The sequence below is a fragment of the Dama dama genome, chromosome 5, assembly GCF_033118175.1.
Source record: "Dama dama isolate Ldn47 chromosome 5, ASM3311817v1, whole genome shotgun sequence".
NCBI lineage: Eukaryota > Metazoa > Chordata > Mammalia > Artiodactyla > Cervidae > Dama > Dama dama.
Window position 1 is genome coordinate 89177789 of NC_083685.1, and position 71697 is coordinate 89249485.

The 71697-nt window shown below is 43.0% G+C and overlaps 2 protein-coding genes and 1 pseudogene across 3 annotated transcripts; 2 read left to right on the top strand and 1 right to left on the bottom strand.

The window, feature by feature from the left end:
• Positions 1-11015: 11015 nt before the first annotated feature.
• LOC133055902 (protein cornichon homolog 4-like) lies at positions 11016-11448 on the bottom strand (annotated as a pseudogene).
• A 9240-nt stretch (positions 11449-20688) lies between these two features.
• On the top strand, positions 20689-24249 carry LOC133055592 (U11/U12 small nuclear ribonucleoprotein 25 kDa protein). The gene is made up of 2 exons (XM_061140740.1): positions 20689-20694; positions 23433-24249. The coding sequence occupies exons 1-2, from the start codon at positions 20689-20691 to the stop codon at positions 23925-23927; spliced, it is 501 nt and encodes a 166-aa protein (XP_060996723.1). The 3' UTR covers positions 23928-24249.
• A 1104-nt stretch (positions 24250-25353) lies between these two features.
• WSB1 (WD repeat and SOCS box containing 1) lies at positions 25354-41323 on the top strand. Of its 2 annotated transcripts, XM_061142867.1 has the most exons (9): positions 25355-25690; positions 30960-31128; positions 32784-33052; positions 34386-34517; positions 36003-36103; positions 38373-38545; positions 39015-39128; positions 39852-39959; positions 40200-41323. In XM_061142867.1, exons 1-9 carry the CDS (start codon positions 25651-25653, stop codon positions 40357-40359), a joined length of 1266 nt encoding a protein of 421 aa, XP_060998850.1. In that variant the 5' UTR covers positions 25355-25650; the 3' UTR covers positions 40360-41323. The 2 variants fall into 2 exon arrangements, with proteins under 2 accessions (XP_060998851.1, XP_060998850.1); XM_061142868.1 differs by lacking the exons at positions 38373-38545; positions 39015-39128; positions 39852-39959; positions 40200-41323 and adding an exon at positions 36999-37174 and having other exon boundaries at positions 25354-25690.
• Positions 41324-71697: the final 30374 nt, after the last annotated feature.

The following is a 71697-nucleotide window of genomic DNA, read 5'->3' on the forward strand; positions in this document are numbered from 1 at the left end:
TCTCAGAGTGGATATATGACACAAACTAAGCCAGTAAGAATTCCTCTCTTAAAATTTTGAAATATAATTAGGACAAATCAACTTTGCTGAGGCATATTGTTGTTTAGTTGCTAAGTCGTGTCCTACTCTCGCAACCCTGTGGCCTGTAGCCCACCAGCTCCTCTGTCCATGGAATTTTCCCAGGCAAGAATACTGGAGTGGGTTGTCATTTCCTTCTCCAGGGATCTTCTTAACTGAGGGATTGAACCCATGTCTCCTGCACTGCAGGTGGATTCTTTACCACTGAGGTACCAAGGAAGCCCTTTGTGGAGGCATAATTTACATATAATAAAATGCACCCAACTTAAATTCAATGAGTTTTGACAACTATACATGAAATTATGTTTGTCATCCATGAAATTATCACCATAATCAAGATATAGAATATTTTAATCACATCCCAAGTCCCCTTATGCCCCTTGGTAATCGATTTCTTCACACCATACCTAGGCAAACACTCAAATCTATTTTCTGCCATTATAATCTATTTTCTGCCCAACTGAGCTGGGTCATTTCTAGAATTGTGTATAAATGAAATCACACTGAATGTATTCCTCTGTGTCTGGTTTCTATCATTTGACACCAGACCTGAGAGATTTGTAGAACACCTAGTTTTGGTTACAAAGTAACAACAGAGAAGAATGAAGCCAAGATACCAAGGGAAGAAGTGATGGATGGCCACAGGGTCTAGAAGGGCTAGAAAGTAACCTCTGAGCCTGGTTCTAAAACAAAAACTTTAAAAACCACCACCACTAACCAGGAAAGTACAGTACTATCTCATTTATCAAAACAAAGGGGTGGAAAAACAACCCCATACGTGAGTGTATTTGTCTAGGCAAAGGCTGGAAAGATACATACAAAGGGGTTAATTGTGGTTATCTCTGGGTGGTGGGATTATGGTTCTTTAAAAATATTATTTTTGCTTATCTAAGTTTAAAATTCTATCATCAACAAAGGTTATTTTTACTTTAAGGGAAAAAACTATCTTTATTTTCAAATGTGCAGCTTTGGAAATCAGGCTGGGAAACTTCTTGAATGCTTGACTTTTTTTTTTTTTTTTTTTTTTGACATTTTTAAGTGATGGGAACTGTTCCTAGTTACATTTCAAACCTCTGATGTGGCAGTTACAGCTCTGCGGCTGTTGTTTAAAGGCAAACTTCTGAAATAAGATCATTTCTGACTATGCACTAAGCTCAGTTTTGTTGAAGGCCCTCTTAAGTCATCTCAAATTCTAACTGTTATATTTGCGGGCTAAAACCTTAACCCAGCTATCCTTGTGATCCTTGAGCCTGTGGTCAAGTGGAAAGGACTGTACTTCCCATCATTCTTAGGATGTGGGCCAGAAAGTTCACTTGTGGTTGTTGTGAAAATGCAGATTCTTGATTTGCACCCTGGACGTATTGACCCACAGCCTTTGAAAGCGGAGTTCAAAGGGTGATTTTTAACAACTTTTAACAGTGGTGTTGGAGAAGACTCTTGAGAGTCCCTTGGACTGCAAGGAGATCCAACCAGTCCATCCTAAAGGAGATCAGTCCTGGTTGTTAATTGGTAGGACTGATTTTGAAGTTGCAACTCCAATACTTTGGCCACCTGACACGAAGAGATGACTCATTTGAAAAGATCCTGATGCTGGTAAAGATTGAGGGCAGGAGAAGAAGGGGACAACAGAGGATGGGATGGTTGGATGGCATCACTGACTCAATGGACGTGGGTTTGGGTGGACTCCCGGAGTTGGTGATGGACAGGGAGGCCTGGCATGCTGCGGTTCATGGGGTCACAAACAGTCGGACACGACTGAGCGACTGAACTGAACTGAACAATAGCCAATCAGGCTATTGTGAGACGCACTCAAGTATGAGAGTCAGTGTATTCATTTCTCACCAAACAAGCTTATATCTCCCCTTACACAGGTGTCCTAGGACCTCCATGTCTAACCAGCTGATGTTCACCTCAGCTCTGACTCTGCTCCTAGGACCAGTCCTAACCTCAGGCAGAAGAGAATAGAACTGGAATGATTCTGTTTTGTTTCAAAGAACTGTGTCCTTTGCTTTTTGGGGATGTTTATTTTCTCTTGGAAATCTGAGCACCACCACCCCTACTCCTGAAATCTTGGGCCTTCATGGTATTCTTGCTGTCTGGGGACCTCTTAATGTCTAACTTGGTTGGCTGCCTGCCTTCATGGGCATCCTGTTATGTCCCACCCTGGGGTTCTGTTGTTTTATGGTGCCTGTCACCTGGGAGACCCTGCTAATTTGATGACTGCCCTCCAGACTGACCCTTCTCTATTTGTGCTCGTATCTGGATCTTCTCTCTCCTCTCCACCCATCCACTCCTACTGCTGGTCTTTGTTCTGTGCTGGTGACTGGGTTTATTTCTCAATGCAAGTCCCATTCTGCTCACTGGATCCCCAAAGATGATATGAGGAGATTGGCTATACTAACTTAGGTTTCTCTTGGGCTTATTCCTCTAAGTTCAACAATGGAGGTTGAATGCATTGAGTCTTCTTGAGTCACAGTAGAGCTGTTTCTAATTAGTATCAGAGAATTTTCTGTGTGCTGCTTTATCTGTACTTACCTTGTCCTCATTTCTTCTTAGAGTGTTGAGGAGGACACTCACTGAATTTATCCTCAAGGACAGAAATAGTCAGTAGTACACTAATGATCTATTCTATAATGTCTATATCACATTTAAAATTCAAATGGTGGTACTGGTTTTTTTTTTAAGTCAGCTTGATCAAAGTCCTCTACTTCAGAACCAATAGCCTCTTTGAAGTCACAGAAACACTTAAATATGGTTAAAACTCAAATTTAGAATTTTGATTACTTGAAAAGCTTAATCAATTTCCAACTTGCCTAAACAGATTCACCAAGATAAGAATTTAGGGTTTGGGCACTTCCCTGGTGGGGACCAGTGTCTAAGACTTCATGCTCCCAATTTAGGAGGCCTGGGTTTGATCCTTGGTTAGGGAACTAGATCCCACAAGGTGCAATTAAGAGTTCCCATGCTGCAACTAAACATTCTGCATGCTGCAAAAAAGGTCCTGCATGCTGCAACTAAGACCTGATACAGTCAAATATATATATATATATATATATATATATATATATATATATATACATATATACACACTTTAGGATTTTTCTTACAAAAATACAGTGTACTTGAATTACTAATTCTACAGAGTCATTAGAAAATCTGGAGTTCTGAATACAGAAGATCGTGTTTTTCAGAGACGACCACACAATATCTCCCACCTCACATACCCCTCTCCCCTCAAGTAGCATTCTTGAATTCTCCCCTTAAAGTTGGGCTGGTCTTCATGACTTCTTGAAATTGTAGAATGTGGCCGAAGTGACGTTCTGGGACTTTCAAGGACAGGTCATAAGAAACTTTGCACTTCTACCCAGGTCTCTTGAAATGCTTGCTCTGGTACAAGTCAGCCACCAAGTAAGAAAGCCAACGTTCCTGAAACAGCCATGTTGTGAGGAAGCCCAATCTAGGCACATGGAGAGAGACAACCACGCTACCCAGCCCCTATCTGCTCCAGCCCTCCCAGCCCGGGTACCAAACTTGTGACTGAAGTCACCTTCTTGAGTATGAGTTAACAAGGAATCTAGGCATACTTCAAACAGTTCTTTCCGTTTGTTGTTCTGGCTAGCCAGAGGTTGTGTTACTGGCAATTGTGGCCTTAAAGAGAGTCCTGAGTCTCCAGAATGGCAAGTGTTTTCAGTTTAAGTGTTTTGATATGTTTCCTGCCCCTTCAAGAGTTTCTATGCTGCGGGATTCCTGGCTGACTTGGCAGCAGCTGTTCCCACACATCCAAGGCTGGTTGTCAGGGAGTTTCAGATGCTGATGAACATAATGGACTGGAAAATGCGAGCCAGTTTTTTGCAACATAAATCCACCCTTTTCTTGGCTCTCCTGGGATTCTTCTCTGCTTTACCATCAGCCATATGGAATTCTGCTGAAGTTCAAACCAGAAGGCTGAGAAAGGGTTTGATTGCACACAGGAGAGATCACGTTGCACTGAGAAGATTTCTGATACTCTCACTGAGGTCACAGGGAAACTGTCCTACAAAGTGCAGCTAAGCTAGGGCCACTCCTGAAGGACAGCCTTTAGAAGCATTTCTTTCAGCCTTATCTGGCTTTAACCTTTGAGGCTACAGCTTGAGGGTTCACTGAAATGGAAGTGTAGTTGCTCAGTCATGTCCGACTCTTTTGCGACCCCATGGGCTGTAACTCGCCAGGCTCCTCTGTCCACGGGATTTTTCCAGAAAAGAATACTGTAGTGGGTTGCCATCCCCTTCTCCAGGAGATCTTCCCAACCCAGAGATCGAACCGGGGTCTCCTGAATTTCAGGCAGATTTTTTTCTACTGAGCCACCAGAGAAGCCCAAGGATTCACTAAGGCCACACAGTGAACAAAAATACATACTTCCTAATTCAGGAATAACTACAGAGGGACCACCTGAAGTTTCTAGGCCCATTGGTCTAACACAGAAAACTTTGCAAAATAACACAACCAACTTTGCTGTTGGTTGAGGAGGTTGGGCTGTTAAATATTGCAAGGGAGAGGGTGTTGGGATCCCTGTTAGTATCTTCATCCTCTTATTTCTTTAGTCATAGTCTTTGGTAACTTTTTGAGGCAGTAGATGGGGTTAGCTATTGTAGAAAGGATTAGCTCAGGGTTACTTTTTGCCTTTCAGTGGTAAAGAATCCACCTGCCAATGCAGGAGATGCTTCTTCAATCCCTGGTTGGGAAGATCCCCTGGAGAAGGAAATGGCAACCCACTCCAGTATTCTTGCCTGGGAAATCCCATGGACAGAGGAGTCTGGCAGACTACAAGTCCACGGGATCACAAAGGAGTTGGACACAACTTAGCGACTCAACAACACTTTTTGCCTCAGTGCAGGCTATTGTTGAAAGACCATCCACACCCATCTGATGCAGAGCCAGGGCAGCAGAGAACACATAGAAAAGCTCTTATTAAACTTTGTTCCTAGCTCCCACCAGTGTTTACTGGGAAGATTGTGGCAACAGAGGCAATCTCTAGCCAGCAGTTTCTTGGCTTGCGGATTAAGAAAAAATAATTTACTTGGAAAATAATGCAATAATGGAGGAGGAAATAAAAGGGGTCTCTTCTTTCCATATGCCTCAGGGCAGCTAAGCTCACTCACCACAATGAAGACCCAGCACAGCAAAAGAAAAAGAGGGCAGGGGGATCTCTCCTTAACTAATTTACTTACCCAACTTTGCTCCTCTTTGTGATTATGCCTTGCTCTCTACATTGAAATTTTTGTTCATCATGACAAGAAAATACTAGTGAGTGAGAACATTGGTGGTGTCCTCTTGGTTTTCCAAGCCTGCATCTACAAAGCCCCTAAAGACAGCACCACAGTTTAAAGGTGCCAGTGCAAATATTTAACCATAATTACACAGCATGTTCCCCTTGAGAAGTATATCTCGCATTTGAGAAGTCAGTTCAGTAAGTCTGAAACTTCAGAGCAGAGAAAAACGTCGCTTGCACCATGGTGAAATGTGGCCCGTGTATAAAGGACTGCTTCTGTCAAAGCAACTGAGTAATACCACAAATTTAAAAGGAAACAATTTGCTGATTCACTGCATCCTGGATCAAAATTGCAGAGTTGGTTTCATGAGCACAATGAACCAGTGGAGAAACCTGGAAAAAGTACTTGCTGCTCTTTTCTCTTTTTATTTTTTCCAAGTAGGGATACATGGAAATTCTGGCTGTGGTAGAATTTGTAGGTTTTCAGTGAGGCCTTCCCTATTCTTCCTCCCTCCCCCAAAGCCCAACTACATGAGACTATCATTTTGGTTTTTATTGTCTGAAGAAAGCAGGGTAGGGTGGCTAGCCTAGGAGTACAGCTCTGGGCATTAATCCCCAAGGTGACCTTAACATCTTCCTATTGAGACTCCACCCACAAACTACTCTGATCTTTGAGGGCCTGGATGTCATGGAGAGATATGCTAAGCTTCTGGAGAATATTTGTCATATTATATTTCAATATTTGTGGGATATTCACAAATTTTATTGGTAGTGTGTTTTCTAGTTCATAATGAAACTATAGCTACCTTTGCTATTTAATAATACAACTAATTTGCTTATTAAATTCAGCTTTTAAAAAATTCATATGCACTCTGAGGGCTTCCCAGGTGGCCCAGTGGTAAAAAAAAATCCACTTGCCAATGCAGGAGATGCATGAGATGTGGGTTCTATCCCTGGGTAGGTAAGATCTCCTGGAGTAGGAAACAGCAATCTGCTAAACTATCCTCTTGGCTGGACAATTTCATGGATAGAGGAAGAAGCCTGGCAGCCTTCACAAAGAGTCAGACACAACTGAACACATGCACATGCATGTATGCACTCTTTGAGGCATTGCAAATTGAAAAAAGTCACAGAAACACTTCTAATTTTCAACCACTTTTAGCAAAACAAATAGGGGCACATTCAGTACCTTTGGAAGATGAGTTCATTATTGATAAATCTATAGAAGTCTTTGCAGTTAATGGTCCTTGTAAGTCCATACGGTGTATAGTGCATGGATAAATGAAGACATTGTTTCTTGTGACAATCTTGCTGAAAGGAGAAAAGTAGTAAAGAAGTAGTGGAGAAAATCTCCACCACTACCACCCCAACCAACCAAAGATGAACACCCTATGGCAGTCATTGGAAAAAGTAGAAACACTCTCAGAGATGTGAGGTCTGCAGAATAGTTGAGGCATAGAATGATATAAGCAATACCATAACACAGAAAGATGAACTCACTGAGAAATTGAGACATGTGGCTAAGCTCTGCCAGAACCCCTCAAAAACCCAGAGGGCAAGAAAAATGGGGCATATCTAAGGATGCAGAGAAAAAGGTCTGTGACAGGGGTCTGATGATTCTGTTTGCTCACAGCAGAAATACTTAAAAATAATTTTGGGGCCTTCCAAGCGGCTCAGCTGCAAAGAAGCCGCCTGCTAATGCAGGAGATGTGGGTTTGATTCCTGGGTCTGGACGATCCCCTGGAGAAGGAAATGGCAACTTACTCCGATATTCTTGCCTAGGAAATCCCATGAACAAAGGGGCCTGGTGGGCTACAGCTCATGGGATCGTAGAAGAGTTGGGCACAACTTAGCAACTAAACAGCAACAATATAGACTAACAAAAACAACAACAAACCTCTGCCTTTGTGACAGAATCACTGTTTTCCTTTAAGTTATCCAATTTTTATAAAAGTATTGGACTGGGAGAATGCCATAAGTTAGTTTATAAGTTAGGTTGATTTTCTTTATACAGTTTACAGTTTTGCTTGTTTTTTGTGTTTGATATGGTCAACTTTTACTAAGTTCATTTTTATAAAGAGATTATTTCTGATGGATTTTCCTTTATAGGAGATTTTTATGGCTATTTTTTGTTTCCTAACTTTTGTTGACATGGAGAAGGCTGGGGAGAAAGAGACACAGTGGTTTTGGTTTGGAGGCGCTTTTTTTGTTCTGTTGTTTATATCCCATGTTTTACAGTGGAAAGAATGATGAACTTCATCTATGAATGGCTTAGGAGAAAAAAGGGAGACCTAAACTTAATTTATAATTAAAAGTTTTAAATATATATATTATATTAAAAATATATATAGTCCTTCCTTTTATATGACTTTCCCTGAAGGAAAAAAAAAAAAAGAGTTATACTAAATAGAAATGGTTTGTTCATCTAAAATCATTAACTTTCTTGGCTCCATCCCAGGACTTTTTTTTGTAATTAAAAAAAAATGTTTGGCTGCGCTGGATCTTTGTTGCTACATGGGGTTTTCTATAGTTGTGGTGAGCGAGGGTTACTTTCCAGTTGCAGTACATGAGTGCTTTTCTTAATACTCAAAATTCAATGTTTCCAGCATTACCTACCCTCTATTGAATGGCATGCCTTGTTCTCACTTATTAAACAGTGTAAACAGCAATTCTTGGATTCCACTGTGATGATAAGAGAGAAACTTAAGTCTACCTACTTAAAAAAAAAAAAAGTAAAACCAAAATTCACCTAAATGCCAAGAGGTAGGAAAATAAATCAGATTACTACAGAGATGATTCATTTGGAGGCCTTTTGTTTTCTTTTAATAAGATGCTGATTGAAAATGAAAAGGCTGTGAATCCAAAGCCTAGCTCTGCTACATTTTATCAAAAATTTATGGAATACAATTTCAGAAACCTCAGCTTATCCAGCAGTTATCTTAATTTGGGCAGTAGAAAGGAGCTGGGCAAATATCCCTGATGATGGACCTCTAGGTAATTTCCAAGAATTAAATAGCATTGTTCTTCTTTTTTTCCTCTTACAAGTCATTTTTCCCAGAGTACACATGGCCCCAGGATAGTTAGCTGATTTTTCCATTGTTCTCTTGGTAAGGGGGCAGGAAACATACTTGAATCTTGAATTATTTACTTATTATGATAATAATAATTACTCAAAATTCCCTATGTGTTTCTGGATAGGGTGAACCACAAGACATTCTTACATAGATTTGGGGTTTGGAAGCAAAAAGTAGCCACTTCGTAGCTCACATTGTTGCTTACCTGCTGGCTTATCTTGTTGGCATGGGACAGTGGCTGTACCTACACCTGCTCAACCTTCCCCTGAATCATTCTCCAGCTTTTGCAGTTCCTGAGCTAGTTACATACTGAGGGGGACAGCTTTTCCTTGATCTATACCATCAAGGTCAGAGGCAGTGGGACCTGACATGGTTTCAGTCTGTCCTCCTGGGGTTTTAGCTCAAGTTTTAGCTCAAGCTTGTAGGTTCCAGGTTGTGCTTGGTTTGCCTTACTTTATATCTTTTTTAAAAAAGACTTATTGCTTTATTTTTGGCTGTTCTGAGTCTTTGTTGCTGCATGTGGGCTTTCTCTATTTGCCACGAGCAGGGGCTAATCTTTGTTGCTATGCAGGGGCTTCTCGTTGCCATGGCTTCTCCTGTTGCAGAGCATGGGCTCTAGGCACGCAGGCTTCAGTAGCTACAGCATGTGGGCTCAGCAGTTGTGGCCCCTGGGCTCTAGAACACAAGCTCAGTAGTTGTGCCACATGGGCTTAGTTGTTCCAAGGCATGTAGGATCCTCCCAGACCAGGGGTTGAACCCATGTCCCCTGCATAGGCAGGAAGATTCTTATCCATTGTACCACCAGGGAAATCCTCCTTACTTTATATCTACTTCCTCTTCCAAGCTGCCTTCCCTAAAGTCTTCAAGCTTCAGGATTAGGTGTGACAGCTTTACAGAGACTCCTTAAGTCACACAATTGTGTAAGATTCTATATAATGCATATAGAATACACATACACACACACAGCTCCTAGTGGGTTCTGCTTTTGTGGGTTCTGAGTCTGTGATTGAATCCTGGATGATTGTATTATATACACTGATTTTATAGTTGGGTAAATGCATTATTTTGGGGGATTTGTGCAAAAAGAAACTTTATCATTCAGAATAGTGTATTGTAGGTTGGTTTGTACATGGAAGACTAATCAATTAAACTCAATACCTTGGAGAAGGAAATGGCAACCCACTCCAGTATTCTTGCCTGGAAAAGTCCATGGACGGAGGAGTCTGGCAGGCTGAAGTCCATGGGATTACATGACTGAACATGTGTGCACGAGGGTGGAGGGAAATGGGTTGGTAGCAATAAAGTGGTAGAACTAAAAAAAAAAAAACAAAAAACAAAAAAACTCAATACCTGAATTTTGAAGAATCATAAATTTGATCAAATAAACAGCTTGCTCACCTCTTTAAGTTTTCACACTTTCCTAGCTTATATAAAAAATTGCTCTGGGACAAAATAAAGAGATGATATACATATTCTTCTTAGAAATACAGGGGTAAGAATCAGAAGAGATCAATTTAAGCGGATGAATGGTTGCCTCTGGGTGGCTGGAAATGATGATGAGTGGGATCCAAGACCATCAAGGAGATGGTGCTTTTGGTAGAAGTCTTTTTAGCATCATTTGACTCCCTAAACTAGATGCATGAAGCATTTTGATAAAAATAAACTCTGATTACAAGAAAGTTTTAATAAAAAGCCAAGTCCATGCCATCTATTTGTAATAGGGCAGACAAGAGGAAAGGAAATAGGAAAGGTTATCATTTGAGTTGGACAACAGAATTCAGTTCTGGAGAGATTCCAATACAAGTTGAAAGGAAGGTCAAATCTGTGGAGAAATATGAAACAACAAGATTTCAAGGGATAAGAGAATGAGCTCTTCCTTCTTTAAGAGTCCTTTGCTACAGAAAGAAAATCTTGGCAACAAGTTTCTCTTCCCCAGCTCTCTGCCTTCTCTTTTCTGTATCTTCTGAACTGAATGAATGGAAACTTAAGAAGTTATTGAAACAAGATAACACATTGAAGCATCTCCTTCCAGAGCCATGTTTCATGGACTTGAGGAGCCTTAAGTTCTGGACAGTGACGGCCATAAACAATAATTTTCATTTAAGAAAAAACTTCTGATTCTTCTCACAGCTTGATTATATTTTAACCCCTATCATTTCCTTTTCATGACTCAAGTCCTTGGATTTCAACTTCTTGCCCATCCTTCTACCTCCTCATTGGCCTTTCCCTTAGCATTTATTATGTTCCACCCAAGTCCATATATAGAAACATAATTTAGAAATATCAGGACAAATTTAAGTCAAGGCATTGGTGAAAAAAGTTAGGTAGTTAACCCTTTTACAATACCTTCCCCCAAAGGAGTAAATGCAAGAGAGGTTTTTAAAAAGAGAAAATAAGATAAGTTTGGGAGGAAAACAACAAGAAAGACATAAGGAAAATTTCAGGGAAAATGGTTCTTTTTTTTTTTTCTCATGTTTTTAAAATACTTTATATGGTAAAAATACAGCAAAAATATTTTTTTGTTCAAAGAGAAAAAAATATACTGCTATGGTCATGGTTCTAAGGATGACTTAAGTAGTCTCTGGCTCCTCAACCATGCACTGTCGTGTAGGCTGACTTCAATCACGGCTGCTGCAGCTTCAGTCATTTATCAAAGCTAAAATCATACTGTACAGATACATGAAGGAACAGCAGGTGGAAACCAAGTTTGATCATGGCTTCTTTCATGTGTGACTTCAGCTGCCCTCGATTGTGTATTTCTGTTGGGTCAAATACTCCCACTTGGCACCATAATGTACCGATATATATTCCAGGCGGCAACAGGCAAGTTGAGAAGGAAGATGAACCAGTGCAATGAAATGAGCATTAGTACAGTGACAAGAGTATGGTCAGCCAATTCTGGAATTACCCACTTGATTAATTTTGAGCAACATGAGCTAGCATTAATGTAATCACATTCTAAATCAGACAATGTAATTATGAAGTACACCCAAAGGAAGATGAGCCCGCAACAGTCGAGGAGAGAGACAGGAACACCACCGCCTCCATCCTCCGCTGCCGCCGCCGCAGGAAAATGGTTCTACTTCGGCAGAAGAAAAACAAATGGTGTATTCATCAGCTTTATTGGTCCTATTTCAAAGAAATAAAATACTAGGTATTATATTACTAATTCACTTATATCTGTTTTATAAACCTGCTTTTATAAGCCTGTTTTATAAGCCTGTTCCTCCATCATTCAGAGTCTCTTCCTCAAATCATTTGGTAATTTCCAGCTGCATAAATTTCTAAGGAGTTCAGTGAAGCCTGAGAGCTGAACAGAAACTATTACATTACTAGCCTGCCTTTACACATAGTTTTTCCATCTAGAGGCATAAAGCATTTCACACATACTTTCTCTTTTAGTCAGCAGGCATTTCTAAGGCTGAAACAGACGGCTGCGTATTCTAAATCATGTGAATCATCAGCAAGAGAGACTCAAATTCCAGACTCAAGTTTCAGACTTTTCCCACTGAACTTTGCTACTTCTCCAGACCCAAATGATGTACTTTCCAGGCTATGGTTCCTTCTGCTCCATGACTGGTTATCTTCCTGTTTTCTAATTCCCCAAGGGCTCCCTCCTAGAGACCTTTTTTTTAAGGTCAATTTCGTTCTGTTATCAACTCCTTTGGGCACAAATCCTCCACTAGTTACAAATTCAGTTAATGTCTGGAACTTCTCCTCAAAGAGAAGAAACTTTGATTTCATGGTCACATTTGCAGGTTCTTTCCTTTGATGGAAATTGTCTGCACCTGAAGACAAGTTCCTTTCTCAGATTGCATACACTCAATTCCTTCTTGCCTTCCTCAAGTTTTAATTCCTTTTAAGAGAGGTTTGTTTGAAATCACTTTGGGTTTGAAATCACTTTTTTTTTTTTTTTCCCAAGAGGACAAATCAAGAGTTCTGCAAACAATGAGATGTTTTATTTGTTGGCTTAGTCACTGACTCAAGGACTTTCACTATTCCTTGCTGTTATGTTGAATACACTTTCTTTGTGCTTTCAAATTGTCTGTCAATAAAACTGAAATCACTCCAGTGAAAATTACTAGTTTAAAGCACTGATATCAGAGGGTGTCCCAACTTCTTAAACATCATTTACCACCCACAATCTTTACATTTATTGACAAAAAAAGAAAATGATTAGAATTTGTACGTATGTGTGTATAGCAGGCTGTGTTGGGGGGTGAAATAAATGGTAAATGAATTATCCAAAATCAATGATGTCATTAGATAAGCCCTTGAGAAGGATGTGTCACTTGCTAGCTCCTCATGTGATATGGGTCTATTACCTTTGGGCCATATTTCAATAAACAACACTGAAAGATGGAGGAACCTTTAGTTCCCCATTTGAAGTTAATCCTCAGATACTTTACAAAGCTTGTGCATTAAAATATATGATACATGGACCATGGAGATGGTGGCACCATGGCTTAGGCAGTGTGAGCACTGTAGGGCAGGGCATCCATGGGGGTTGAAGGAGAAAGTGTTTATGAAGGACCTGCTGAAATGGGAAAAGAAGATGATGATATTCTCCAGGGCAGCAGGCTGCTGGGGGAGCCGCTGTCCAAAAGGAGCAAGAAGGAGCATTAAGCCTCTGTCTTCTACTTGACTGAGGGCACTGCCAACTCAAGGGACGGGAGAAGACACTGGGATACACGCAGGAGGTGTTACAGGCAGAGGAACCAGGCTAAGGAGCTGCAGAGAGGAGAAAACTGCCCCTGTCCTTTCCCCCTTGTCATCTCCTGTCCTCCCACTCCCTGCCATCTTTTTCTCTCTCCTCACACTCTGCTCCTCATTCCAAGTCCTTTTGAATTCCTGTTTTTGTTTTGTTTTATTTGTTTTTGTTTGTACCTTGGGGCATGTGGGATCTTAGCTTACCAACCAGGGCTGGAACCCACCCCTCCACACCCTCCCACCCCTGCATCAGAAGCTCAGAGTCTTAATCTCTGGGCCACCAGAGAAGTCCCTGAACTCCTGGTTATTAAGATGTCTCCCCTCATTTTAGGCCTTTTCAATCTCCCTCTTAACCGCCTCCCTCTAAGCAGGTTCCTCTCAGCCTACACTTGCCTCCCCACCCCTCAGCAAAGGCATTCCTGGTGAGGTTTAGGAGAAAGCCAAGTCAATTTATAAATTATCTCTCATATGGGTCATTTCTACACATTACAAAAATTAATCTGGTTTATGTTGATTCTTAACAGCATTTAATTTTGAAATTTCAATTTTTTAAACCAATTTCTCAAAGTTTGCCATTGCTCTAATAATGTCACAGCATGATGCAAAATGGGTTTCCCTGGTGGCTCAGACACCTGCAATGTGGGAGACTTGCGTTCAATTCCTGGGTCAGAAAGATCCCCTGGAGGCGGGCATGGCAACCCACTCCAGTATTCTTGCCTGGAGAATCCCATGGACAGAAGAGCCTGGCAGGCTGCAGCCCATGGGGCTGCAAAGAGTCAGACACAACTGAGTGACTAAGCACATGTGATGCAAAATAAAGATAAGGGCTAAATGGTACTTATGCAGGGAAGAGAGACGGAGTTAGGGGGCTACTACATGAATCCACTTGAGTTCCTGGAGGAGGTAGTGAGAAAACTAAGGAAGCCCATGACTGGACAAAGCAAACAGGGTTGATAATGGCTCAGGATCCTTTGATCTTTTGAATAGTATTACATTTCAAACCGGTGGCACAATAAGCCTAGAACCCAGGTCTCTGAATGTATAATTTCACGGTGTCAGTGAAGCACATGAGCTTAAGAAGTCAGAAGGGGCGTTCATGTGCTGCCTCTGCCTCTAACCAGTATGTGAATTTGCAAAATTACTTAGTCTCTTTGAAATTATGAAATGGGATATGAGCACTGGGAGGATTAAATCAGCTAACCTGGCAAGGGCCAGACTCAGTTTAAAGGCTAGCCTCTGCCCCACCCTCCTCAACCCTCTGCTTGACAACTGGAGCAAACCATAGTCAGTTCAGCCGCTCAGTCGTGTCTGACTCTTTGCGACCCCATGAATCGCAGCATGCCAGGCCTCCCTGTCCATCACCAACTCCGGGAGTTTACTCAAACTCATGCCCATCGAGTCGGTGATACCATCCAGCCATCTCATCCTCTGTCGTCCCCGTCTCTTCCTGCCCCCAATCCCTCCCAGCATCAGGGTCTTTTCCAACAAGTTAACTCTTCGCATGAGGTGGCCAAAGTATTGGAGGTTCAGCTTCAGCATCAGTCCTTCCAATGAACACCCAGGACTGATCTCCTTTAGGATGGACTGGTTGGATCTCCTTGCAGTCCAAGGGACTCTCAAGAGTCTTCTCCAACACCACAGTTCAAAAGCATCAATTCTTCGGCACTCAGCTTTCTTCACAGTCCAACTCTCACCTCCATATGTGACCACTGGAAAAACCATAGCCTTGACCAGACAGACCTTGTTGGCAAAGTAATGTCTCTGCTTATTAATATGCCATCTAGGTTGGTCATAACATTCCTTCCAAGGAGTAAGCGTCTTATAATTTCATGGCTGCAGTCACCATCAGCAGTGATTTTGGAGTTCAGAAAAATAAAGTCAGCCACTGTTTCCACTGTTTCCCCATCTGTTTCCCATGAAGTGTTGGGACCAGATGCCATGATCTTAGTTTTCTGAATGTTAAGCTGTAAGCCAACTTTTCCACTCTCCTCTTTCACTTTTATCAAGAGGCTTTTTAGTTCTTCTTCACTTTCTGCCATAAGGGTGGTGTCATCTGCTTATCTGAGGTTATTGATATTTCTCCCAGCAATCTTGATTCCAGCTTGTGCTTCATCCAGCCCAGCATTTCTTATGATGTACTCTGCATATAAGTTAAATAAGCAGGGTGACAATATATAGCCTGACTACTCCTTTTCCTATTTGGAACCAGTCTGTTGTTCCATGTCCAGTTCTAACTGTTGCTTCCTGACCTGCATATATGTTTCTCAAGAGGCAGGTCAGGTGGTCTGGTGATCCCATCTCTTTCAGAATTTTCCACAGTTTATTGTGATCCACACAGTTAAAGGCTTTGGCCTAGTCAATAAAGCAGAAATAGATGTTTTTCTGGAACTCTCTTGCTTTTTTGATGATCCAGCGGATGTTGGCAATTTGATCTCTGGTTCCTCTGCCTTTTCTAAAACCAGCTTGAACATCTGGAAGTTCACAGTTCACGTATTGCTGAAGCCTGGCTTGAAGAATTTTGAGCATTACTTTACTAGCATGTGAGATCAGTGCAATTGTGCAGTAGTTTGAGCATCCTTTGGGATTGCCTTTCTTTGGGATTGGAATGAAAACTGACCTTTTCCAGACCTGTGGCCACTGCTGAATTTTCCAAATTTGCTGGCATATTGAGTAGAGCACTTTCACAGCATCATCTTTCAGGATTTGAAATAGCTCATCTGGAATTCCATCCCCACCACTAGCTTTGTTTGTAGTGATGCTTCCTAAGGCCCACTTGACTTCACATTGCAGGATGTCTGGCTCTAGGTGAATGATCACACCATCATGATTATCTGGGTCGTGAAGATCTTTTTTGTACAATTCTTCTGTGTATTCTTGCCACCTCTTCTTAATATTTTCTGCTTTTGTTAGGTCCATACCATTTCTGTCCTTTATCGAGCCCATCTTTGCATGAAATGTTCCCTTGGTATCTCTAATTTTCTTGACGAGATCTGTCTTTCCCATTCTGTTGTTTTCCTCTATTTCTTTGCATTGATCGCTGAAGAAGGCTTTCTTATCTCTCCTTGCTGTTCTTTGGGACTCTGCATTCAGATGGGAATATCTTTCCTTTTCTCCTTTGCTTTTCACTTCTCTTCTTTTCACAGGTATTTGTAAGGCCTCCTCAGACAGCCATTTTGCTTTTTTGCATTTCTTCTCCATTGGGATGGTCTTATGGAGCAAACCATAAGGATTGCACAACTCCTAGGTTCCCAGATCACATCAAGGGGAGGAAGCAGGCCAAATCCTTATCAGGAAGTTAAGCCTAGTTTATTTGCCCTGGGCTCCCTCAAGCTTATCGCTGTGCAGGGATAATTCTCCAAACCTCTCTGGAACTCAGTTCATTCCTCTTGTGGATGGCGGGGCGGGGGATGGGGGAGTGGGGTGGGGGTGGAGACGACTATCTATGCCCTTAAGACACAGGTTAGATAAGAGCCAATCAATGTTTATAAAATACAGTGTAACCCAAGAATGAAAGCACAGGGTCAAAATGCATTTTCAATACATGCTATTATATAGGTTAGGGCAGTATTGCCCAGAATGTGGAGTATGAGTTGCTGGTGGCATACAAAACATTTTTTAGCTGCCACATACGTGACAAAAATGCATAGTGGGAAAGAGGTTTCCTTTCAATTGCCTTTAATTACATCAAGAAGTAATTCTCATTTGGGGTCTCTAACACTTGCTGTTTCTCTCTTTAAGAAGAGCGTAAACCTCAGGAGACATGCTTTCAGCAAGAGGAGAAATTAAGCAGAATTTAGAAATATAGCCAAAGTTTTAATGTTTATATTTGTCTTCTGATATAGCAAACAACACTGGTTTTCCATTTATGATAATAGCCATATTTTTTTCTGAAGAGTAAATGGAAGTTTTAAAATACATTACATATTATTTAATTTTAAAAATAACTTGATTCAAATAAAAATATTAAGTAAATCCTAACACAAATGATAAGTGGATTTGGACAAATTGGAAAGGTAGTTTTCAAATGATTGAGCTTTGGAAAACACTGGCCTCCTGCATGGGGAATCCAGGGACCTAGATTCTAGACCTGCCTCTGGTAATAACCTACTGTGTGACTTTGGTGAAGCTGAGCCTCAGCATCATCTGGAACTAACAGGGCTTGTTCATGTGGTCTCTAAGGATCCCTCCTGCTCTAATGTCCTAGTATTTGAAGCATATGATTAGGATGTTTTCTATCTTTGGCTAAGAATCAATTGCTCTTACATACATAACTGATTCACTTTGCTGTTGACCTGAAACTAACATAACATTGTAAACCAAGACTTGTAAAACACTTGTAAAACACAATCTTGTAAAATACTACAAGGGAGAAGGGAATGGCAACCCACTTGGGTATTCTTGCCTGGAGAATTCCGAGGACAGAGGAGCCTTTCAGGCTACAGTTCATGGGGTCACAAAGGGTCCAACATGACTGAGTGACTCAGCACATACTCCAACATAAAATTTAAAAAAAAAAAAAATGTTACAAAATAAAATTATTTTTTGAAAAAAGCCAAAACATCCAATTGCTCTGTCTTCTTACTTTCTTTCCAAATCCCCCTTCAGGCATTTGATATGTAATTCAAAACAAATATGGATCTCCGTTTTATTAACACTCACAAATTGAACTAATGCACATGATCCAAAAATGCAAAAAAAAAAAAAGGAAGAAATTCTTCACAATGAAAAGAATAAAATTCTTTGCAATGGATTTTGAGGGAGATGACATTTGTTCTGGTCCTCAACTTCACCACTTACTGATAGTGTGATCTTAGGTGACCTTAAGGTCCCTTTGAAAGCGTGTTAGTTGCTCAGTCATGCCCGACTCTTTGCAGCCCCATATACTCTAGCCCACCAGGCTCCTCTGTCCATGGGATTTCCCAGGCAAGGATACTGCAGTGGGTTGCCATTCCCTTCTCCAGGGGATCTTCCCAAGCCAGGGATCAAACCCTAGTCTCCTGCACTGCAGGTAGATTCTTTTCTGTCTGAGACAAATTAGCAATAAAATTCTATGAAATTCAAGTGAGTCTATACAAAGGAAATAGATCAGCTGAGATATTTAACACCCCATAACAGTATTTTAATATAGACTCAAATTTGAAAGAAAAGAAGATAAATATTTTTAAAAAGACATAGCTTCTGTCTTTTGTTAATGAGTGGCACTCTGAAGGGAGATGGAAGGCATCTGGTCCCATCACTTCATGGGAAACAGATGGGGAAACAGTGGAAACAGTGGCTGACTTTATTTTTCTGAACTCCAAAATCACTGCTGATGGTGATTGCAGCCATGAAATTAAAAGACGCTTACTCCTTGGAAGGAATGTTATGACCAACCTAGATGGCATATTAATAAGCAGAGACATTACTTTGCCAACAAGGTCTGTCTGGTCAAGGCTATGGTTTTTCCAGTGGTCACATATGGAGGTGAGAGTTGGACTGTGAAGAAAGCTGAGTGCCGAAGAATTGATGCTTTTGAACTGTGGTGTTGGAGAAGACTCTTGAGAGTCCCTTGGACTGCAAGGAGATCCAACCAGTCCATCCTAAAGGAGATCAGTCCTGGGTGTTCATTGGAAGGACTGGTGTTGAAGCTGAACCTCTAATACTTTGGCCACCTCATGCGAAGAGTTGACTTGTTGGAAAAGACCCTGATGCTGGGAGGGATTGGGGGCAGGAGGAGAAGAGGACGACAGAGGATGAGATGGCTGGATGGCACCACCGACTCGATGGGCATGAGTTTGAGTAAACTCCCGGAGTTGGTGATGGACAGGGAGGCCTGGCGTGCTGCGATTCATGGGGTCGCAAAGAGTCAGACACGACTGAGCGACTGAACTGAACTGAAAAGAACTAGTGTGCAATATGAAAGTGCCTGACTCCTCACGAGCAGAGTTGTGCCCCATCTTCATTCTTATTAGTAACTAGTTGTATGAATGTGAGAAACTCATTTGTACAGTATTTGTTTCATCACCTATAAAATAAGGTTATGTTGTATGATCTCTAAGGTCTCTTGCGGCTACGAGTCTGAAAATGATTTTATGCTTTGGAGAAATTAAATGCTAATCTCAAAGACTCCTAACTATACATTGGAGATGATTTCTTCAATACACTTATTTCTGCAGGTAAAACTAACACACAAAGTCACACAATCTTTTTTTTAAATTGGCTTCAATCACAATTGCCTCAGTCTTTGAACTCTCCTATTAGCCAAACTTTTGAATTTGATTTCTCTTAATTTTTGTAAAGACAGTAATAATAACACTTGCTTTCTAAATTTACCTCAAATACCCGAGTGGGAAGTTAGATGAAAGACTCAATTCCATTCAGCAAACATCTATTGAATGTTAATTACCTGCAAAATCCTAAAGATGACACCAAGATAAAGAAAGGTCATAGCCCTCAAAGAACCTAAAACCAAGTAGATAAAGTGAAGCTTTATCATTATACCAAGAGAATTCATTTCAAAGAAAGGAAAAAAACTCAGAAAGTAAAACAGGATGGAAGATAAAAATGAACTTAAAGAGAAATGAGGGCTTCCCTGAGGTTCAGAGGTAAATAATCCACCTGCCAATGCAGTAATCACGGGTTCCATCCCTGGGGGAGGAAGCTCCCACATGCCTCAGGACAGCTACGCCTGTGTGCCACAGCTATTGAACCTGTGCTCTAGAACCTGTGCTCTGCAACAAGAGAACTCACCACAATGAGAAAGCCCTGCAGCACCAAGAGCAGCCCCCGCTCTCTGCAGCCAGAGAAGAGGCCGAGAGCAGTGAAGACTCAACACAGCTAATAAATAAATAGTTATTTTTAAAAAGAAGAAAGAAATTATATGGAGAAGGGTTGGAAATCAGTCAGAAATCCTTCAGCCTAAAAGAAACGATGACTCATATGTTAGCAAGTGATGTCACCAATTGTAAGATCTTGCTTTCAAATCTGTTCCATCAGGGCAAGAGTGACTCGGACAGCAGCTCAAGTATAGACAGCTTATGTTCTGTCCACAGAACTCTCTGAGGAGAAAGATTCAAATTCCAGCCAATGCTGGCCCCCTCCACAAGAAGGGAGAAAGAAACAGTTGACTTAAAAAAACTGTCTCAGGGACTTCCCCAGTCTTAATTTATGGTTAAGACTTCTAATGTCGGGGCATAGGTTTGATCCCTGGTGGGGGAACTGAGGTCCCATATGTTGTGTGGCACAACCAAAAAAAAAAAAAAAAAAGTTATCCCCAAATCAGGCAACTGGAGGTAAGAGTACAGAAGCATTTCCCAAACAAAGAATAGAGGGGAGGACAAGAGAAACCCTTGCCTTTCATGCAGTCCGTGAAAGACAATTTTCTTTCTCCTTATAATCTCTAGTAAATGGTCACAGGCAGGGACATTTAGAAAAATGAAAACGCAAAGTTCTATCAGGAAGATAAAAGTGAATGATATGAGGAAATCTCCATCACAGCATGGAATATTCCATTTTATACTGATTTCCCCTGAAGGTCCAGGACTGAGCTAACGGACAGTGTGTGAGGGCCTTGAGTCTGGGGGTATGGAGAGGAGGGGGATGGAGGTGGGTCAACTTGAAACTGTTTACCTCAGATTGGGACTTCAACCCACGTGACTGGGACTTGAACCCAACCAAAACCCCATGGTACCTGGTTTCAGGACCTCATGAAGTTCAGGTTCTTGGTCTCATCACAGAAAGAATTCAGTGAGAGACAAAGTGATAGGTAAGAAGAGGATTTACTCAGAATCGGAGAGAAGCATGCTCCACAGACAGAGTGTCGCCCATCACAGAGGGCAAGTGTGGCCTTGAAACGTGGCTTGGGTAGCTTTCATGGGCTGGGTAATTTCATGGGCTAATGAGAGGGAGGATTATTCCAACTATTTTGGGGAAGGGCTGGAGATTTCTAGGAGTTGGGCCACTTTTTGGTCTCTTGATGGTGCCTTGGAACTGTCATGATAGCTTGCTGAGAGAAGATCAAGGGCTAGAAGTTGACTCCTCTGCCATCTTGGACCCCTTTGATTCTGATTGATTTATGCTGTGTCCTTGGGCTATGACATTCTCTCAAAAGTTGTGCCCTACCCCTTTCCCTCCTGTTACAAGCTCAACAACAAGCTCTGAGAAGCCTACAGAACACTGGGACCTCTGCTTATCTTTTTGGATGTATAAATAATATGATAATTTCCCATGAACTGCTGGGAGAATTCTTGCTCAGAAATAGATGGAGAAACATCTAGACTGGCTACACCATTTCCCACACTTTTAGCCATTCTGAGTATAGATGTAAACGAAGATCAAATTACACATCTTTGAATACCTGATACTAACATTCTGCTCATACCACACTGTCATACACCCCACCCAAAAAAAAAAAAAAAATCAGGAAGAATAGTGAAAAGTTAAGGCAGCAGGGTAAAGTGTAGCATTTCTAGACATTTCATCTCCAGCAAGACTACCACAGCCAAAAGGGTTGCCTCCAGACTTTCCCTCTGGGCTCTATTATTTTTCCTGTATATTCTATAATTATTGAGGTATTTTTTACTGTTTATTAGTGCCCATGTTTATGTGTATAAATTATGCTTCTCCAGCTAAAATTTGAGTAAATTCCATACTCTTCAAATCCAGGATCCCAGACTTCACTCCATAATCTCAAGATTTGAAACTCCTGCTCTCAGACCCAAGCACTGAATAATTTTGGATGAAGTCTTAGGCTTAGCCTGGGGGAGTTGTAGCAGCAATAATACAAAGGTCCCCAAAGCAAAACAAACAGACACACAAGCAGGTCTTCTATTGCATAAACAATGAGGCTGTTCTTAACTTTTTTGTTTGTTTGGTTTTGGTCAAAGGAGTCAAAAGACAGTGGCAATTTTTTTCATCTTTGAGATTTAACCATACTAGGGAACAATAAAAAATACTAGGGAACAATAAAATATTTGGTGTTTTGAATGTTGGTTTGTTGTTTTGTTTTTCTGGTAGTGATAGGCTTCAAACTTCTGTTGTACAATTATTAGTGTTGTTGTTAGTTTTTTTTTTTTTTAAGTCATGCTTGTTATTTTAATATTGCTTCCCTTTGTTATAGGAAGGGGACACTTTCTACTCTCATCAAGGTATACATTCAGAAATAAGATCCTGCAAGAAACCTTCCTAATTTAACGCTAATTTAGATGTTTGTAACTTCAGAGACCTGTGTAGATACACAGCTTAACAGCAACCCACCTGAAATGTTATAGCTTTTGGTGAGTATGGATTTTCTCAAAACAGGCCACAATTTTGAATTGGACACAGTCATGATATCAAGGGAAATATACCTACACTATCCATTTGAGTAATGAAAGATTAATTACAGAAGAAGCCCACCATTCTGCACTATCAAGTACTACATATTCTGAAAGAGGAAAGGAAAAAACTCACTTCCAAATGAAGTTAAAACTACCTACAATGATTGTGGTGAAAAGTTTTTTCAATCTACATAGGAAAATATTATTTTATCTTAAAAAGGAAAAAAAGCAAGATTCAAATTTTATTGTAGTCTAGTCCAAAATTCTAATTCTTTACATAGAAAATGGTTACTCTCCTTGAACAAAGGAATGTAATAATTTTGCTTCCCCTCTCTTATGCTTATGTATTTCCCTGCAGTAGACGAAAATGTAGAAAAACACACCCTTGAGAGAGATAACTACATGAAAAATGCCTGACTGTTCAATATAACATTTTGCTGAGATGTAAGAAAATGGAATAAGAGAGGATGTAAACTTTTAAAAGATTATATTTCAAGATAGTAAATGTTGATTCAAGAATTTCAATAATGATATCCACATAAAAAATTATGACTAAATCAGCCTTGGTAGATAACTACGCAGCAGCAATGTTTTCTAAATAACTCAAGAATGAGATTCATTCTTTTCAGTGTTGGATCAGCTTTGTTTTGGAAGTCAATGCTTTCCAGAATTATTCTTTATGATTTTGATTATACACATTCTTGATGTTGTTTTTTTATGGTTCTTTGCCAATTCCTTATTTTCTAAGAGATTTTGATCTTTCAATTTTGCAGTCAGTTGCGATTACTATATGAAAAAATAGTATCTAACAATTATGTTATACTTAGTATCTGACACTTTGTTGCCAGACCCTATTCTAAATGTTTTTTCTTAATTCAATTATTCAATTCATAATTTAATGAATTCAATTCTCTAAACTGTGAAGTTGGTAATATTATTTCCATTTTATAGATGAGAAGATTGAGGCATAAGAAGATTAACTGATTTGCCCAAGGACACACAGCTAGTAAATCTTTAAAAGACTAGGAGCAACCCGGCGCCCTGGAGGAGCCGCGGGTCGCTGCGCGGCCGGAGCCGCTGGACGAGGAGGAGGAGGAGGAGGCGCTGCCGCACTCCGAGGCGGTGGACGTGTTCCAGCAGGGCCTGGCCATGGTTGTGCAGGACCCGCTGCTCTGCGACCGTCCGATCCAGGTTACTTTAGAAGAGGTTAATTCCCAAATAGCATTAGAATACGGCCAAGCAATGACAGTCCGAGTGTGCAAGACGGATGGAGAAGTTATGCCTGTGGTTGTGGTCCAGAATGCCACAGTCCTGGACCTGAAGAAGGCCATCCAGAGATACGCGCAGCTCAGGCAGGAGCGCGAGGGAGGCATTCAGCACATCAGCTGGTCCTACGTGTGGAGGACATACCACTTGACCTCCGTGGGAGAGAAGCTCACAGAAGACCGGAAGAAACTCCGAGATTATGGTATCCGGAATCGGGATGAGGTGTCTTTCATCAAAAAGCTGAGACAGAAATGAATCTCCAGACTTGGACAGCTCTGTGTGTGGGCGGCTGAGCTCTTCCCTGGCAGAAGGAAGCCTTGGGCCACTGTGCCCTGTCCCAGACGGGTGGGAGAGAGCCTGACCCCAGCTGGACTCGCTGGACTCTCAAGTGAACCCTGATCCCAGGGCTATGGGCCTGGCCCTGTGTACAGAATAAACCCTGTTTGCTTTGAAAAACAACAACAACAACAAAAAAGACTAGGAGGAAATGCATTAAGGTATTGATGGCGACTTCTTAGGGTGTGGGGTTATAAAGAGTGGTTAAGAGAGATGACACAAACAGTTCTCGAATTAAAACACTGGCAGCTGTTTAAAAACAGAGAAGACAGACTCCAGAACAGTTTAAGAGAAAATACTGGCAGGGCTTGTGGACTGACTAAGCCACACGGGGAATGGCCGGAGTCTAAAAACCCTCCAGCTTCTGGCTTAGGTGACTGGTTGGACGTGTTCACTAGGGTAGGGAATACAAAAGATGAAACAGTTTTGGGAAAGGAGACTCTCTAGGTTCAGAGTCCACAGAAGAGCCCATTAAAGTGCAAATATGTCTTCTGAAAACCGGAACCAACTTGGCTCACTGACACTTGCATCATCCCTGCTGTGGGAATGGTTAGCTACCTCCCAGAGGCCTAGGCCTTGGGTGAAGGAGGAGCTGCCTCTGGGCAGATTCGGTGGGGGTCTGCCTTGGCCAGTGGCCACGACACTGCTGACTGCCAGCCTCGCTGCAGCCCCGAGGAAGGTCCGGCCTCAGGGAGCAGGCAGGACAAAGGCCGCCCAGGAGGTCTCCCGCTGAGGCGGGACGCCATCCTGCCCAGTGTCTCCTTGTTCAAGTCGGGTCACCTCGGCCCTTCCAAAAACTGACTGGCTCACGTCAGAACGCTGGCGGCCGGACGAGTGGTTCTTAGCGATGTTCCTTGTCTTCTCATTGTTTTTACCCGTGAAACCTTCAGTTCCCCAGCGCAGAAGGCTGGGGAGGTGGCCAAACCGAGTTGAAACCTGAAATGTCTTTTTTGTTCCCTACAGTACAGTCAGTTTAAATTTCATGCAATCTTTACGCTGTGGACTAATATGTATTATACAATTCTCGGTTTGCCTTTTCAAAGGTGCTTCAACTTATAAATATCATGCTGGGACCCGGGCCAGGAAATCCAGACCCAGTTAAACGCACAGTCGGTACGCTCCACCCTAGCTTTTGGGGCCTCGGCTGGGGCAGCGGCCCCTCCCCCTCCTCCGCCCCCGCGCTCTTCCAGCTACCGGTCGGGTCCCCAGGACAACGCCCGCGCTCACCCGGAGGGAGGGCGGGGCGCAGAGCCGAGGCCGTCACGTCCCGAACGTCGAGAGGCGGGGTAATAACCCTATGACGTCATAGCCCCGCCCCCGGCTTCCAGATATCCCCCGCGCCGCCCGCCATTTTGTCTCCAGTGTCTCGTTTGCTCTCTTCAGTGTCGAGGGAAGTGTCTTCCTTCGTAGGCGGGAGGAAGGGATCAGCATCTATTGTCTGTGTTTGACTCCGTAGTTCGGTCAGAGGCCTCCCAGAGCTTTCCCGGGGCTGTCGGCAGGAGTCTCCGCGACCGTCCCGCCCCTCCCCTCTGTCCCTGGGACCGGGAGGGACCCAGCCCGCGTCACGCCCCTCGGCGCTCGCCTTTAGCTTCTCTGTCGTTGCGTCCGCATCGCGCCCCCGGAATCAGAAGGTATCCCATAGATGGCCAGCTTTCCCCCGAGGGTCAACGAGAAAGAGATCGGTGAGGAATGGGACGATGGGTGAGGGGTGCTGGCGAGCGCGCGGGGGCGGCGGAGAGGCAGGGACTCCCCCGAGGAGGGTGAGTCTGAGGAAGAACAGTGAGCAGGGCTCGAGCCCTGGAGCGAAGAGGAAGGAAGCTACCCTGCGGGTGGGTGTCGCCGAGGGTAAATGGGATCAGAATTGAAGCGGCGCCTACTGTGCGCTCGGCAAGGAGGGAGGCGGCGCGCAGAGGAGGCAAAGAGGACCAGAGAGCCCAGTGGCGAGAGCTGCAGGGATCGTGTGGCCGGAGCGGACATGTTCTCCCCACCCTAGTTTTTTCACTGGCGGTCTGAGCAGGGCCATTCTCTTGGATTTCTCTTGGTTAAGAGACTGGGGCGTCGAGTGGGCAGGGGAGAGCTGGGCAAAGATCGAGGGCTCTTAAAAAGTTTCCGATGGAGAAAAGTATACTTGTCTGTTCTGAGCTATTATTAAAGGGTGGGTCTTCGTGTATACGAACAACTATAAAGAGGAATGCAGTTATCAGCCTGGAAAAAGTGTTTTAAAAAATGGTATGGTGCTCCAAGGCAGCAAGCTCAGGGGAGGAGACTCAGTTATCTTTAATATACTGAGGAGCAGGGAGGAGCAGGCTGGTTGGGTGGAGTGACCGGAGAAAAGCTGATTTACAGACGAGCGAACTCTTGAAAAGGCTGTCTAGAAACTGGCTTAGTGGCCAAGCTGAAAACAGACCAGTAGATGTTGAAGGTCCTGCGTTAGGACCTACCCCAATGACTCACTTGAAAGCACCTTACATTATCTAAATCCTCTCTTAAGGTAAAATACCTTAAAGTGGAAGCACTTTAAGGGAAGTTGAGGGTTGACTGTTAAGTAAACATTGAACTTATCGTATTATATACGTTGTTTAATTGTATGCAGTTTGCGGAATTCCCTGGCGGTCCAGTGGCTAGGACAGTGCGCTTTCACTGTGAGCCCTGGGTTGCATTCGTGGTCGGGAACTAAAGTCCCGCAAGCCCCGCAGGGCAGCTAAATATATATGTGTATGTCTGTATATATGTAATATATAATCATAATACATTTGTCTACAGATATACAGTTTTTACTTTAAAAAATGAAATAGATTTAGCGTCTCCCCACCACTGTGTGTTAAATGAAAATTGGAGGTAGCTACTGAGCAGAGAGTATTTGCATTTCCTTGTTATTCAACTAAATTGGTGCCTTTATTGAATATTTGGAGGAGGTTTTTCTAGAGAAAGGGAGCTAAAGTAGCCAAAAGGCCCTCTATCCTGTATGTGGGTGAAATTTTATATCTAGAGACAGCTATCTTAGAATTCTGGTGTTTTGTTCTCTTAGGCATAAGGTTGAATGGCAGGTTAGGAGGGGACTTTACCCCTGGTTTTAATAACTATTTTAAACATACAGAGAAGACAAAATTCATGTCCAGTTGTTAAACTGTGGAACTCAAAAAAGTTCTTATTCTCAGTCCAGTGGGGTTGTTTTTTTTTTTCTTTTTCCTACTCACAGTGACACTGAGGATGAGTGATTTGCCTTTCCTATATCTGTATTTTACTTCGTCTTGAATCATTTTGAAAACTTTCCAATCCTCTCTTCTATGGATTGGAAGAGCTTCTTAGCATACCAGCATGCATACCAGCATGAGGTGGAACCACCCACTAAGTAGCCTTTTAAATTATTATTATTATTTGCATGTTTAAGTCTCTGTTATTTCCTGATTATAGTGTAAAGTTACTAACTAGATGCCAAATATCTAAAAGAACTTTCACCTTTTGTTAACTTTTTTTAAGTCTGGGTTTTTGTTTCTTTAAAAAAATATCATTTGGATACAAAGTTAAAACCTTTGTAGCTTTGTATCTATCAGTAAGGACCTCTGTTAGTAGTTTCTCAAGTAAGTACTGCAAGAGGAGGCTAGATTCCAGGATTGATGAAAGAAGTCTATATGACAGGCAGTTACTGCCTAGAGCTACAGCCCTCTTTCACAAGGCTGTGCCACAGATCCTCCCTTTATGGTTATGAAATTGCAGGGAGGAATGTGAAGAAGGAGCTGAATCTGGTTTGCTTGGTTGAGCAGTGACTCAGATGATGTGTATAGTGTTGTATCTTATGGCCAGGTTCCATGGCAGGCAGCCTTTCCCTTATACAAGGTTGTTAAATCATAGTATCTTAGGATACTAACATTCAGCAGTTGCAGGTCATATATAAAAGTTCAAGTAATTTTTTTTCTTCATTATAAAGTTTGTGCTAGTGTATGATATTGTACCAGTAAGCATTTAAATTATTTGGTTAAATGCAATGATCATATGTCTTGTTAATAAGCAAAGAAACACAAAGTAATTATTAACTAAATACTTGTAATGGTATAGTGTGTTTATTTGGCAGTATTTGTTGAGGGTGGCCCTATTTCTTAAAAGTGTATTTATATATTGAAAATATTTTCCATTTTCAAGAGTAGATTAGCTTATTATTTTGTGGTCTTTGCTGTCTAAACCAGTTTTTTAGTTAATTTGTTATCACCCTTTACGTAAGAGGAGTTTTGTGATTGTGGCCAAAGTTAAAGAAGGAAAATACCAGAGTGATCCTGGAATACATATTTTTTAAAAAAATGAGTCTTTTGTAGGAAAATTAGTCCTGCTTATGCTTTCTAAAGGAGAACTGAGTTCTAGTCTAACTTACCAGATGTTTCTGAAGTTGGCTGCAAGGGCCAGTCCTCTATTTTTTGAGACAGGTGTTAATATAAGTACATTCATCTAGTTTAATCAGAGGATTTCTCTTTTTAAGAAAATGCTTGCATTTTTTTCAGTTGAATTTTAGAACTTGTGTCCCTTATTTGTGAACTTTGATTTTTTTTTTCTCTTAAAATTTGTGGATTCTAAAAGATAGATGTAGTTAAAGAGAAGTCCTCCCCCTTTAAAAAAAAAAAAAAATAGGTGGAGGTTGCAGATTGAGGGGCCAGGCACATAAATGAAATGATGATATAAGACTGTGGGCTTGAAGACATGGAGGGGGACATGAAGCAGCAAGCCTTTTCTAAAATCATTTGTGTATGTGTTGTCTGACTGCTGCAGAGCTTTTGGGACCTTAGCCCCTGACCAGGGGTTGAACCCTGGCCATGGCAGTGGAAGCCCAGAATCTTAACCACTAAGCTACCAGGGAATGCTGTCATTTGTATGCTTAAAGAGTCATTCTGCAGGCATCGAGTGTCACTGGTTTGTGAATTGTATATTAAAGTCATGTTCCTGCCAGTGAAATTGTTGCTGTTTTGATATAAGTGGGGAAGGGGTAGTGGGGGGCGGGGTTGGGCGGAGATCTGCTTTGATTAAATCATACCTGCAATGTGTTTAGTTGAAAAACTTCCACTGTTTTAAAGGCCATTATTAACTGGAATTTATCCAGAACAGTAGAGGTGAAGGTAGAGAATGGACTTGAAACAGTGCAATCTAAGTGATTATTGAAAACTCACCAGATTTTATCATGGTGAAAAGATTTAGTTACTTATGTCATGGCTGTCTTCAATATATGAATGTCATGTGGGCACAGGATCTCTTATTCTCTGATCAGACACAAGACCGAGTGGGTGGAGTGGCACGAAGGAAGATTTTGAGTCATTAAAAGGAAATAGTCTGATAATCTCAGCTATGCCAGAATAGGTGCATATTTATATTTATGAATATCACAGGAAAACAGATTTCAGCTTTGTTTTACTTTTTAAACCATATCTCATTTGTTTAATGTGGCAGAGAATTGGGCAAGGAAATATTTATATCATTTAAGAATGGTAATTTATACATGTGCTTTCATATTTGTTCAATAAATGTTTGCTGAGCCCCTGTCGCATGCCAGATGCTACGCTCCCTGTTGGCAAAGCATACATTGAGACTGGATGTGTCACTGAGTACATTTTGGGGGTTTGCGTAAGTGTATCTGCTTTTGCAGTAAGAGTATCAGTGGCTCTCATTTGAATTGCAATATGTAGACCATGTTGTTGGAAAGTTTAAGCCCAAAACATAAAAATAAATTACAGAGTTGACCACAAAGCGAACCACAAAATAGATAACAGGGAAACTAAACTGAAGGTAACTTATAACTGAAAAGGGAGAGTAGCAAAATGTGAAATCAAGACAAACCCAAGACAGCAGTGGTGATAGACTTAAGAAGATCCTTTCCCAGAATTGAGGAAATGGCAGCCACATTTGCATGTGCACAAAAATAAAAATACATGAAATTGTCCCACTTTTTTGTCTGTAAAAACCAAAAGAATTTAAAAAAAAATCAAAAGAATTACTTCCATTTGGGGACCAGTTTGGCCCATTGGAAAGATGCTTGAGGACTACTATTTGAGAATCACAAATGTAATGCATTTTATTTTATTTTTTGCTTGTTTGGCTGTGCCACTTCTCATGTGAGCTCTTAGTTTCCCAACCAGGGGAACCTGCCGCCCTGCAGTGGAAGTGTGGAGTCCTAGCCACTATATCACCAGTGAAATCCCTATATTGCATTTTAAAGTACAGGTTGGGGAGGCTGGACTAAATTAAGTCCCTTTTAGTTTGGAGGATTTTTCGATTTTTGTGACCTGAAAAAGATAAGAATATTCTTGTCTGACTAGACCATTCACTTAATAGTGCTTCCTTTGAGTAGTGATATAATACTATATAGTTGATTATGGTTTTTGAAAGCTGCTGTTTGGAGAAGATACTTTTCCTGTAGAGCAACTTTGGTTTCTTGCATTTTAAATGTTAGTAATTTGAAGAAAACGTAAGGCAGGGGCTTTCCTGGTGGTCCGGTGGCTAAAACTGTGCTCCCAATGCAGGGGGCCCAGGTTCAATCTGGGAACTAGATTCCGTGTGTCTCAACAAATATGGGAGATCTCACATGCTACAACTAAGATCTGGCACAGCCAAATCAAAGAAAAAAAAAGCATAATGCTATGTGAAAATCAGGACTTCAGTAATTGCTAGCCCTGAGAGATCATTATTTTTATTTGACCAGTTTTTTTTCCCCCCTTAATTGAAACTTTCTTTAAAAGTTCTTGGTTTGGGAAATTTTAGGAAAATCACTTTGCCAGAACTTATAAAGATGTTTATTATCGTCAAGAGGTCTTCACACAGCCTGTCTCCCCTCAGAGGGTAGAATGCAGAACTTGGTGCATAAAAAAAGGGGACAAGTCAGTGGAGTTGAGTGAAAGCCAAAGTAATATGGATGCAGTCTGAAATTCATTGTTGTTATATACAGTGTCTTGTATTTTTTCTTTCTTCTTTTAGTGAGATCACGTACTATAGGTGAACTTTTAGCTCCAGCAGCTCCTTTTGACAAGAAATGTGGTCGTGAAAACTGGACTGTTGCTTTTGCCCCAGATGGTTCGTACTTTGCCTGGTCACAAGGACATCGCACAGTAAAGCTTGTTCCGTGGTCCCAGTGCCTGAAGAACTTGTAAGACTTTTTTGTATTTTGTATCTATCTGTAGAATTTACTTTTTTCTGTGTGGATTAATAAAATTATTTTGTTGTTTTATGTTATTTCTTTAGAAGACTGTTTTAAATGTGTTTTGATCATAAGGTGAATATATTTGTTAGAAAATCTGTGGAAAGAATTGTCTAGCCTTAATTATATATTACAGAATATTTTCTCAGATAGTTTGGTGTTTTTCTTTTCCATATAGTAAAAGGCAGATTAATTGTGCTTTGATAGTGTAGTTTCTAAAATGTATGTAAGCCACCAGGGAAGCCCCTGGCGGCTCAGGCAGTGAATGATCTGCCTGCAGTGCAGGAGACCTGAGTTCAGTCCCTGGGGTGGGAAGATCCCCTGGAGAAGGGAATGGCAACCCACCCCAGTATTCTTGCCTGGAGAATTCCATGGACAGAGGACCCTAGCGGGCTATAGTCCGTGGGGTCGCAAAGAGTCAGACACTACTGAGCAACTAGCACACGCACATAGTGTAGTTTCTGAAATGTGTGCACTGAATTTAAAATCTTTCCCTTCTTTTTGTGTCTAGTTCACCTTCATGGTTTTATTCATTAATGTCATTATTACTTTATTACTACTGATTATTACGGTGTTTAGACAATTTTCTGGTGTCAGCTTCACAATATCTTTGTTCTCAGAGATTTTTGTTTTCTGCTTGTTTATACTTTTGGGTTAATGAAAAGAGTCCTAATTAATATAGGGTTCTACATCAATAAGGATATATTGACACAAATTTGAGATTACCAAATTACAAATTGCTTTTTATTGTTGAACTTTTTCTTAGACACTGAGGATTTTAGTCTGAATTTATTTGGTCATGCCCACATAGCTAATAGCAGATTTTCCCTTTCCCATCTATAAGGATTTTATTGTTACTCAGTATTACTATAATAACATGGATGTTATTTTAGCAAACATGTACTGGTTTTTTTTTTTTTTTTTTGGTAAATTAAAAGCTTTTAGATGGTTAGAAAACCCCATTATACAGTTACAGACATAAGGCAAAATAATCATTAAACAAAGTTAAAATCAAAATGAAAAGTCACATTATGTCCATAGTTACATCAGTCCAACTTAAGGTTGTTAGATGTAAGAAGAGGCATCACATATGATTGTTGTTGAAGGTATCTGCAGACTTGGAGAAAGTCTTTTCCTTGAAGTGATGTCCACCATGGCAAGCCTTCCACTGATGAAGAGGGGAGTGCTCTGCAGACCCAGCAGTTAGACAATTATGAAATGCAGCGTAGGAGTGAGCCCAGGACAGGAAGGCATTGTCTTGAGGATCAAACAGCAGACTCAGAAGATGATTCTTCTCAGAAGATTCTTCTTGTCCTGAAGAATCCTGGTAGAGCCCCCAAGATGAAAGGTTGTTGCTGAACCCACAAAAAGACGCCAGGATTCTTGGCCTCCAGAGGAGAATTCAATCTGGGGCCAGAGACGAGGCTTGATCTCTCAGAGCTTTTGTGCAATAGAGTTTATTAAAGTATAAAAGGGATAGAGAAAGCCTCTGACATTAGACATCAGAAGGGGGCAGAAAAAGTACCCCACACTTACTGTTTAGTATCCACTGGAGTCCAGAATAAATAATAACTAGATGTCAATCTGGCTTTTCTTTTTACTAGTCTCTTGCATGGCACCAAGAATATCACCAATTCAAGTAATTTAAGATTATCAAGACAAAACAGTGATGGTGGTCAGAAAAACAAGCCTCGTGAGCATATTATAGACTGTGGTGATATAGTCTGGAGTCTTGCTTTTGGATCGTCAGTTCCAGAGAAACAGAGTCGCTGTGTAAATATAGAATGGCATCGATTCAGATTTGGACAAGATCAGCTACTTCTTGCCACAGGGTTAAACAGTGGACGGATCAAAATATGGGATGTATATACAGGTATGACGTCATAGTCTTGAAAGCAAACTCAATTATTTTATGATGTAATCATAGCTTGTAAACACTAGAAGAATGAGATTTGAGGATTTTAACTTATGGAGAAGCAAGAATTGATCCTCTGAATCTGTCTTTATATATATATCCTTATTGGCCTAAATAGCATCTGCAGCTTATAGTTTTAATTTAGGAAAATAGAGTTCATATTGCCTGATCACTTTTCAGAGAATATTATAGTAGGAAGGGCATGTCTAAGGAACATTTAGTTAATTATCACTTATAAACTAGTAATTTACTTTATGACTCCAATTACAAGATGTTTTCTTATGTACTTTTTCAATATATAATAGCTTAGAGGCATTCAAGGTAAATCTGGTTTTCAGCAATCATTGTCTAGCCTCTGGAAGGCTTTAGTGACATTTTATCTAAAGTTTAACTAGGTAGGTTGAGAAGTTAAATTCTTTGGGCAGTTAAAAGTAAATATGTCCTGGGAATTCACTGGCTTGGTGGGTGCTTCCCTGCAAGGGGCATGGGTTTGATCCCTGGTTTGGGAACTAAGATCTCACAAAACACGAGACATGCCTGCGGTGCCCCCACCCCCCCCAAAAAAAGTAAATGTACTCTTCACTACCTAAAATGTATAGTTTCAGACTGATAGTCTGTACTCCAAAACTTAAGAAATTTTTTAAAATGAGCTTTAAAACAGTATGTACATTAGAATACAGCAAGCAATATTAACATTGAGTGTAGATAATGAGTCAGTAAATTTGAATTCTGGGAAAAAGTTTAAAAGGTAAGCACATCACTTTTCTTAGAAAAACAAAACTCATATAGTAGATGAATACTTTTTTTCATTGAGATTATGTTTGAAAATTTAGGCTGTTACTATACAAGGATCTTTTTTAAAAAAAATTATTTGGCTGCATGGGGTCTTAATTGTGGTCATCTTGTTCCCTGACCAGGGATCAGACCCAGGCCCTCTGCATTTGGAGTGTGGAGTCTTGGCCACTGGGCCACCAGGGAAGTCCCACAAAGATTTTAAGTGATGCAGATTTTCCTGATATTAAGTTGACTTGGTCCAAGAGTTTGTTCACATTTCAGAAATTCCCTTTTAATTTTTCTGATAAATTTAGGCTTTGGTATCCTGGAATTCATTTTAAGACATTATAAATAATGAACCTAAAAATAATAGTAAAAGCACACTAATAAGTCTTTACAAAGGAGGTACCCATATATTTCTATCCTTTTTTTAATTATGAGAAACCTGATTTTTTAAAATATGAAAGCTGGTAAAAATTATTAACATTGACTCTTTCTGACCTTCCATTGCATTTAGGAAAACTCCTCCTTAACTTGGTAGATCATACTGAAGTGGTCAGAGATTTAACTTTTGCTCCAGATGGGAGCTTGATCCTGGTGTCAGCTTCAAGAGACAAAACTCTCAGAGTTTGGGACCTGAAAGATGATGGTATGTCTGTCTTTCTAGGCTGTGGAAAAGAATTAGTTTCTGGGTATTGTTACTGAGAGGTGTTATAAACACTGGACGTTAAAAACGGCATGTCATCATTCCCTTTGCTTTGCTTAGTCCTTTGGCCCCTTTCTCTGTGCAGATCAAACCAAACTGTAAATGTGACCTGGGATAGGAGCCAGCAGTTACTCTAAGTGAACAATCTGCTATTACTCGGAAACTAACTACACAGATCTGTATCAACTCTTTAAGGACAAAATCTGTATCAGTTTTAACGTTTTATTAGAACTGGTTTGTGTCAGTTTATTTCCTTTATATTGGGGAAGATTATCAACTTCCTGTTTGCTTAGTGAAAATTTAAGATCTTGGTGTAATGAAAGATACTTCTTAGTAATTAATAAAATGTAAATTCAACCATGATTTATATGCCAGAATTTATAATATGTAAATAATAAACATAACTTGGATAGGTTAAGTAAGAAATTATAAAAATAAGAGATTTACCCGCCAATATAGTAAAAGGATTGTCAGTGTCAAGTTTTAGCTTTTTTGGAAACATTGGTAATTGTGGTGCTTTTACAGAGCTTTGGGGAATCTACCTTGTTTGAGAGGACCTGAGATAAGCATTTCTTCCCCCTTCTTAACCTCCAGTGAAAGAATTTACAGCTTTAACTAAAACCTTATATTAAGATCCATTGGTGCTCCACCAGCCTCCAGCTGGACGTTGACAGGCTTGTTTAGACAAGTGTAGCTTAAATTGCGGAGAAGGCAATGGCACCCCACTCCAGTACTCTTGCCTGGAAAATCCCATGGATGGAGGAGCCTGGTGGGCTACAGTCCATGGAGTCGCTATGAGTTGGACACGACTGAGCAACTTCACTTTCACTTTACATTTTCACGCATTGGAGGAGGAATGGCAACCCACTCCAGTATTCTTGCCTGGAGAATCCCAGGGACAGGGGAGCCTGGTGGGCTGCCATCTATGGGGTCGCACAGAGTCGGACACGACTGAAGTGACTTAGCAGCAGCAACTTAAATTGAGTGTAGTAGGAAACAAGGCCCTCAGATTTGGAGACTTGTTCCGGCTTATGGGTAGTAACCTATTACCAAACTATGTGGCACCTCTTCTACATTTATCGATTCTATAATTGCTTAGCTGTTAAGGGATCCCAAAAGTTTAAAAAAAAAAAAAATTAAGAAAGTCAGCTGACCTTTTCTTAAAGGGCCAGACGGTGAGTATCTAGGCTTGTAGACCATACTATCTCTGCATAGTTACCTTCTCTGCTGCCCCAACAATGGGCATGCTTGTGTTTCAGTAAAATTTAGGTGCAAAAATAAGCAACAGGTGTATATTGCCAACCCCTGTTATAGATCTGTAGTGTTATAGATCCCTGCCCCTTAGAAGTTTGTGATTCTGCCATTTTTGAGATGCTAGTCATTGGAATTAGATACCAGGGTTAACACAGATATTTTCTTTTTGTTCAGGAAACATGATGAAAGTATTGCGGGGCCATCAGAACTGGGTGTACAGCTGTGCATTCTCTCCTGACTCTTCTATGCTGTGTTCAGTGGGAGCCAGTAAAGCAGTATGTGTCAAAGTTCCTGTATATCTATTGTGAATTGGATTGTAATAATGTATGCAAAATCATTTTAAATCTGGTAACCTATTAAGTATGTGCTCGGTGTCTTAAATATCTTAAATGTTTTATTTCATGATGGGGGAGAATTTGCATGAGGGAAATTAAATATAGCTATTGATTATATTAAAAAGTGAGAAATTGCGTTGCTTTAGTTAGAGATGATATTTGTAAAATATGGGGTATGGCAATTTTATTTTTTGTAAGATCTAGGAAAGCATATATGCTGTAGAAGAGATCTAGTCCAAATGTTAAAACATTCCCTTGCTAATTATTTTCTTCTCTGTTGTTCTATTTTTTTTTTTTTTTTTTTTGGTCCAGTTTGCTGTTTAAAAAGTTTTGAGTCCCAGCTGGTCCTGGACATTTAACTGAAAAAAAGTAACTTAAAAATCTAATAAGAATAAAAAAACAGTCATGTATGTCCTAGAGTGAATTTCATCTAAATTTTATATGGTCTGTCTTGCATAGCATACCTGTAGACAGATTAAGTATAAAGTGACTCTTAAGAGAGTTTTCCTTATTGATGGACCCTCCTTTAGTCAGTTATCTACTAGCTCTGGGTTAGTATAGTTAGAGATCTTACTAGCTTCAGGTATTTATGAAAATGGTTGAAGTCCAAATAAATGTGATGATCACAGTACACTTTGAATTAATGGGGGTGGGAGTCTGGTTAAAATGGATTTTATTTAGCCAAGAAGTGTGTTAAAATGATAGTTGCAAATGTTGACAGTTTAGGAAAAAAATATTCAGTTCTTTAAAAATCATAAGAAGAGCAAAGCTAGATGTTGACATTGCTATTTTAGGCTGTGTGTTTTCCATATGCTTCTTGCTTTCCCTGTCACAGGTGGTGGCAGCAATATTGGTGTGATTGAGGTTATGCTGGCACCACTCGCACACAGGCGCACAATGGTGTTAGCTGGGCAGAAAGAGTGGCATCTCTGGCTACCGGGCTGGGGGCGACCTTTACCATAGGATGAAGTAACCTTGCATTCGGCTGCAAGGTGTACTGTACGTACACAGGTGCTGGTCGATGTCCACTTTCTGCTTTTCTTTCTTTCTTTTTTTCTTTTTAAAAATAATTAAAAATAATTCCCCCCTCAGTGAAACCAACTGACTCCTCCGATGTAATTGATCTTCCAGTTTGGTGGAATTGGGAGTCTTAACATGTGAAACCAATTTAGTGTAATGTAATTGGCTTTCAAATGGTTTCTCTGTGCTATTTTTTGGAATTCATTGTGATACTAGAGATACCTTAAGTCTTTGATCCAACTGAAAGTTTGTATTTATTTTCTTTGGAAATAGTATATTGTGTCTGTGCAGAAAAAAAGTAGCAAAAAGGATTGCTTTACTCCAAGAGGAGAGTTTAAAGAATTAGGATTGTTACAAACCTCTAAGCTGATGTTTAATATAACAGACTGAAGTAAACATTGGAATCCTGTTTACAGCTATTCTGCACAGTCTAACTACTGATCTTTAGAATCTAAAACTATGTGTGAACTAGTACTTAAGTAACTTGAATGTTTCATACTTAAAATGACTAATGATTGTGGTCGGTTTGGGAAAAATAAGATTGGCAAATCTTGATTCACAGAAATGTTAATTGTATTATTTTTGTAAATTAGCATTTTCATTTTGTAATGTGGTTTAACATCCTTGTTGTTTGCCAAAGAAATTTCATTTGGCTGTGAAAAATTCTCTTTGCTTGCAGTATCTGTTTCTCTTCCTAGGCTCACGTTGGTGACCCAAGCCTATTGTAAACAAGTGATTATCTCAAAGGGAGATGCCAATGGAGTAACAATTTGTTAACCTTATATTTTCTGTCTGTATATTTTTTAAAAATTTGGTAGTTTCTGGAAATAAAAAAAAGGGGGTTTGTAGTACTTAACCCTATTTATTTTTGTATATTTTAGTTAATTAGTTTTTGGAATAAATGGATTTCAGTATAATTTTGTGCTTAAATTGCATTGCCTTTTTTGTATTTAGGCTTATTTTTAAATTAACATTTAACAGAAACATTTGAAATAGAATTTGCATGTTTACCTTAATTAACTTAAAAACTGATTTTAATCTGACTATGACACTGAGCATATTCTTTTAATTATTCATAATTTATAATGTTTAATATAATCTTAATTAAATTTAGCTGTTTTAGTTTAAGATGTGCCATTTTGTCCTTTGCATGTCCGAATGAAGCTATAACATGTGCCTTTTCTTGCAGGTTTTCCTTTGGAATATGGATAAATACACCATGATACGGAAACTAGAAGGGCATCACCATGATGTTGTAGCTTGTGACTTTTCTCCTGATGGAGCATTGCTGGCTACGGCATCTTATGATACTCGAGTGTATATCTGGGATCCACACACTGGAGCCATTCTGATGGAATTTGGGTGGGTGCAGCATGCATTATTTCAGTCTGTAATTCATCTCTACTATCAGTGTAGTTTAAGAGGTTCCAGAGATGATCAGAATCATTAACATGTGACATCTAAACTTACAGTCTATTGTAATTTGAAATTTGGGTATCATTTATGCCCTTTAATAATGCATTTAAATTCTACCAATAAACTTGACTGTCTTGATACAGATCTTGTTACTTAACAGGACATGACTCTGTAGAAGTGGTAATTATATTTAGAGTTTTGTGTTGGGGAGCCGTAAACTTAGTCTTAAGAGTCTTAAACCACTCTAAAAAGGAGATTAGTAATTAGGTTTAATTACTTCATTTAAAGTGGGTAGATCAACTCTGCTCCATCTTCTCAATTGTGTTCATGAAGGCCACTCTAAACTGGATGTACAGGGTAGTTTTGTTTCTTGAGGTGACTCTCACTTGCCCTAAAAACATGTCTTTTATTTCAGGCACCTGTTTCCCCCACCCACTCCAATATTTGCTGGAGGAGCAAATGACCGATGGGTACGATCTGTATCGTTTAGTCATGATGGACTGCACATTGCAAGCCTTGCTGATGATAAGTAAGTGTGAATTACAGCCTGACATATTATTGTCTTTTAAAGATTTCCTTTCATTCTTCTACTTAATAAAAAACATTCTTAAGGATGAAAAAATCTTTCTACAGTTTGAGTTTTAATGACTTTTTATCTAGACAAGACTTTGGGAGATGTTGGTGTGTCTTAAAGAATATTGGCCTGAGTAGTATTTGTGTAAACTGAAGGTAATGGTGCCTTTTCCTGTGTTCTTTATTAACTAGTTCAGGCAAACTAGGTGCATTTTAAATTAGCTTTTTAGCTCAGCTGACAGGTTTTTTTTTGTTTTTTTGTTTTTCTTTTAGTAATATAAAGGTTGAAGCAAGGACATTTTCAAAGTGAAATAAATGGTAAAAAGTCATTAGTACCTGCTGAAATTGAGACTGTAAAGATGAAATGTCACGTGTCTGAAATGTGCTGCTTTTGGTAAGAAGCAGAAACTAGATGCAGCCATTCCATTTTCCCATACTTTTATCCATGTTCCTGGATATGGCACTAAGCAGTTTGGTCACATTGATTTAGAAAGTGACTCATTACAATCTTTCTAGAATGTTAAGAAACACAGAGTTATTTGCCAATAATCATTGTTTTCCTTTTTGTTTAGGTAGGTTCTGACTTAGCATAGAGTGGCATTTCTTTCTGAATTTTAAAAGTTGCTTTTACCTTAAATTTCCAACTAGATAATTATTGGACAATTTATTTCCTTTCTAGAATGGTGAGGTTCTGGAGAATTGATGAGGATTATCCTGTGCAAGTTGCACCTTTGAGCAATGGTCTTTGCTGTGCCTTTTCTACTGATGGCAGTGTTTTAGCTGCTGGGTAAGTGATTTTTCTCTTAAGAGGCAATTTAAGTTGGCTTTAGTCAAAGCAACCTGTATGTTACCCAGTAAATTCCATAAGGGCTCTTTATAATACTATTGCAGGTCTCTTTAATCAGGTTTTAATGTGCAATTTGTGGCTCTAACTCACAGCCTTGGTGGTAATTGTTTTGAACTGTGGGATGATGAAATACATGGATTTGTGTGACTGAGCCTGTGATTTTTGTTTGTTTCTGTTTAGGACACATGATGGAAGTGTGTATTTTTGGGCAACTCCAAGGCACGTCCCTAGCCTTCAACATTTATGTCGCATGTCAATCCGGAGAGTGATGCCCACCCAAGAAGTCCAGGAGCTGCCAGTTCCTTCCAAAGTTTTAGAGTTTCTCTCCTACCGTGTTTAGAGGATGCTGCCTTCCCGAGTATTAGGGACTGAACACACTTTACACAAACCTCAAGCTTTACTGTCTTCAAGGTTTAGGAGATTTATTTAATTTTATACATTCTTGTATTGCATTTTGATCAGTTGAGCTTTTAAAATATTATTTATAGACCTTAGAAACATTTCTGAACATATCAAATGTAAATTTTTTTTCTAAAATTTAACTGTGAAAACATATACATACATGTATATATTTAGATATAGGCTGCTATGTGTTGAATGGACCCTTTTGCTTTTCTAATTCTTAGTTTCAGCATGTATATGTTGCTTCAGTAGAGCCGCAATATATATCTTTGCTGTAAAGTGGAAGTAACTTTTTATTATTCTGTAACACTGAGTTAGATGGTAAATACTAACTTAAGACAGCTGAATTGCACCATACAAAATGTGTATTTGGTTGGGGGGTAGTCAGACAACTGACCTGCAAGTAAAACACAGCTTCTGTCTAGGGAAGGATTTTGCTTTTGTTAGGAGTGGCATCTGAGAGGTAGAGTTTGAATGTGACATTATTAAATTAAAAAATAGGATATAACCAAGAAAAAGGAGTGTCTTCCCCCCACCCCCCCAACTTGCTGCGGGCCTTAATTTTGGAAAGCAGCTTGCTACTTTAACCCCTGTGGTATAAATAAAGTACTATAAATTTTAGTCAATTTGAAAAAAATCCATCTACTGTATTATTGCTAAATATTTTGTTGTTTGTACTAAGGAACAATTACGACTGTGGTGGGGATTTGTTTTGTTTTGTTTATTTTATACATATATCCTATGTTTCTGCAGAGGATAATACTGGTGACTTGCCAAAGAGAAGCAATACAGTATGTCTGCTTTTGCCTTCTGTTATTTATCATACCTGCAGATATTAAGAATGTATGAGTTATGTAAAATATATATTTTTGTTGAGTTTTCTAATTAAAGACTTAAAACTATCTCAAATGTTTCTTAAATATGTTGGAAGCACTACCACAAGCAAATTTAACAAGAGTAATGAAATTGCACAATTATAGAGCATTCAGTTCAGTCGCTCAGTTGTGTCTGACTCTTTGTGACCCCATGGACTACAGCACACCAGGCTTCCCTGTCCATCACCAACTCCCAGAGCCTACTCAAACTCTTGTCCATCGAGTCAGTGATGCCATCCAACCATCTCATCCTCTGTCATCTGTCTTCCCGCCTTCAATCTTTCCCATCATCAAGGTCTTTTTCCAGTGAGTCAGCTCTTTGCATCAGGTGGCCAAAGTATTGGAGTTTCAGCTTCAACATTAGTCCTTCCAATGAACACTCAGGACTGATCTCTTTTAGGATGGACTGGCTGGATCTCCTTGCAGTCCAAGGGACTCAAGAGTCTTCTCCAACACCACAGTTCAAAAGCATCAATTCTTCGGTTCTCAGCTATCTTTATAGTCCAACTCTCACATCCATACATGACTCCATATGTATGGAAAACCATAGCTTTGACTAGACGGACCTTTGTTGTTAAAGTAATGTCTCTGCTTTTTAACATGCTGTCTAGGTTGGTCATAGTCTTTCTTCCAAGGAGCAAGCGTCTTTTAATTTGATGGCTTCAGTCACTATCTGCAGTGATTTCAATTGCTGTTTCAATTGCTTCCCCATCTATTTGCCATGAAGTAATGGGACCAGATGCCATGATCTTAGTTTTCTGAATGATGAGTTTTAAGCCAACTGTTTCCACTCCCTTTAATAGGGCACTACTTGAGAACTAATGCTTCATGAATGCAGTCAGTTTTACTTGGTTTGTTCTTGGAGAACCATTGTAGAAATGCTTACTTTAAAATAATTACTGAGCAATAGAAAATTATCTTTTAGGGGAACGAATGGGCTTCTCTGGTGGCTCAGACAGTAAAGAACCTACCTGCCATGCTGTTGACCCATGTTCGATCCCTGGGTCGGGAAGATCCCCTGGAGAAGGGAATGACTACCCACTCCAGTAATTTTGCCTCGAGAATTCCTTGGATAAAGGAGCCTGGCAGGCTATAGCCCATGGGGTTGCAAAGAGTCAGACATGACTGAGCAACTAACATACAGGGCTGCTTATAGGCTTATCTTTAAACCTCTTATGATTTTTTCTGTTTTCATTTTGCTTTATAAAACCTCTGCTTTATCAGGTAATACGGTACCATTACCCTTCACACTACTAAATTATTTACTTTCCAACCAGTATATCCAATTAAGTAAAAATGACATTTTGGGACAATAAGTTTTCAGAAAAAGCCAGAATTGCTTGCTATCTCATGAAAACCATAGTGCATGGTGAAAACAAGATTGGGGAATGTAAGTAGAAACATGCTTACATTTCCCATGTTTCTTATCAGGAAGAGGTAATAGCAGGATGGTAATGCTTTAGTCTAAGTGACCAAAGGAAGGTAGGGAAGATGTGATTGGGATGCTCACATGGGTCAGATTCTAGCTACATGATTTTTAAAATGGTTACTGCTGCTTTCTTTCATGTCATTTTGAGAACTGGCAAGAGAGCCTTTACGTTCAGATTTCATTTCCTGTTTTAGGACCCCATTAAGGGTGCATGTGGACATAGGAAAATGTCTCTCACCCTCAGTTAAGTCGCTCAGTCATGTCTGACTCTTTGTGACTCTCTGAACTGTATAGCCCACCAGGCTCCTCCGTCCATGGGATTCTCCAGACAAGAATACTGGAGTGGGTTGCCATTTCCTTCTCCAGAAGATTTTCCCGACCCAGGGATCGAACCTAGGTCTCCCTCATTGCAGGCAGATGCTTTAACCTCTGAGCCACCAGGGAAGCCCTCTAAATGCTTAAACAATGTCCTAATTCCAAATCACTTCACAGCAGTCTGTCTCCCTGAGGACATATGCAGCATATTTCTGAATAAGAAGGTATCAGCAAGATTTAATTTATTCCTCACTCAAATTTCTCCTCCCACAGTCCTCGCCCATCCCAACCGGCACGGCTTGCTTGCTGAGCTTCACTCCCCCTCACAGAAGCACAGCGCCCCACAATATGCACAGCTGTGGCAAGAAGCCAGCAAGCACTGAAAATCAACAGTGATTCGCATCTGACAGCATTTCCTCAATTTTGCACTCCAGACTAGAGTGAAGTTGACAAGCCTAGCTTTGGAGGCTCCAAAGGTTCTTGGTGTGTATACAGTAACAAAATAATTAAATTAATTTGCCAGAATACTTCTTTAATTGGGGGCCTAAGTAAGAATTCCTAAATGGTTGGGGGAAAAAAAAAACCAAAAAGCTGTTGACAAGACCTGCACAGGAGGTTATCTGCAGTGTTGTGCACAGCTTCTTAATCAGCGACAGTCTCTCAGTTTGGAGGCCGTTGAGAAGACAATTTACCAATAATTATCATTTTGTGGGGATACAGGAATCATTTCAATAAGCCATATTCCCAGGAGTGTGGTGGGGAAAAAAAAAAAAAAAAAAGTAATTTGCCTGGAATGGCTCTCAGGCTTTGTCAAAACTGCCTCCAAGTTAAAAGGTTTTCATGACCAGATATATTCTTAAACAATTTATGACAGAACTGCTTTACTCGAAGGAAATTTAAATTTTTAGAAGGATGTCACAAGGCAAGAAGATCCAGCAAGTTAATCTGAGAGGCATCATTTTTTTTTTTCCTTTCTTGTTACCCTCAGTAGGCAATCTATTTTCTCACAACTTCAAATGACTTTAAAACCTGTAACTTGATCTAAAGTTGGCAAATCTTAAGTTGATGATCCTTGAAATCACCTGCCTGCTTGCGATTGAGGTCAAGTTGGATTCAACTGGTTTGTACTGCCTTCAGGGCAGTAAGACCAAAAAAGGCCAAACTGCAAATATAGCCTGCTTCTGGGTTAAGGCAGCGTCTGATGGGTGCAGAGGACTTGGTTGTCAGCCAGCCCACCCAGGGAGAAGGAAATAGAAAGCATGAGAAGTAAAACGTCTCACAAGCCAGAAACCACAGAGACAGTCCAGTCTCCAGGTCAATTAAAATGAAGGTTTGTCGGCAATAAACATTTTGTCCAAGTAATTCTGACAAGGTTCTGGCCTAAGAAAATGCATTCAACTATAGAATGCAGGAGACCCAGGTTTGATTCCTGGGTCAGGAAGATCCCCTGGAGAAGGGAATAACCCACTCCAGTATTCTTGCCTGGAAAATTCCATGGACAGAGGAGCCTGGCGGGCTACAGTCCATGAGGTAACAAGAGTCGGACACGACTTAGCCACCACCATAGAATGTTTAGATGATAAAACACAAGCAGTACGTACAGTAGAGTAATACATGGGTTTACTACAGATAAAGTATCAGTTAACACCGATTCCCCTGAGAAATGAGAGCTATTGGTAGTGAACAACGAAGTGCAGTCAAGAAAAATGGTGGTCATAACCATGGCTTACATTTACGGTAACAAGTTTGGGAGGAATGAAGATCAGTTTGCAATCTCAACGTGCTCTTTCCCCTGTGAAACTTGCCTTTAGCCAAAAACAAAATGAATGAGGTATAAAATGACCTACTTGTTTTACAGATGTTTGGGAAGCTTTGTGTGGTTGTGATATGGCATTCTTAAAGGTTTAACAGTTGAGGAATCAGGAAAAAAAAAAGATTGAATCAGGTTAGGATTGGAGAAGGAGAAAGGATTTAATTCAACTTTGATGAACTCCAATTATTTTCCCTTTTAGAGACTGCAACCTTGTGCTTACTCTTTTAGAGAGATGACAGAACTCTAGGAACTTTTTTCCACCAGTAATACTGCAGAGAAGTTGCTCTTCTGGTCTCAAAGTAAACCTAAACTTTGTTTAGCAAAATCTGTAATATAGTGATCATGGTGATTTTTGTTGTTGTTTTAAATAAGGCCGAGGCACCAATGGCTATTTTTAAAAATTGTAGTCCAGAATCAAAGTGTGGACTCTAGAAATCAAATGTGGGTCAGGAATAAGATGAATGACTTGCAGTGAAGATAGATGAAGTGGCAACTCCAGTAAATTTTGTGTGTAAGCTTCCCAATTATTAAATAAAAATGAAACGTTCTTACAGAAAAAGATGAATATTAAAAGATACCTGAGAAAGATACAAAATAGAACCAGGAGTGAGGCTAGTATAAAATAGAAACCATGAAGACATGCTTTTGCACTAGGTGAGCACACAGCATTTCTTTGTAATCCTCAACCATCTCCCCACCTCTAAAACCCTCTAAAATGATTTCACAGGAATTACATAGGTTTCAAGTTGTCTCTTCAGTGATACTAGTTGAATTTAGAAACAGGAACTGTGGGGTCAACTGTGTTGTAAGAGTCTGCAGCCCCTAATTCGAAAGTGTTCCCACCACCCCCTATTTTATGACTCAAACCTGTTTCACTCAATTTCATGACACATCCAAATCTTGTAGATATGTGAGTTTATGACCTAGATAGTCTCTCCTTGGTGGTCTCAGACAAGCTGCCCCAGCCCAGAGTGGTCTTGCCCCTTCCTTGAATTCCATCCTCTTAATTTCTACACCATTTGTTTGGCCTTTCAAACATGCCCTGTTACTGGTTACTTCTCCTTAGGGGCTGGTGCCCCATTTAGGAGGCAAATGCTTCACACTTGGGAGGGCCTCTCAACTTCTCCCACAGGGCTCTGCCCCTGGTAGGCATTTGGGTCACACTGGCAGGGTGTTGGTGCCATGGAAAGGAGAGAGCAACCCCTGATCAGCAGGCATGGAAGTACCCCTGGGCTGGGGGCTGGGGATGAGAGCCATAGCACCATCCATCCAGCATGTGCTGGGTGGAGAAAGCAGTTCCCTCAGACTGGGACGTGACGCTCAACACCTGTGAGGACCCAGAAGTGTCTAGGCTTGGCCACATCTGGTCTCAGATCAGGAGAAAGTTCATACAGTAGGTTGGCCCAGTTTCTCACCCCACAGAAGGCCAGCTGCCCAGAGGACTTCACAGAAGTGCTGGCTGAGGCTGCATCTCAAGAAGGACTTGGGGAATTGCTAGCTTGACTGCTTAACAGCAGGTAACTTAAAAGATGCTGTGAGAGTGCCTCCTCTCCATGAGTGGTGTTTTGCTAATATTTCATATCTGCACAGTGTCAGGTATGTGGTAGGCAGCATTCAGCATGTGTTATTACCATTTGTTGAGCATTGGCCATGTGCTCGTTGCTATTCCTGGAGCTTCCCAATGACTCTGAAGTATTATTATCAGAGTATTAGGTTCTGAGAGACTAACTCAGTATAGGTCATGTAGCTAAGAAATGACATCAAGGATTTAAATCCCAGTTACTCTGTCTCCAGAGCCCCGTTTCTCTACAAAACGGGCACTAGACTTTAGGGAAGGCACTCAGTCAGACTTAGACTCCTTAGTCCCTGCCTGTGCTGCCAACCCCCTGGGGTTAGTACCAACACACTCCTTTTTCCCTGGATCACAGAGAAGAAAAGAAAAAAAACTAGAAGGAAACACTCCAAATAAAATTTGGCAATTGACACCCACACAGACAAGAAAATGATTGTTGAGCCTTGTGCTTTAACCCACAACCTGGGGAAATTACACTGGACATTGGTTAGTTCTAACCCCACACTGTTCTTCTTAGAAATTTATCTCAAACAAATCATTTTTATTGCCCATGAGGACTATCCAACTCAGGCTGAAGCAGGAAGCAGCAAAGCAGTCATAAAAAGTGAGAAAGTCAGTTGACCTTAAAGCCACAGGCCTTAAAGATCAACACTAGGTCAGTTTACAAATTGCCACCTCCAGGGGAAACCTGAGCCCCTTGCACCAGCTCTATGAACAAGGTTAGACGTGCTTGCCTGGGACTGACTTAGAGGGAATACCAACCACCACGACCACCGGGATGGCACTGGGCCACGTGGACGAGTTATCTTGGTCAACTGATACAGATGCCATCAAAGGAGCAGGGACAGTTCACAATCAGAGAGGGCCTGAGTCGGGAATACAGGATCAGATCCTTCTTACCATTCATGGATTGAAAGCTACACTTTCATCCCCTCAACATCTGACATCTCTGAAACTGGGATGCATTTTTGAAATCGATCTTTAAATTTTTTTAAGTGGTACACACTGATGGTACAGATTATAATTGGTGGCATCTAGGATTTGATAAAATATAAGTGTTATTTACATGCAAATTACAGGTGATAATGTCAGGAGCAGAGGACACCAGAAGCAGGTGGTAAACGAAGTGAGACTCCATGAGGCAAGTGAAGGGGGATCCATTAGCCCTTCCTGAAAAATGGCTTGACAATGAAATCCATCCCACAAAAAATCTATTAAAATCACAAAATAGCTAACATCTATAGACATTTACTATGATCCAGGCACTGTCCTAAGTGCTTAACCTATATAATCTAATCCTTGCAACAACCCAATGAAGAGGATATTCTTACCCCCATTTTATAAATTAAGAAACAGGCACAGATGGGGATAACTAACTGTCCAAAAAGCTACCTGATTGTAAATGGTGGTGTTGGGTTTCAAACCCTTGAGGGCTTTCTGACTCCAAGCCCTGGAAAAAAATACAACACTCAATGTGCAAATTGAGAGTGAAGTTTAACTTTGAGCTTCCTGTCAGGCAGAGCAAAATAGGATCTACAAGTAAGTAAATCCTCAATAAACATGAATCTACACATGTACTTTTAAAGTAATGTCTTCATACCATCATTGTTTTGAAAGATTCTCATGATTTCTTTAAGCCAAGCTGTATGGAAGAGTACAAAGATGACAAAAACTGCATACTATTCCTTCTCCCAGAAATGACATAGATGATCCCATGCTTGATATCTCATTTTGTGACTGAAGGGTGGGAGGGCAAGGATAGACAGAGATGTGGAACATCCATCTGGAACTTTTTGGTAGAAAGTGGGTCACTTTGACCTGTTTTCTAGATAGTAATTACTGAAAGGCCACTGACACATCCTCAGACAAGGCCAAAACAGAATTTGATGATATGCCTATAAGATCATACGCTTCAGAGTCAAGAAATAACTCGGTTTAAAATCTTTGCTCTAACTTCTCCATAGTTGTGTGATCTTGGGCAAGTCTCCTGACCTTTCTGAACTTCCTCTTACTCACTTGTGAAATTACACATCATCCTAGTACCTAATGCCTAGGGTTATCAGTATTAATATGAAAGCAAGCTCCCAAAGCATATTGAGGCCTAGCTTAAGACAGGAAGCTGACATTATGCCTAAAAATCTGTAGTGGTAAAGGATCCACCTGCCAATGCAGGAGACGCAGGTTCAATCCCTGGAGGAGGAAATGGCAACCTACTTCAGTATTCCTGCCTAAGAAATTCCATGGACAAGAGAGCCTAGTGGGCTACAGTCTGTGGGATTGCAGAGTCAGACACAACTGAGCATGCTTGCAAGCTTTATGCTTATAAGAGTCCAGAGCAGCAAGGACCATGGGTGTTTTTGATTATCCCCGTCCCCAAGGCAAATCTGAGGCAAATTGGAGAATTTTTTTTTTTTTTTTTAGTGTGTTGAGCCATTGTTTTTAGCATTTTTTTTTCCCTTAAAGAAATGCCAAAGGCCTTAAAACAGCCACACCCTACACAGGGCCTCCTGTGAACAGTCAGATGATCAGGGTGGGCTGGGACAAGAGGCTGGGAAGCAGAACTTGGCTGCCTGCTCCCAAGACACAAGCTCTAGAGCCTAGGAGGAGCCTCCTTCCACTGGAGGGGAAGGCAGAGAGTCTAGGGGTTGGGGGGAGGGCAGTGGGGAGGCTGCCGCCCCAAGCGGCAGAGGGTTTTGCTGGAACCAGCAATCAGGCTGTGGGTACAGACTGTCTGAGGATACTATTTAGCTGCCCTTGGGTGTGAACTGGTCAGGGCACAGAATCATCCTCTCTGGCCTGATTCCTGCCTCTGCCCAGGCAGTAGCTGTCCTACCCTGCCTTCCTCAGCATCCTGTGCCTCCCTCTATTCCTATACCTGTTATTCATGCACTCATTCATTATTTCCTTCCTTCCTTCATGCATTCATTTATTCACTCAGCATATCTCGAGCACTTACCATATTCCAGACCCTGATGGTATGAACTCTGAGAATCCCAGTGTTGAAAGGAGGTGAAAACAAACGTGCAAAACTAAACAGCAAAGGGGGGAAAAAACAACCTCATAATTTCTATAATTGGTCACAGGCTGGATCATTACTCATGGCCTTATTTGCTGAATTTATCACTGGAAGTGTTAGGTAGTTAGAATAGGAAAAAGGAGTCCAAAATAGCAGTGGCTAAAAGACAAAGAAAGGAAAAAGCCCATGAAAATAAAACAAAGGGAGGTCTGAGGACTGGAGTGAGAACCTCAGGTGAAACAGACAGCCCTCCTGGCTAGCCCAATTTACGTAGGGCAGGCTCAGGGGGAGGAGAAAAAAACAAATAAAAAGAGGAACCAAAATTGAGCATCTCATGTCTTTTGGGTCATCCTGCCCTCATGCCTCAAGGATGTATCTTCCTTTGCTTGCCAAATAAAACTGAGCTGTAACCGAGCTATAACACTGGTTGGTCCGCCATTTCAAATTTTTGCTGCGGTGAGAAAGAACCAAGGAAATTACACATTTCCCCGACAGAAACAACTGAAAGAGTTGGCTGACAGCAGAGTCTGTAGCCAAACTGCCAGGGTGAGCACCCCAGCTGTTTACTAACTGTGGGACCTTGGGAGGAACTGAGCTTCTCTGTGCCTCTGTTTGCCTCTATAACTAATAGTAGTTACAGAGAAGATCAGTAATTACTATTATGGGGATAATAGTAGTTACATCCTCATAGGGTTGTCATGAGGATTAAAGGACTTAAGACTGGGTCTGACATATAGCACAGTGGAAGTGTTTAAGTTGGTTTTCTTTAAGATGTTGCAAGTTCTTCATAGAATGATGGGGTTCTACACCCACCCCACCCAAGCTCACAGCAAGTGTGCCCCATGGCCCTCATCAGAAAATGGATGGTGGCTCACTGGGAAAGAATCTTCCTGCCAATGCAGGAGACACAGATTTGATCCCTGATCCAGTAAGATCCCACATGCCTCGGGGCAACTAAGGCCCTGTGCCACAACTACTGAGCCCATGCACTGAAACTGCTGAAGCCTGCATGCCTAGATAGAGTCTGTGCTCTGCAAGAAGAAAAGCCACTGCAGTGAGAATCCTGTGCACCACAACTAGAGTAGCCCCTCACTCACCACAACTAGAGAAAGCTGGTGTACAGCAACGAAGATCCAGCACAGCCAAAAATAAATAAATAAATAAATAGTTTTTTTTTTTTTTAATCGAAAAAAGAGAAGAAAATGGATGAACTATGTTGACCCTAAGAGTTACTTGTGGAATTTCCCTGCCAGGCCCCTTCCCTGGACATTCTGAGTTGGAACCACAACCCAGGGGTTGATGAAAAACATGTTGCCTACCATATTAGTAAACATAGGATGCTGCAGCCACCAAGCCATCCCATTACAGCCAACCGGACAGTGACCCCAGAGGAAACTCAGGATGGAAACCCAATAGAACAGGATAGAAACAGGATAGAAACTCAGGATAGATGCCTGCCAACCCAGCCATCAGCTGCTGCAGTCACCTCCAGTGGTGCAGCCTGAGGACACTCAGGAAGAGAAAGCATTGGATACTGAGCCCAGAGAGCTAAGGTGCTAGCAAAGGAATGCTTTCTGTGACTCTTGCATCTTCCCATATATAGGAAAGTGCTAAATTCCTTAACTTGAGTTTTATTTGAAGTGAAGTGAAGTTGCTCAGTCGCGTCTGACTCTTTGCGACCCCGTGGACTGTAGCCCATCAGGCTGCTCCATCCATGAGACTCTCCAGGCAAGAATATTGGGGTTTCCCTGGTGGTCCAGTGGTTAAGAATCCATCTACCAACGCAGGAAACACAGATTTGGATCCTGGTCTGGGAAGATTCCACTTGCTGTGGGGCAACTACACCCATTCACCAGGACTAGTGAAGCCTGGGCACCTAGAGCCCACACTCTGTGATAAAAGAAGCACCACACCCAGAGGCCTGCGCACTGCAAGGAAAAGTAGCCCCTGCTGGCCACAACTAGAGAAAAGCCTGTGCATAGCAGTGAAGGGCCTGTGCACCACATCAAACAGACCCCAAGCAGCAAAAAAAAAAAGTGATTTTTTTTTTTTTTTGAAGTGCTGGGTACCTGGTTTTTGTTGCAAAAGCTCCTATATATTCTGGCTTCTTCTTTACCTCTTCAGAGTGGTCCCTCAGCACCATCTGAGAGTTCTGTCTCCTGGCCTTGAAGTCCTCAGAATGTCCACCAAATAAGACATAATTGTCAGCTTTTAGGAGGCTTCCCCAGGGGCTCATCAGTAAAGAATCTGCCTGCAGTGCAGGAGCCACAGGAGATGTGGGTTCAATCCCTGGGTTGGGAAGACCCTCTGGAGGAGGGCAGGGCAAGTCACTCCAGTATTCTTGCCTGGAGAATCCCATGCACAGAGGAGCCTCGTGGGCTATAGTCCATAAGGTCGCAAAGAGTCAGACATGACTAAAGCGACTTAGCACACACAGATGTCAGCTTTTAGCTTGTGCATCTTTTTTCCGTCAACACAGGCCACACAGAAGTATGTTCCCAGTTGAAAACCCATTGATTTGGTTCAACCCCCTTAATCTGACTGAAATCAATCAACTGAGTCAAGACAAGGTGAAGTTGGCAGCAAAGTCCAAACAGGAAAGTGAGGAGCTGTTTCCTTTCACTCCCTTTGTTGGAACCATGGCCCAGGGGTCCTCACAGCAAATGGAACCCTAAAAATGGTGGGGCTTTGAGGGGAGACTGCCAGAAACCAGGGAGGGTTCTGGGAAGCCACAGAGGATCCTGGGAAACCAGAGAGGATGCTGGGAAATCAGGGAGGATGCTGGGAAACCACCTGAGGACAGTGCTGCTGCCCTTCCCATGGCCTCTCTACCTGGCTGCCTCTCCCAGTTCAGAGCACACTCTTTGGCCCTCTTCTGCAGTGCATGCCTCTCCAGGCTCTTTCCTTAGGAAGCAGAAGTGCCTGCTTGTAGACAGAACAAGGCTCAATTCAGCAGCCTTTCAGTGGCTGAAGGATGGAAGGAAGAGATCAAGGGGTTGGAGAGTCTTTGATTGTACAGACTTTACTTGACTTACAATGAAGTTACCTCATGATATCATAAATTGAAAATACCCTAAGTAGAAAATACATTTAATGAACCTAATCTATCAACACCATGGCTGATCCTAGTGCACCTTGAAAGAAAAGTGAAAGTGTTAGCTGCTCAGTCATGTCTGACTCTTTGTGACCCCATGGACTGTATAGTCCACCAGGCTCCTCTGTCCATGGAATTCTCCAGGCAAGAATACTGGAGTGGGTCACCATACCCTTCTCCAAGGGATCTTTCTGACCCGGGGCTTGAACTCAGTTCTCTGGCATTGCAGGCAGATTGTTTACTGTCTGAGCCACCACACTAGTGCTCCTTAAACATACTGTAAACACATTAGCCTACAGTTGGGCAAAATCAGCTAACACACAGCCTGTTTTATAATAAAGTGTTGAACATCTCATGTAATTTATTGAGAACTATACTGAAAGTGAACTGCTCGTCTGGGTCCAGAAGAGTTCTAAGTGTATCCATTGTTTATCTTTGTGATCCTGTGTCTACCAGGGCTGTGGCTGCCCTGCCCAACATCACAAGAGAGTATCAGACATATATGGCTAGCCTGGGAAAGGTAAAAGTTCTAAGTATGGTTTCTACTGAATCTGTATTGCTTTCACCTCATCATAACATCAAAAACTCCTAAGTGGAAACATATAAGCCAGAGACTGTATTTGTGGGCGAGGCTGGAGACTTCAACCAGGAGGGGAGGAAGGGCCAATAGCCTGTTCATCTCTCAATCCAATTGTCTGATTCAGGAAGAATCAGACATTTTAAAGAAGGTTCTAGATGCAATGCTAAGTTTGAAGCATGAGTCAGTATTCACCAGGTTGGGTGAGAGGGGTGGTCAATGTGTAGAGGTGTGAAGCAGCTTCTAGGCATTTTAGGGAAGGTGAAGTAGTAGAAGCCCAGCAGTGCAGTTACAGTGTTAGTTCTGCTTATCAGCCGTGTGACAGCGGAGGAAGAAGTACCAGAGAGGGCAAGGCAAGAGGCAGGGAGAATGGAGAGGGGCCGATGACATCATTAGCATTTTTTCCCACTTTGCTGAATAGAATTAATTATATTATTATTTATAGTCATCACATGATATTTCAGAATGTTTTGGCTTATTCAGTGATAATAATAATAATAATAAAAGGCAATATTCACCACCATCTCACCAGGACTGGGTGTTATTTTGTCCAAAAAAGGTTTGGTACCTCGGGTGTTCATAGGTAGCTGCTTCCTCCCACGGTCCACATTCCCAACACAGTCCCTGAAAGAAAGAAAACTCTTGAAAGGTGGATGAAGTGTTAAGCTGTGGAGAGGACAGGACCCATACAGACTGGTATAGTCAGCCAGAGTCATGGGGGTTTCAGCTTTAGGCTGGAAAGGTTACTCTCTTTCCATTGTCTAATATAAAAATGTTTCTTTGAGGCAATAATGGGATTTCAAGAGCAAGAGGTACAGGCAGAGAACATATAACCTTGAGTAAAAATGTGTAAGTGAAAAAAGAAAGGTGGAAGGACAGAGGTCACATTCTCCCCATAACATTTCACTGAGAGTAAATATTCTCCACCGTTTAACGTCACCAACCTCACTCCCTCTACCCAAGCCTCCTCTTGCATCCATCTCATTGTTTGTGATTGTTTCTGCTTCTGTCTAGTGGTCAGACTGTGAATCTAGACCTAAGGGCAGGGACATTTTTCTGGTTTCTGGGAGTAAACAGTGACACATGGTGTGTGGCTCAAGGGACCCCAGAAGGTTCTGTGGACTGGTCTGAACACCCCGCCTTCGTTCCCCACCACCACCAAGGATGCTGGTTGCTAACTCTTGTGGTATAGTCATTCTGAGGAAGAAGAATCACCTGTATTCAATTTTATTGGGGAGCGGGATGGGTAAGAGGGAGGCAGAACTCTTTAAAGTTGGGTTGTGGCAGGTTCTTGGGAGCACAGGGTACTGGGGAGAAAGTGGACCCAGGTTCACTCCCTCTATTTCTCTTTTCTCACCCCCAGTGCCTGGCCAAGGGGTGAATGGGCACAGGGGCTCCTTGAAACCCTGTGGTGTGACTGACCCACACGGGTCACTTGAGGCCACCTGATGGGACTCTGGACTGTGTATTAAGACAATAAGCAGAGCCCTGTAGCAGTGGGGAGGGCTTGATCTGTATTTGGAGACAAAACTGTTTATCTTTGTCTCTGCCTTAAAAGGAGGGAAAAGAAACTACGTTACCAAAACTAGGAAGCAGGGCCACTAGCCTTCAAAAGGAAGGCTTTGCAAGTGCCTGGTGGTCCCCCATAGAGGGACAATTGTCAGTTCTGATGGCCAGAGGGTGGTGGAGGTGTTTGGTGGCAAAATAAAGAATCTAGGGGGAAGTTTCCCTGGTGGCTCGGATGGTAAAGAGTCTGCCTGCAAAGTGGGAGACCTGGGTGTGGTCCCTGGGTCGGGAAGATCCTCTGGAGAAGGGAATGGCTACCCACTCCAGCATTCTTGCCTAGAGAGTCCCAAGGACAGAAGAACCTGGTAGGCTACAGTCCATGGGGTCCTGAAGAGTTGGACATGACTGAACGACTAACACTTTCACTTTTTTTCACTTTGAGGTGTGCCTGAAGGACCCCAGGGTCTGTGCACAAAGGCAGAAGCCTTAGACTGGGCTGGTTCCTGACTGGGGATGAGGGACAGGCCAGGGTGCTGGGGAGCAGGTGGTGAGGCAGGGACCCCAGGAGGCTGACTCTGTGCCCTTAGCCTGTCAGCCCTGTGCCATCACAAGCTGATAGAGAGAGTAGCAGAAGCATGCATTCCTCTGCTCTCACAGTTCCACGTTTAGAAAGTTATTCCTTAGAGATGTGCCCGCGGTGAACCATGGATGTGTACTGTAAAGGTAAAACCAGGAAGCCTCCTGTCCATCCAAGAGGGCAGGGCTAACCCTCTGTGGGATGTCAGGAAACTTTCCAAGAAGGAGACAAAACTGCAGGATGAGAACAGAGCAAGTTCTAGAATGGTATGCTCAATTTATATTAGTAGTTGAAAAAGTTTGGAAGGATTTACACCCAGGCATTATTAATACCAATGAGATGTGAATTAGGGGAGAATTGGACTTTCATTCTGACTCTATATACTTCTGTCTTGTTTGGACATTTTACACCAAGCTTTAGCTTTTTAATTGTTGAGACCATCTGTTTATTTCTTTTAAAAATACATTTAAAAATTAATTTTTATTGGCATACAGTTGTCTTTCAAGAAAGTTAAATTTTGATTGGAGTATAGTTGCTTCTCTTTTTTTCTTTTTAAAGATTTATTTATTTATTTAATATTTGACTGCGCTGGGTCCTCATTGTTGCTCCTGGGCTTTCTCTAGTTGTGATGAGCAGGGGCTACTCTCTCGTGGAGCACAGGCTCTAGCATGTGAGGGTTCAATAGTTGTGGTGCACTGGCTTAGTTCCACGGCATGTGGGATCTTCCCAGATCAGGGATTGAACTGGTATCTCCTTCATTGCAAGGTGGATTCTTAACCACTGGACCACCGTGGAAGCCCCTTATCGTTAGTTTTTTTTGGGCTACTCTGCACAGCATTGTGGGATCTTAAGTTCCCTGACCAGGGATGGAACCCATTCCCCTTGCATTACAATCACGGAGTCTTAACCACTTCCAGGGAAGCCCCTACAGCAAACATTTTTAAAAAGTCAATTTAGGGTATTTCCTGGTGGTCCAGTAGTTAGGACTCCACGCTTTCACTGCTGAGAGCCCAGGTTCAATCTCTGATGGGGGAACTAAGATCCCATAAGCCACATGGCTTGGCCACAATATAGCATTTAAAAAGTTGCTAAAGACAAATTTCTGCCTTCAGTTCTGTGAACAAGTCATTCCAGCAAAGGCACAGCACACCTACCCGCTTCCCCCTTTATTCTGTCCACATTCTCTAAGGTGGGGAGTGTGAGGGGGTGGGGAGCATATGAGGGAGTGGAGGGCATGAGGGGCCCAGGATTTGAACTGCTGGGCACTCTGTCGTGTGTCTTGGCACATAATTTAGCCCATCTGAGCCTCACTGCGTTCACCTATAATGCAAGCTCAGAGCTACCTCTGATGGATGCTCTGGGACCCCAGGGAAGTAGAAGTTGCAGCAGTCCAACTCCACAGCCAGGGCAGCGTGGGTTCAGAGTTAGACCCAGGCTCAAGGTAGGAGAAGGAGGCAGGAAGGAGACAAGGAAACAGGGGTGAGGACGAGCTCCCGTTTCTTCTGGACTCAGCCTGTGGGTACAGGAGGTCTTCATGTCACTTGGGTCCAGGGCTTCCCATGCTGATGCTGACCCCACCTTCTCCAAGGTCGGGTCTTCCTGGGCCTCGCCAGCCATCTCCAGCTAAACAGACCTGGGCTGTCCGGGCTGCGTCTAGCTCCCCTGAGACTGTGTACCTCACACCTTTGGACCAGGCAATGGAAAGTACCTCTTCATCAGCAAGAAGTGAGAATTTTGGAGAGATGAAGAAATGCAGTCCAGGTTGGATTTAGAAGCAGAGAGAGGACTGCATGGGCTGGGGTGGAAGTGGGAGACTGGTGGCCTTTGCAGCCTGGGATACAAATACAGGACCCAGTGAATAGGATGTATGTATGTATGTATGTATGTATGTATGTATGTATGTATGTGTGTGTGTGTGTGGTGGGGGACGGGATCACCTTCTGGAGCAGTCATAAGTGGATCCCAAAGGAATCCAATGCCAAGGTGAGGTGTCCCAAATTGGGCAGCAGAACTTGAGATGCAAAGGAGACCGGTGATTTGGGGACCCACCCCAGCAAACCCAGCCTCCAGAGTCCAAGATCACACGTTCTGAACTCCTACAGCCAGGGCTTTATAAGTTCCCTGGAAGCTGCCCATGACTGCCTCCTGACCCACCTGGCACTTGAGGGACTCCTCAGATATCTGTCACATGAGTGAGCCAGGAAGGAAAGATAGATGCCCTTCTCATTCACGTCCTGCCCTGGGCCACCAATGCTCAGCAGCAAACTAGGCCACCGGCCTGACCCAGTTTCCCCATGTGCCAGCCGAGCCGAACGGGCCATGGATGAGGCCAGAGCAGGCGTCCAGGGTGACTCCCAGGCGCCGCCCCGCGGCCCCGCGGCCCTCCTCTGCAGCGGCCCTCCTCTGCAGCGGCCCTCCTCTGCAGTTTCTTGGATCGGTCTGACTTTGGCCTCGGCCATGACTCTTGTGACTCATCTCCAGGAGGAGAGAGAAGAAAGGGGCCTTTGTGGTCCCCACGCTGGCCCGAGGCTGGCGCGTCCCTGGGGCAGCACCGCCCCCCGGTGGCCGCGGCGCCCCGGGGTGCTGGCCCAGCTCCGGCCCTGCTGGCCTTGCGATCCGGGTCCGTCCAGTGATCCGGAGCCGGTCCGCCCCGGTGCAGGGGGAGGGGCTGCGTTCTGGGTGAAGCCTCTACAAAGGGTGGAATTGTTCGTCCAGCGCCCCGGGGAGACTGCACGCTCGGCCTTCGGAGACCCCTCTCCCAGGGAGCCCTTTCACAGAGCGGGGCGGGGACCGCGGCCCTTCCCTAGTGAAAGCCTGGGTTGGCTTCCTGCTTTCCCCAGCCCCCGAGACCACGTGTCTGCTGTGCTTTAAAAATAGATGCGAACATCTGCCGTTTCCCTTTTGTGAGTGGTCTATTCATATCTCTTGTCCATTTTATTTTTTTTCCATTTTCTATTTTTTTCTCTTACTGAGTTTTAGAAATTTTCCTTCATGTTGAGTCTGTCATGCGCTGCAAATATTTTCCTAAGCTTAGAATTTACCTCGATTTTGGATTTGGTGATTTTTGACACATACACCCCTTACATTTTTATGTTCTCTGACTTTTTGATGTTTTGCTTTAGTCTCTCCCCCTTTCTGCTTATAGGACTGTTTCCATCTGAGTTTCAAAGGGTTCCCTAATTTTCTTCTAGATTTCGATTTTTTTTCCCCTTCTCCTTCCCATCCTCCTCCTTTCCTCCCCCTGCTCCTCCTCCTCCTTTTAAATCCTGGAATTTAGCTTTTAGATCCTGGAATTTCTTTTGCTATAAAGTGTGAAGAAAAGGGGCTTCCCAGGTGGTGATAGTGGTGAAGAACTCTCCTGCCAATGCAGGAGTCCATCCCTGAGTTGCCAAGATCCCCTGGAGGAGGGCGTGGCAACTGACTCCAGTATTCTTGCCTGGAGAATCTCATGGACAGAGGAGCCTAGCAAGTTATGGTCCATCGAGTCACAAAGAATTAGACAGTACTGAAACGACGTAACAAGCATGTGAAGTAAAGATGTAAGCTTATTTTTTTTCCCCAAATAATTAACTAACCTCCAAAATACCATTATTCAGCCTTTCCCCTTTAGTAGAGTATTTCCTCACTGATTCGAAATACCACCTCAATTATAAACTAAATGCTTGGGCTTGTTTCTGGCCAAGCAGAAACAAGTCAAACGGAATAGACTTCTTCAAAAAAAGAAGTCAAAGGGAATAGACTTCTTAAAAAAAAAAAAAGCATTAGACCACTGCTCATGAATTTAGGACATATTCACATTCTTTAAGTTCCAGCTAAAAATGCAGTCTTCAGTGAGACATCTGTGAATGAAAACTGGATGGGAAATATTTCACTTAAAAGCATAAGACCATTCTCGGGAATTCTCTGGTGGTCCAGTGGTTAGGACTCTGCGCTTTCACTGCCAAGGGTGCACCTAAATTAAAAAAAAAAAAAAAGTATAAGGACATTTTAAATTCTTATAGTGCAAAATGCCAAGCCTCCCTCCAGAAGGGCTAGATTAATTTATCTTCCACCAGAAGAGTATGAGAATGCCCTTACTATACTCATGCCAAGGATTAGAATTGTTTGTAAAAATAGATCTTAATTTCAAAGACAAAAAATACCACTTCATTGTTCTGTCTTAATCTGCAGTTATTTGGTGCTGGGGAACCCCTTTCAGCAGGACCACCTGGGCAGGGGAGGCAACTGCCCTATTTCCTCATCTCAGCCTCACATGAAATTTGCCTCTGCCACCTCTCTCTACTCCTTATGGCTAAGGTGACCATGATTGTTCAATTGAAGTGAAATTCACCTAGCATTAAATTAACCATTTAAGTGAACAAACCATTGGCATTTATTAATAGTACATTCACAATTGGTTGTGCAACCATCACCTCTATCTAGTTCTAAAACATTTACACCACCCCCAAAGCAGACCCATAGCAATTAAGCAATCACTGTCCATTTCTCTCTCCCCATAACCTGGCAACCACAAATACGCTTTCTGTCTCTATGGATTTAATATAGATTGTCTGTCTCTATAATAATACAGATCTGTCTCTATGGATTAAATATCTTTCAGATATTTTATATAAATGGAATCATACTTTACATGACCCTTTTAGAATATGAATTATTTTTGGCTGTGGTGGGTTTTTGTGGCTGCTTGGGCTTTCTCTGGTTGCGGTACACGGGCTTCTCACTGCGGTGGTTTTTCTTGTTGCAGGGCTCTAGAGTGAGCAGTCTTCAGTAGTTGTGGCGCACAGGCTTAGCTGCCCCTCAGCATGTGGAATCTCCCCAGACCAGGGATTGAACCCACATCCACTGCCTTGTCAGGCGGATTCTTAACCAGTGGACCACTTATGTGACTTTTGTGTCTGGCTTTTTTGTCTTAGCAAACTATTTTTGAGCCTCACCCACATTGTTGTAGCGTGTATCAGTACCTTTTATGGCTGAATAATATTCCATTGTGTAGCTATGCCAGAATTTGCTTATCCATTCCTCCCCTGATGGACTTTTATGTTGCCTCCACTTTTTTCGCTATTGTGAATAGTGCTATGAACATTAGTACAGACTGTGATATTTTGAAGTAATCACCGGGTAGCAATGTGACAAAGCAGGTTTTCTAATCTGTGAATTTTTTTAACATGAAAATTTCATGGTGTTGTAAAAGCAAATCACATTTTGACATACACTTCATGCTGTCAATGAAAAGTACCTGTAAAGACTAGAGGGGAGAACGCACATTTGTTGACCACAGATGTGTCAGGCTTAATTGATGGTAGCAGAAGGTGCCCTGCTTGTATCCCCTGGCCACCTGGAGTCACTTGCAGATAGTAGCCTTAGGCAGGTGGCTTCCTGCATCTGTGCCTCAGGATGTGCAGCCCGCACAGGGGCAGCTCAGAAGTACCAAGGAGTTGCCAATATCCCGGGTGTGACCCTCAGCCAGTGAGGAGCATCCTTACTCCTCTGCTGAATCCTGGCGAGTGTTCTCTGCAGCCCCTCAGAGGATCCTGGTGGGAGTGACCCCAGTTGCCACCAGTGGTCACTTGCTCTTGTGTGCAGACTTCAGGGGCCTCCCGCCTCAGTTCCACTTCCCCTCCCTCACTGCATGTTGGATTTCTGACTCCTCCCTTTGTTTCTGTTTTATATTCACCTTGAGCAAATTACTTAAACCCAGTGCCTTAGGGACCCCATTTATAACATAGAGCTAGTCCTAAATGCCTGCCTCGATGAACACCAAATGAACTAATGTATGTGAAGCATCTAGAAAAGTGCCTGGCACAGAGCATGTGCTCAAAATATCAATCATGATAATATAAACAGGACCAGCACAGACTGTGAGAAATAGAACCCACCTGGCTTCAGTTTCCTCATCTGAAATGTGGATTAAGATGCTTCTTTTGAAAGATGAGCGTGAGGAGTATGTGGAATGACATAGCACAGGGCCTGGCCCCAGGTGAGGACCAGTCCTGGGCAGGCCAATCACCCTACGTTCATGGAGTGGCTGTGCCACCATGAGTGACTTCCACCAAACAGGAGGGGCCAGTGCTGGGGTGCAGGCGACGCAGTTCAGAGTCCCCGGTCACTTCCTCCTTTGTCTCTGGAGAATGGTGTGACCTCAGGGGGGTCACTGTCCCTGAGGCTTTGGTTTCTACCTTTCCCAAAAGAAGTGGTTGAATTTAGGGGATGGTCCAATGCTGTACTGGCTCTAAAGATCTAGGGAGAGTCCTGCCCTGGGATGGACAGACACAAAGATGCACAAACCCACAGACAGACAGACACACAGACTCACACACACACACACACACTGCAGAAAGGAAGTATCTGCATATCTGCTGGGCCACTTGAGTCACCTCCTGGAGTCTTAGACCCCAAGCTCTGTTGCTCTTGAAAACCACCCAGAATAGAATAATGAGTCCAAAAAACTTTTCCAGGCATTTTCACACGTGAAAGCTGTTTTCATCTTAGGCCCCTCCTCGCCTTTTGTCACTCTGCAAATGTGTGTGGCTGCCTTGCCAAGCCTTGGGATCAGGCCACATCTCCCTGTTGAGGGCTGGTGTGAGGGGTTGGGGGAACACTTTCCTTCCTCACTGCTCTCTTCCCAGCTGCTGCAGGTATCTAAGAAACCCAGAGGAAGAAGTCAACAGCTCCCAACGTTTTATAGGGGTCATAAAACGAGGCTCCACCCAGCAGAGAAAGCCGAGGAAGGGAAGTAACCACAGAACAGATGGGGCCTGGAGAGGGAGGGGGCAGCACTAGGTAAAGAGGCACCGAGGCAAGTGATGGGCGGGACTCAGAGAGCATGCGCAGAGGCTCAGCGCCAAGCTGCCAGTGGGGACGGAGCGAGCATGCGCAGCCCGGCCTTGGGGCTCCAGGCATCAGATCCACAGGCTGGGTATTCTTTCAGCGCCCAGACACCTGAGGGGTAGTGGGGATACACAGAACTTTCTTTGTTTTCTATAAACGTGCCTCATTTCGGAGCCCCTTTTCCATCAGGCTCATGGCGAAAAATATCACTTCTTCCAGGAGTTATATCTTAGTTCTGAGATCTTAGTGCAATAATGCATAGTAGGAGGATGGTATTTTGGTTCTCATGAAACAATCCCCATATCACTTCTGACATGGGCACCTGCCCCGTCCACAGGCCCCCATTCTTCAAGTCTGATGTTTTCCTGGTACTTCCTCATGGTCACTGTCATAGCCAAAGGGTATCCCCAAACCATCCCCTCTCCTCCCCTGCCAGGCTTCTGCTGTCTCCCGGGGCATCTGTCATTCTTCAGGCCAGGGGACCCTCCTGGTCCTGGGCTCTCTCTCCCCACTGCTCTGGCCAAGGTGTCCCCTTTTAGCACCTCTGGAAATTAACTCAGGTCTCTTAAGACGTAGGCTCCTAAAAAAGATTTTTCGATTGCTTCTGCTTCCTTCTTCTTCCTCTCTGCTCTGCTTGGACCCACATAAACGGTTGAATGTGGGAAAGGAAATGGAAATATACAGGGAGAAGAAAGAACACTGAATATCTCACATGGAGTCCATACAGGAAACACCATCAGCTTGTTAATGCTTGGTGGGTCTAAAGTCTTAACCAAGATCATACAAGATCTAGAAATTTGCATGAGTCCAAAAATGGAACAATGTTATCTGTTGCTAGGGTGGTTAAGGCTGAAAGCAAGCACCATTTAATCTCGCCACCATCTCCTGATATTATTCTCATTTTATGTTTGAGGAAACTAAGACTTAATGAAAGTGTTAGCCGTTCAGTCATGTCCAACTCTTTGTGACCCCATGGACTGTAGCCTGCCAGGCTTCTCTGTCCATGGAATTTTCCAGGCCAGAATACTGAAGTAGGTTGCCATGTCCTCCTCCAGGGGAATCTTCCTGACCCAGGGATTGAACGCAGGTCACCTGCATTGCAGGTGGATTCTTTACTGCCTGAGCCTCCGGGGAAGTCATGTGGGTAACTGATACATGTTCTTCCAATATGCATACCCAAATCACTTTGTGAAAATGGGTGCGTGAGTTGAGGGAACTAAATCCTCAATTTTGTTGTTGTTGGTGTAGAGACGAACTCTTTATTCAGACAGAACTTCCACGGGAAACCTGAAGGTGTGTTTCTGTTCTGGTTGAAGACGACCGGCCAGAGGGTTCTGTGTGCAGCCTTCTCCTCCCCCTCCCCCTTGGAGGGCACTTGGGGCACGTCTGTGATGTCCTAGGCCCAGCGGCCCTCTGGTCTATGCGGCCTCCAGGCTGGCCCTACAGTCGGCCCCTCAGGCCTGGGTGGGCACGTTTCAGGGCGCCCAGCCCAGTGGATTTCCTGGGAAGACACTGACTTTGTGGGACCCGCAATCGAAAGCTCCTGCTCAGTTCTTCCCTTGAGGCAGCTGGGCCCTGAGTCTGGACACCAGGTCGGGGCCAGATCCCTGGGCTTCCGGGAGGATTTGGAGGCTGGCCCACCCCCTGCTGCCCCGTCTCACCGCTGCATCCACCACTGTCAGCCAAGGCTGGACGGGGCCAACTGCTTTAAATAAATGTTAATCCTGCTCAGAGTTAGATTGACAGGGCCTCTGGGAAGGGCTGCAAGGAACAGAGCTACAATTGGTCCCCTGAGGCAGTTTTTTCTTTCTTTTTGGCAACTTTCTTCATTGAGGCCATTGCTATTCCATCTCCTTTTATTCATAAAATGAATGTTTCCAGAAACACTATAGGCCTTGGGCTTCCGTAGCTGGTCATCTCATCCGTTCACTCGCCGAATAAACATTAGGCGAGCACCTACAGGGTACCAGGTGCTATGCTCAGCACCAGGGATGCAAAGGTGAGGGAGAGGTATCTCCTTCACAGTCCACAGGTCGTAGGTCACAGGTCACAGTTCATGCCTCTGTGCTTTTCTAGCCCTGGGAAATTGTAGTGGACATTTGCTGGCTTTTGGCCACTCAGCATTCATTTCCCCTAACAGCTCTCTGGTTTCCTTTCCCATGACCTGCCCCCCACGAGCACAGCCTTGCTGAGACAATGAATCGGGGAAGCTTGCCCTCCCCTTCTGAAAATCAAAGAGGTGGCTGGAGGTTTTCTCAGCCACAATTCTTCCTCTTTCTGCCCTAATGAGACCAAAACCTGGAGACACAACACAAGTCCCGCAAGTCAGACCCCTTCCAGGACTTTGAAACAAAGTTGGGAGCGACAGGTTCTTCATCCGAGCAGCATAACCTCTGCCAAGGAACTTGTGCTTCCTGTACTTTTTCGACGCCTAGTTCTCCAGCCTTTCTATGGATTCTGGGCTTCTCCCAAGTTGCCTTTCCTTTTTATTTTATTTTTTTAATTTTTTAAAAAAAATTTATTTTGGGCTGCACAGGGTCTTTGATGAGGCTCATTGGCTCTTCTTTCCTATATGTCTGTCATCTATCTGAGTCTTAGTTGCAGCATAAGGGAGCTTCCTTTCATCATTTGAGAATCTTTTGTCGTGGCTCATAGACTCCTAGTTGCAGCTACTGCTGCTCAGTCGCTCAGTCGTGTCCGACTCTGTGCGACCCCATAGACGGCAGCCCACCAGGCTCCCCCATTCCTGGGATTCTTCAGGCAAAAACACTGGAGTGGGTTGCCATTTCCTTCTCCAATGCATGAAAGTGAAAAGTGAAAGTGAAGTCACTCAGTCATGTCCGACTCTTCGAGACTGCATGGACTGTAGCCCACCAGGCTCCTCTGTCCATGGGATTTTCCAGGCAAGAGTACTGGAGTTAGTTGCCATTGTCTTCTCCACCTAGTTGCAGCATTCGGGCTCAGTTGCTCCATGGCATGTGGGATCTTAGTTCCCCCACCAAGGATCAAACCTGTGTCCCCTGCGTTGAAGGTAGATTCTTAACCAGTGGACCACCAGGGGAGTCCCTTCTTTTTTTTTCAGATTGCTAGACTTGGTTTCTGTTGCTTGCAATCAGAAGAACCCTGACCAACATCCCAGGTGCCAGCTATTATTTCACTTGCATCTAACTTGCTTACCATATCCATTGGCAAGCAACTGTTCTGGGTCAGAGTTGTGGATACATAGACCTGAAGGAAGACAGACAAACAAACTGCAAGTGTTTAAACTATGAGAAGGGTCCTGCAAGCTTAGGGAACAAGGGAGGAAGAGGTCAGCTCCACCTGATGGTAGCAGGAAGCTAAGAAGGCCGGTCATCCAGAGTTCCCTCTTTTGCCCTCTCCCTCCTCCCCTTCCTCAAGCTTCTCTGCACAGCAGTTGGAGGGATCTTTTACAAATCAGATCAAGTCACTGCTGGGCTCAAACCCTCCAGGGGCTCCCTGTCGCACTCAGAGCACAAGCCAAGTCCTACAGTGGCCTACAGGCCCTATGTAACCTGGGTCCCCCCCGAAGGACTGTGTCCTGTGTGGTGGGATGGGACCTCAAAGGCAGGCTCTCTCCAACTAGAAGGAAAGAGATTGCTACAGAGATTGTTTACTTCTAAATTTTAATTACAGTAAAATACATAGAACCTAAAATTTATCATATATATATATCATATCATATATATATATACCATATATATGCAGATGACACCACCCTTATTGCAGAAAGTGAAGAAGAACTAAAGAGTCTCTTGATGAACGTGAAAGAGGAGAGTGAAAAAGTTGGCTTAAAGCTCAATATTCAGAAAACTAAGATCATGGCATCCGGTCCCATCACTTCATAGCAAATAGATGGGGAAACAGTGGAAACAGTGGCTGACTTTATTTTTCTGGGCTCCAAAATCACTGCAGATGGTGATTGCAGCCATGAAATTAAAAGACGCTTACTCCTTGGAAGGAACGTTATGACCAACCTAGACAGCATATTAAAAAGCAGAGACATTACTTTGTCAACAAAGGTCCATCTAGTCAAGGCTATGGTATCTCCAGTGGTCATGTATGGAGGTGAGAGTTGGACCGTGAAGAAAGCTGAGTGCAGAAGAATTGATGCTTTTGAACTGTGGTGTTGGAGAAGACTCTTGAGAGTCCCTTGGACTGCAAGGAGATCCAACCAGTCCATCCTAAAGGAGATCAGTCCTGGGTGTTCATTGGAAGGACTGATGTTGAAGCTGAAACTCCAATACTTTGGCCACCTGATGCAAAGAGCTGACTCATTGGAAAAGACCCTGATGCTGGGAAAGATTGAGGGCAGGAGAAGGGAACGACAGAGGATGAGATGGCTGGATGACATCAACGACTCAATGGACATGGGTTTGGATGGACTCCAGGAGTTGGTGATGGACAGGGAGGCCTGGTGTGCTGTGGTTCATGGGGTCGCAAAGAGTCGGACACGACCGAGCGACTGAACTAAAGTGAAAATTTATCAACCGTTTTAAGTGCACAGCTCGGTGGCACTGACTCATACTGTTGTGCGAATATCACCTGTATTCGTCCACGGAACTCCTGAACCTGTAAAACTGAAACTCTACACCCATTAAACACTAACTCCCCATTCCCTCCTGCCCCACACTGTCCCTGGCAATTCTTCTACCTTTAGGAATTTTAGACTACTCTAGGTACCTCATATGGAGAAGGAAATGGCAACCCACTCCAGTATTCTTGCCTGGAGAATCCCAGGGATGGCTGAGCCTGTGGGCTGCTGTCTATGGGGTCGCACAGAGTTGGACACGACTGAAGTGACTTAGCAGCAGCAGCAGGTACTTCATATATTTGTCCTTTGGTGACTGGCTTATTTCACTTAGTATAATGTCTTCAAGTATATATATGCCACATTTGTTATCCATTCACCTGTTGATGGGCTTCCTAGGTGGTTCAGTGGTAAAGAATCCGCCTGCTAATGCAGGAACTGAGGGACATGTGGGTTGGATCCCTGGGTTGGTAAGATCCCCTGGAAGAGGAAAGGGCAACTCACTCCAATATTTTGCCTGGAAAATCCCATGGACAGAGGAGCCTGGTGGGCTACAGTCCATGGGGTCGCAAAGAGTCAGACATGACTGAACACACACACAGGCACACCTGTGGACAGACACTTGGCATGCTTCCACCTTTTAGCTATTGTGAATAATGCTACTATGAATGTGGGGTTACAAATATTTCTTCGAGTGTTTGCTTTCAAAACTTTCTGATATATACCCAGAAAGCAGAATTGCTGGATCATAGTCTTCATTTTGAGGAACTACCATACTGTTTTTTCCCCCAAAACTTTTAATTTTATATTGGAGTATAGCGGATGAACAATGCTGTGATATTTTCAGGTGTACAACAAAGGGACTCAGCCATACATATACATGTGTTAGTTCTCCCCTCAACTCCCTTCCCATCCAGGCTGCCAAATAACATCGAGCAGGGTTCTCTGTGCTATGCAGTAGCTCCTTGTTGGTTATTCATTTCAAATACAGCAGTGTGTACATGTCCATCCCAAACCCCCCAACTAATTCTCCCCCTCATCCTTCCCTACTGGCAATCACAATTTTGTTCTCTAACTTTGTGAGTCTGTTTCTGTTTTGTAAATAATTCATTTGTATCATTTCTTTTTAGATTCTGCATATAGAGGATATCATATGGGAGCTTCACTGGTATAGCTGAGGTAAAGCTTCCGCCTGCCAATGCAGGGGACAGGGATCGATCCCTGGTCCAGGAAGATCCCACATGTCTCGGAGCAGCTAAGCCCGTGGGCCACAACTACAAAGCCTGTGCTCTAGGACCTGGGAATCACAGCTACTGAGCCCACGTGCCCTAGAGCCCGTGCTCCGAAACGAGAAGCCCCTGCAATGAGAAGCCCCCGTACACCACTCGCTGCAACTAGAAAAAAGAAAGCCCTTGCAGCAACGTAGATCCAGTGCAGCCAAAGGGGGAAAAGAAGGATATCATACGATATTTGTCTTTTTTTGTCTGACTTACTTCACTCAGGATGACAATCGCTAGGTCCATCCATGTTGTGGCAAACATCACCATATTGTTTTGACAGCAGCCACACAATCAGTCGTACATTCCCACCAACAGTGCACAAGCTCTAATTTCTCCACATCCTTTTCAGTGCTTCTTGTTTTTTTGTTTGTTTTTTGAGAATAGCTATCCTAATGGATAAAGTGGTATCTCATTGCGGTTTTGTCTTTCTTTACTTATTAGTGATATAGAGCAACTTTTCTTGTGTTTATTGGCCATTCCTTTATCTTTGGGGAAATCTCTGTTTAAGTCTTTCGCCCATTTTAAAACGCTGTTGTGTGTCTGTTGGTTGTTGATTCTTAGGATATCTATATTCTGGATATCAACCCCTTATGACGTATAGAGTTTGCAAATATTTTCTCCTGTTCTGTGGGCTAGTTTTTCACTGTTACTTGAGCCCTTTGATGTACATACACCATGCGGAAGTTTTTTTTAATTAATTAATTTATTTTTGGCTGCACTGGGTCTTACTTGCTGCGTGCAGACTTCCTCTAGTTGCAGAGAATGGGGGTTACCCTGGCTGCGGTGCTCAGGTTTCTCATTGCAGTGGCTTCTCTTGTCGTGGAGCAGGGGCTCTAGGACCCGTGGGCTTCAGTAGTTGTGGTGCACGGGCTTAGTTGCCCTGTGGCATGTGGAATCTTCCCAGACCAGGGATCAAACCCATGCCCCCTGCATTGGCAGGCGGATTCTTAACCATTGGACCCCTACGGATGCCCATGGAGAAGATTTTAAAGGGTTGGTAAGAAGTCTGTCCGTTTGGGCAGCAGTGGAGGGAGAGCAAGGTATTTCGGTCAAAGGAAACAGCCCGTGTAACGTGCAGAGGAAATAAACGGCAATAAGTAGTGGAGTCTTGCTAGAACATGTGTATAGGGAATAGGAAGTAGGGAGGGATGAGGTTGAAGGAACCACAGCACAATAGCCCAGCCAAGTGACTTGGACTCTAGTCTAAGATGGGAGCTTCTCAAGGAGTAGTCCCAGGACCCCTGCCTCAGCATCACATGCTAGGAGTTAAACATGCACCCTGTTGCCCCAGCTCTGACCTACTCTGGGGTGGAGACCGGGGATCTGGCTATTAACAAGCCCCTGGGATTATTCGGACCGAAAGTCAAGCCTGAGCACTGTTCCAGGGCCAATGAGGAGCCACCGAGGGGTCTAGCTAGGCGGATGGAAAGATGACCTGGGCTATTCTTCAGGATGGGGCGCCCTAGGCATGGCTCTACCCCGCCGTCCTCCAGATAACTCAAGCTCACCCCACCTGGCTGCCTCCACCGGGCCTCTCCGGCTCCCAGCCATCCCCCCTTCCCTGTTGGCTGCCCCCTGCGGGGTCCAGGGTCAGGGGTGGCGGAGGGGGCCCGAGCTGCTGCAGCCAAGCTCACATTCCTCTCACTTCCTGCCATTGTCCTGGGTTCCTGTGGCTGCGCCTCGGCTCTCGCCCCGACCGCCCCAGGGCTCGGGGGAGCGATGAGTCATTTCCTTTCTTCCCAGTGACGTAATCCCGAGCCCCGTTGAGCCGGTCCAGCCTGCGGCCGGGCCCCTCCCCGCCCGCTTAGATCCCGGGCGCCGCACGGCGCTTTTTGGCCAGCAGGGGGCGCCCGAGCCCGCAGAGCGTCCCTCGGCAGCCAGGACCCACCCTGGCGGGCCTGGACCGGGAACGGACCTGCGGGAGGTGGGGCTGTGCGTTTACCCAGACATCGCAGCCCATCCCGGGGAGCCAGGGACTGGAACCAAGGAGTCTCGGCCCCCAGGCGGGCGGTTTTCCCACAGTTGTTGCTCAGTCGCTCAGTCTTGTCCGACTCTTTGCGACCCCATGGACTGCAGCATGCCAGGCTTACCTGTACTTCGCCATCTCCCTGGAGGTTGCTCAAACTCATGTACGTTGAGTCTGTGATGCCATCCAGCTATCTCCTCCTCTGTCGTCCCTTTCTCCTGCCTTCTCCTTCTTTCCCACAGACCCACAGGTGCTAATTTTACCCTCTTCGTTCCCCACCCCAACCCCATGGTGTTTCCCGTGCAAAGTGTGCAGACAGTAATATTTCCAAGATCCTGATCATTTGCGGGCCCTGAAACAGGGTCACCCCTGGAAGTAGCAGGAACTGAGGGGGTCTGGGGCTTCACCTGGGAAGCATGTTGATGAGTGGCTTTATGACAGTGTGGTGGCCTCAAATCTCCTATGGATATGGAAGATTTGTTGTTTTTTTTTTGTTGTTGTTGTTGTTTTTAAAGCACGTGTGCTCAGTCGTGTCTGACTCTTTGTGATCCCCTGCACTGTCGCCCACCAGGCTCCTCTGTCTGTGGAATTTTCCAGCAAGAATTCTGCAGTGGGTTGCCATTTCCTACTCCAGGGGATGGTCTTCGCCTGGGGATCTTCCTGACTCATGGGTCAAACTTGAGTCTCTTGCGTCTCCTGTGCTGGCAGGCAGATTCTTCACCACTAGGTAAAGTCAGCATTTTTCAAGAGGGTGGTTGAGTTTTGGGAAGCATACCTCCCAAGGTGGAGCACCTGTGAGACACCTGCAGGGCATTGCCAGAAAGTCTGCAGTAGCTGCTGGGGACAGAGCCCATTCCTGTTGTGTGTGGCCCTATTTCTATCAGTGGACTGATGGAGGCTAGTAGGGCTTGAGCTAACCCAGCTAGTGGGGCGTGAGCTTGCTGTCCCTGGAATTGTTCAAGTGGGTACTGGACTACCATTCTAGGGGGTGGCATAAATAGGTGTTTACCTCAGGATGGGGGCTTTCCAGGTGGCTCAGTGGTTAAGAATCCACCTGCCAATGCAGGAGACGTGAGTTCGATCCCTAGGTGGGGAAGATCCTTTGGAGGAGGAAATGGCAACCTGCTGCAGTATTCCTACCCAGGAAAGGCCACGGACAGAGGAGCCTGGCGGGCTACAGTCCATGGGGTTGCAAAGAGTCGGACACGACTGAGCATGCACACATAAACTGCACGCATACATACTGCAGGATGCGAGTTCGGGCTAAATGTTCCTCCAGGTTGTTGCTCTGAGGCACAAACAGCGAAGCTAAGTGCATTACTGAGACCCCCATTCCTGGATCTGCCACCGTGACGTCTTGAGAGAAGAGGCTCAGGGGAATGGAGTTTGCTCCCAAGTGTTCTGGGGACGTGTTCTTGGCTGGTCAGCGCTTCCTCCTGAGAGGAAGCGCTGACCTAACCCCACCATCCAATGTGGTGGCCCAGCTGCCCCTCGTGAGACAGTGACTTGTCTTGGAGGAGTCAATGAGACCTGAATTCATATCCCATATCTACCACTTCCTCAGCAAATCCTGTTACTGCTCTGAACCTCAAGTTCTCCAGCTGTAAAAGGAGGATGAAGATATTGATTTAGAATTGATGCAAGATGGTGTGTGTCTGGTGGTGCATGTAAGAGCTTAAAGAGCATCCCTTCTCTCTGCTTTGCTTTAGTTCAGGGGCCAGGCTGTGCCCTCCTGGGGAGTGACAACAACATTCTTGAAAAGGATGTTGAATGTTGAAAGGTCGAATAGATGACTTTCATATAGGTGCCTTTCACTTTTTCCTTCTGCATCTGAAAGCTCTTTAACAGTGAATGTCACTGGACCACAACTGTCCTTGG

Coding starts and splice junctions, on each gene's coding strand:
- WSB1 (XM_061142867.1), top strand. CDS start 25,651: ATGGCCAGCTTTCCCCCGAGGGTCAACGAGAAAGAGATCG. Junction 25,691..30,959: donor GGTCAACGAGAAAGAGATCG/GTGAGGAATGGG, acceptor TTCTTCTTTTAG/TGAGATCACGTACTATAGGT. Junction 39,129..39,851: donor GCAAGCCTTGCTGATGATAA/GTAAGTGTGAAT, acceptor TTTCCTTTCTAG/AATGGTGAGGTTCTGGAGAA.